Source organism: Phoca vitulina, unplaced genomic scaffold (assembly GCF_004348235.1).
Source record: "Phoca vitulina isolate PV1807 unplaced genomic scaffold, GSC_HSeal_1.0 scaffold53, whole genome shotgun sequence".
Taxonomy (NCBI): domain Eukaryota; kingdom Metazoa; phylum Chordata; class Mammalia; order Carnivora; family Phocidae; genus Phoca; species Phoca vitulina.
In genome coordinates, this window is record NW_022589756.1 from 3,380,677 (window position 1) to 3,451,504 (window position 70,828).

At 48.0% G+C, this 70,828-nt stretch overlaps 1 protein-coding gene across 3 annotated transcripts; it reads left to right on the top strand.

Moving 5' to 3' along the window:
* The first annotated feature begins 6,371 nt into the window (after positions 1-6,371).
* Positions 6,372-46,235, top strand: SLC25A37 (solute carrier family 25 member 37). 3 transcript variants are annotated; one of them, XM_032389060.1, is made up of 4 exons: positions 6,372-6,581; positions 38,430-38,658; positions 40,665-40,721; positions 42,565-46,235. In XM_032389060.1, exons 1-4 carry the CDS (start codon positions 6,372-6,374, stop codon positions 43,083-43,085), a joined length of 1,017 nt encoding a protein of 338 aa, XP_032244951.1. In that variant the 3' UTR covers positions 43,086-46,235. The 3 variants fall into 3 exon arrangements, with proteins under 3 accessions (XP_032244951.1, XP_032244952.1, XP_032244953.1); XM_032389061.1 differs by lacking the exons at positions 6,372-6,581; positions 38,430-38,658 and adding an exon at positions 38,703-39,129; XM_032389062.1 differs by lacking the exons at positions 6,372-6,581; positions 38,430-38,658 and adding an exon at positions 39,317-39,582.
* Positions 46,236-70,828: the final 24,593 nt, after the last annotated feature.

Below are 70,828 nucleotides of genomic sequence, written 5' to 3' on the forward strand. Positions count from 1 at the left end.
GCAGAAAAAACATTTGACAAAATTCAACATCCTTTTATGATTACAAACTCTCAAAAAAGGGGATAGAGAAGGAATGTACCTCAACATAATAAAGGCCACTTACATGTGGAATTTAAAAAACAAAGCAAACAAAACCGAAACAGACTCAAAGATACAGGAAACAAACTGCTGGTTACCAGAGTGGGAAGGGGGTGGGGAGTAGGCAAAACAGGTGAAGGGATGAAGAGGTACAAACTTCCAGTTATAAAATAAATAAGTCATGGGGGTGTAATTTACAGCCTAAAGAATATACTCAATAATATTGTAATAACTTTGTATGGTGACTGATGGTAGCTAGACTTATTGTGGGGATCATTTCATAAAGTATAAAAATATCAAATCACTATAACATACATCTGAAACTAATAGGATATTGTATGTTAATTAGACTTCAATTAAAACAAGGAGGAAAAAGAGAGGAGTCAGTAACGACTCTGTGCTTGCCATTTGGTTGCCTGGTAAAATACAGATAAAAATGGCATTAGGAGTTGCCAATTAGAAGGAAAGATTATGAATTCAGTTTTTTTTTAAAGATTTTATTTATTTACTTGAGAGAGAGAGAATGAGAGAAAGCCAGGGGGAGGGGCAGAGGGAAAGGCAGAAGCAGACTCCCCACTGAGCAGGGAGCCTGACATGGGGCTCAATCCCAGGACCCTGGGATCATGACCTGAGCCAAAGGCAGACGCTTAACTGACTGAGCCACGCAGGTGCCCTACGAATTCAGTTTTTGATCAGAAAGATAGAGCTGGGGGGGCCCTGCGCACCACTGACTCCAAACCCTCCTTTCATAGGTAAAGGAAATGGGGCCAAGCACATTAATCAGGACAGGAACCTAGGTCACCTGCCTCCCCGCCCCCCGCCCCTTTGCAGGTTTGCCTCTCTCCCTCACTGTACTGAATTGAATAGTGTCCATCCTAAATTCATGTCTGCTGAGAACCTGAGAATGTGACTTTATTTGGAAATAGGGTCTTTGCCAGATATAATCAAGTTAAGATGATGTCATACTGGCATAGTATGAGCCCCTAATTCAATATGATGGGTGTCCTTATAAGAAGAGGAAAATCTGGACAGTAGACATGGAGACACACAGGGAGAACGCTAGGTGAGAGTGGAGGCAGAGATTGGAGTGATACATCTACAAGCCAAAGAACGTCAAGCACAGCCAGGAGCCACCAGAAGCTAGGAAGAGACTAGGAGGGATCCTCGATTAGAGGCTCTGGAGGGAGCGTGGCTTTGCCAACATCTTGATTTGGGACTTGTCACCTCCAGAACCATGGGAGAGTATAGTTCTGTTATTTTAGGCCACCCAGTGTGTGGTATTCAGTGATGGCAGCCCTGGGACGCGGATGCGCCTTCTGAGCTTTCGGTTCAGGTGGAGTATTCAGATGGCACTGTCTGTGAGGCACAGGAACATGTGGGGCTCGAGTGCGGAGGAACGGTCAAATTAAAACAGAGCCAGGGTTGGTGATGGGAATGTGGGGACGGAAGAAAGGAGTAAAGGAAGGAAAAGAAAGGAGCTCCGAGGACAGGGTGAGGAGAGACAAGGTAGAGGAGGAAGAGGGCACTGCCGGAAGTGCAAGAAGAGACAGGAAGCGAGGAATTCCAGAAGAGGCAGAGGTCAAGAGGTCAGGACTGGACTGGGCTGATTTGGCACTGAGGTCCTTGGTGACCTTTCCCAGAGCTCCTTTAGAAAAGCACAGGGGTTAGAAACTGGCATGCAGAGGCTTCAGGAGTGAGTGCATTGTGAGTACAGAAAGATAAAGGGAGATTACTCTTTCAGGGACTTCAGGATGGAGGGAGAAACAGGGCGACAGCTTAAGGCGTGGAGCAGGGAAGAGGGATTTTTTTTAAGCCGTGGAGAATCGAGTATATTTGTGGAAAAAGGTGAGGAGAGGGAAAAATGACAGGTGTGAGCAGTTGTGGTGGGTGGCTACCGGATGGCCCCAGGTCCACCCATGCAAACACAGAGACGTGGCGCCTCTCACCCAGAATTTAGCTAATGCTTTGCCTCCACTGGGGCTTTAGTGCTCCTCTGCCACACCCCTGTCCAATTCTGGAGCCTTGAGCCGTTCACTAGGGGATGGGCTCTTGAGTGGAGTGGCCATGGCAGCAGCGCGGGGACAGTGTGGCCCCCGATGTGGGGAGGAGGCAGCTGACATCATTGAGTCTCATCAGTGAAAGTGCATGGGGCAGCTGGTAAGGCGGATGGCACAGGCATCCACAGAACAGGAGTCAGGGGACTGTCCCCCAGCAGGGGGTCCCAGCCACTTGACATGGACGATTACCAGTGGACTCAAGCAGTAGAGTCTGCAGACGTGTGAGCAGGTCAACACTCCACTCCCAGTCTGCTGATTAAACCCTCAGTTCTGACCCTTGCCCATCACCATCGTTTGAAAAGACAGTAAAGTGAATCAGCTCCGTGTTCTCCGGGCCTGATGGCTCGCACCCACTACTTCCTTATTTGACATGGGGATCTGGAGTAAGATTAGCTTTTGCCTTCATTTCTTCTTCTGTCTGTTTTATGGAGAGATTCATTCCAAAGTATGAATCACACAGCTTTTAGGAAACACAGTGCTGTCCTTGGGAAAGTGAGAGATTCTGGGAATACACGGCCAGATATATAAATGGGAGGGATCCTGCACATCTAGAGGTCCTCCCAGCCCTCCCAACAGATAAACCTGGCTTAAAATTAATGGCTATGTGGATGAGTGCACATTGAGAAAAACAAAGACAAAATGCCCCCCAGCCCCCACACCCCGGTACCACATCACATGGTTTTGTTCTAGGAGACATCATACCAGCTGCAGTTGCTCCAAGGCACAGAGCCTCCTCTCTGGCAGACAAGTGTGTCCCCGGTGGGCGCCACGGCATTGGCTGAAATCTGGGTAGGGTGTTAATACGTCTCTGTGTTGCATAGGTGGGCAGGCGGGTGCCAGGGTTGGAGCAATTATTGTGGAAAAAAAACAAGTAAGATTTTGGAGAAAGTCTGGACCGTTAACTCCTTTCCATTTTCTTTCCTCTCAATACTCCCAAATTATATATCCTTCACCACGAGATTTTTATTTTATCTTTTTCTGTGTTTCACTCACCATGTGTTAAGCATGAATGCCTACCAACAGATGAGGAAGCATGCCAACCAATGGGCAAGAGCCACATAGCTAGTAAATGGTGGAACCAGGGTTTGAACAGGTCCATGACTCCAAGTCGAGTGCTCTTCACCCTCTACCCTCTGTAACCTCCCCCCCCCACCCCCGCTTTTGAAATGGAGGCTGGCTCCCAGTTGGGCTAGGGCAGTATGATGACATCTTCAAAACTTCAACATTCAGGAACTTTACATAAGACCCCAGTGGAACCAGCCGAGTCATTCTGAGTCTCCAGGTCCACCCTACAGGACAGGATCACTGCTCTGCTCCTGACTCCCTATGCTCTCCCTCTGTGTTGACAGTGTGGCCAAAGCACTAGGTGATGGTACCTGGGATGTCAGCTCCCTCCAAACAGCCTTGCACAGAGGTCTAGGACCAGGGCTGGTGGCTGTATTCTGATACCCAGGAATGGCTCCTTCATTATTATGCCCTCTTGCTACTATACACAATATTTTTAGAGCTGAAACCTAGGCTGGGCCTCCAGGAATAACTCTCAGATCCACATTGCCAAACTGGCCTTCCAAGGGATCCTCTGCCATGTCTTGAAAGGTGAGGAAGGCCACCTACTGAAGCTATGGTGCAGGGATCAGGAGGCTGCTACCATTCCTGCTGCCATTCCTACTGCCACATTGCTTCTTGACATCCATGAATCTGGTGACCAGACCCTGCAGAGCTGTTGCAATAGGAAAGCCATTGCCCACCCCAACTGCTCCTTACCCAAGTGTCTATGGCTTTGCTAGGCAGCAGAAAACATCAAAGCAGCAGGAAGGTGACCTCCGTCTCCTTACTGTCTCCCAGATCTCTCCAGTTCATCCAACTGGCAGAATATAATTCATGTGTAGACTAGCTGCAAGGATCTGATAAATGTGGTTTACAAATTTCTGGCCACTGCAGTACAAGAAAGAGTTTAAGACGGATGCTGAGTGCCAACCCACCATATCTACCTTATAAGATAAGAAAAAATACTGAATGCTTATAATCAATATTCCAAAGATTTTCTAAATGGCTCTGGCTTAACATTTATTTAATGAAATTTTAAAAAGTCTGATGTCTCTGAAGATTATGGGCCTGTTCACATATGCCAGGAGTCCCCTTAATCATCCAGAGGGTGGCTTCTCTTCAGCAATATCACCATTGCAAAGTTCAGAAGGCTTCTCATCCATTAGGCGATTATATCCTAAAAAAGAATTAAGTTATAGAAATAGTACATGTATTATTTCGGTCTGAAAAATATAGTAAAAATACCTTTAATCCTACATCACTATCACAATGACCACTTCCCTCTTCCTGCATGCATAATATTTACATCTTTGTAAATGTCATGGAGTTTTGTGTTGTTTCTTCACCCAACATTGTATCATAATCATTTCTCATCTTATTGCATAACATAACCACAATTTTTAATGGCCCCATAATAGTTCACTAATATACATGTCATCATTTACTCAGCCATTACCTTCTAGTTGAACATTTCAGTTGTTTCCAATTATTTAGTACTATAAATAGTGCTTTGAAGAGGAGCTTATGCATATGTAGACTTTCGTGGCACATTTCCAGAAGTGGGACAACTGGTTAATAATATGTACTGGTTAAAAGGTATCCATTTTTAAATGAGTATCAGTGGCTTTCGATTAATGTTTCTTAAAAATCACCTATGGTAAAAGCAGGGAAAATTTTCTCTGCCAACACTAAACAGAGCTTGCCTCTACCTGTGACATCCTTACCACTTGCCTTGGGAGCTACTATTGGCAGCTACCGAAAATGGGGAATTGGTGCCCTCGGCCTGGAAGCCTTGATCAACAATGCTCACATCACTGTATCTCAAATCCCTGAGAGGTGCCTGGGTTGCTGTGACCTGATCCTTGGAACCAGGGTGAGGGTAGAGTGGGTGCAGCATCTTCAGGATCTCCCCCACCCTTTCATATCTCAAGGCCCAGCTCTCCTGACCAGAAGGCTTCCCTGGATAAGGTGTCTGGTATCTCAGAAGTGTCACGTCTTAAGCCCCAGAACATGCACATTTGTACAGATGCCATGCTTTCACAGAGACTTCCATAGACAGAGAGGTCATTCCCCTACTTTTCTGATTGCTCCTTCTTCCCGGAGATAGAGCAAGACAATATTGTTGAGGCTGAAATAAAGCAGCCTGGGTTACACTTTAAGAAGTCAGCTTGGGATGAGTTTAAGACCAGGAGACCAGAGTCTTAAAAGGAAGGTAGATGCAATGCTGCAAGATTTTACTCGGAACCACTTGGCACCTGACTGAGACATCAGCCTCTAAGGACCTCCCAGGCATATCAGTCCTGAGAAAAATGTGCTGAAGGTGCCTCAGAAAGGCTCCATTCTGATGACTACTCATGTCTTGATCAGTCGGGGGCAGGGTGGTTTTAAGCCTCTTTGTGAAAATAAGAAGAGGAACAAATTTAGCTCTATGTGCTTCCAGTGAGGGAAAAAAATTTCAACTAAATGAGTGTTCTCCCCAACCAAGCAGTCTAGCACAGGACCTTGACTCTGTCTCCTCCATGGTATATGCCCTGTGCTGCACAAAAGGTGATGCACCACTGATATCGCGCAGTGTCTCCAATTCTAGAACTCCACTCCACCCCCACGTGCGCCCTCACCCCCTATCCGGCTATCATAACTGCTCCATAAATGGCATTCGCAGCAACTGTCCCCTCTCCAGGCCTTAGGAATGCCAACGCTTGCTGAGCAACACTGTTTGCAAAACCCCGGTCTCTGGGAAAGGATTATCCGTTGTCCCTGATCTCCCTCCACCCCTGGCCGTGTCCCCGCTGCGGGCCCGGACGACCCTCTCCAGTGACCACCAGACCCCCCGCCCCTCCGCCCAGCCTGCCCCAAGCGCGGCAGCAGCACCCTGGAGCTAGTACAACTTCCCGGGACACCCCAACGTCTCTTCTCGCCCCCGTCCGGTTGCTTGGAAATTTGCACTGGACAGTGACGTCACACAGGAAGGCGGGACCCCAGTGTCCCGCACACCAATGGTGGGGCCGCGGCGGGCCTCTTCTTTTCCAGCGATTGGTGTCTCGGGCCCCTTTGCTCCACCCCAGCCCGCCATGGCGTCAGGCGCCGCAAAACCGGGGAGGTGGTTCCCACTTTAAGAAGTGAAGTTTTTCGCCCCCTTCCCCTCCCTGCCCACCTCCTGCAGCCTCCCGCGCCCCGCGGAGCTGGCGGATGGAGCTGCGCTGCGGCGGCGTAGGGAGCCAGGCTGTGGGGCGCAGGATGGATGGGGACAGCCGAGATGGCGGCGGCGGCTGCAAGGACGCCGGGTCGGAGGACTATGAGAACCTGCCGACCAGCGCCTCTTTATCCACCCACATGACAGCCGGAGCGATGGCCGGGATCCTGGAGCACTCGGTCATGTACCCGGTAGACTCAGTGAAGGTGAGGCGCGAGGAGACTTTAGGGACGGAGCGAGCGGACAGGAGAGTGCGCGCGCGTGCGTTTGCATCCCGCGCAAGAGCAGCCTGGGGGAGCGCCCCGAAACCACCGCTCCTCCCGGCTGCGGCGGGCGTGGGGCGCGGCACCCCCGCTCTCGCCTCGAGCGCGCCGAGCCGCTCCTTCCGCCGCGCGCCTGGGCCCCGGGGGCACCCCTAGCCCACGAGGGTGCTCCGACCGGCGCCACGCACCGCCGCTCCCACTGCCTTCCCCACCCAGGCTGCTGGGGGCGCTGCGGCGGGGGAGAAGAATTGGCGAGCGCCCCCGGTCTCGGCGGTGGCGGCGGGGTGCCCGAGGGAGGGCGATCGGTGCCGCTTTGCACAGTCTTACCACGTCTGCCCACGCGATCCGAGGGCTTTGGGGTTCCAGCTCTTCGCGGCTCCCGCTGGCGCGCCCAGTGTCCGAGCCGCGGCGAGAGGCGTCCCCCGGTCCGTGCAGGGTGGCCACGGCTGCCCACACGTGCGCAGTTTCCGAGGGAGCTGGCGGCCGGGAAGCGCTAACCACGCTAGCGCCGAGAAACGTGGCCCCTGCTCGGCCGTGCGCGCTCCGGCCCGGGTGTGTGGCTTCGGCTCCCAGGGTCTCTGGGGAGGCGTAGGAGTGGCAGGGGTTCTCCTGGTTCTTGGCAGCTCTCTTGGGAATACCGGTTCAGCGACGCCCTACGTGATCCCCTTTTCTCAGGGTTTCTGCACCTCTTCCCCCAGAAGTTCGGGCGGCTGAGCAGCCTAGAGGCAGTGAGCCCTGCAGTGACATTTGCCTTCTCTTTTTGTTGCAGGGAGGAGGGCAGGCAAGGAGAGCATGTGCTATACAACTCTTACTGTGGGTTGTGTAATAGGCACTCGGTTTGCCTGTCACTTCCCCAGGTAGTTTTACGTGCATTTCTGCAAAGAGGCAGCGTCAGCCAGGCGGATTTTTCCTGTTAGCCTGAGAGCTGCCTTCTGCCCGCCTGTTCAGGAAGGTAATGCTGGTATTGCCATCTTGCACTTCTGTAGGCATAACTCGTCGAATTCATCCAGCAACCCAGGGATTAACAGATGAAGAAACTGAGGCAAAGAGCTATGAACTGCTTCACCTGCCTGGGCTCATACTCCACCTGTTTCCTCTGACTCCAGCCCAAGAGTGCTTTCTGAGATTTGGGACCTCTCTGGGTGGCAGTTATCTTGAAAGGCAGGGCCCACCGAGCTCCCCCACTGGCAGCTGTATCTTGTTGCTGATCCTGGCCCCACTTGCAAGGAGTGAAGACCAGAATGTCTAAGTCAGGGTTTTCCCTGCCCTGGGCAGCTCTCTGGGAGCTGGCAGTCAGTGGACAGACAGGAGTCCAGTGAGAGAAAGCATGGGCATTTGCAGTAAGGTGAGGCCCAAGCCTTTGATGCTGCTGCTGGGCCTGAGGTATCACCTCTTCGGACCCTCCAGCATCCCCAGGGGGAATTAAGGGAACGGCCCTTGCTGCCAGGGTTATGGAGGGCATGGGGGAGATCTTGCCTCGTAGGTTTTCACAGCTTCTCCAGGAAAGACCCTGGGCAGATACCAGGTGGCATTTGTATAGGAAGGAATCCGTCACATGTAATACAATTTCCCATATTCGAAGCTGTTGTCTCCAGTGCCTTGGACAGAGTATGGGGAAAGTTAGGGGCAGGGAGATGTTATTCGAGCAGGCACCGGACCCACAGGGTGGCAGAGATGAACGTTCCATTGAGGAACTAACTATGCCACATGTGAGGTTTTGCTGAGTGTGGTTCAGAGCATCACTGCAGCTTATCTTTAGGATTAGATGTAATTAGTCATGCCTTTTCAACTCCCTATGTCCGTCTAAAGAGGCATTCGTCTTATATGTTTAAATTGTGTGTTCTGTGTTTAGTTTCTTCCCTGCCGCTCCTTCTGCCCCGTAGACGTCGTATGTTTTAATCCAGATGTCACTGTGTACTTAGTATTACTTTACATAGCAGTTTTCACCTGCGGATAGGTAACAGGGCTGTCCCAGACAAGTCACTCACCTTATGGGGCTTGACTGTAAAATGAAGGCCCTGGTCACTAGTAAGGGCTTCTTCTGTTTTTAAGCATGCAGGTTTGGTTTTAAAGCACCTCGTTTTTCACTACAACTTTCTCAGACGAGGGTAGCAAGGATTCTTCTTTTCATTTTTCAGCTGAGACAAAAGGCACAGAGAGAGTAAGTGGTGTGAGCCCCGTTGCATGATCCCAGGGAGGCTGCAGCCGAGTGCCAAGGTCTGCCAAGATCAGCACAGTTGTCTGTGCCCAGCGTGACATATCAGGGACGCATCCATGCTTCAGTCATGGAAATGCTTCACTTGGGGAAACCTCGACTGTGTTCTTCTTAAATATTTTGGGTGATGGAGACCGTGAGTAAAGGAGTCAGGAGCCCTGGGTTGGGTTTCCAGCCCTGCCCCTAACTTGCTTCATGCCTCAGGCACTGTTCTGTGCCTTAGTGTTGTGTCTGTAAAGTGGGGGCTACGGGCCAGTTCAGTATTTCTCCCCATTCTTAACCTGTCCCCCTTTCTACTTACACAGAACACCCATTGTCCTCTTTTATGGTACTTGAAATTCCAAAGAATTATTACAGTCGAAGCCATGTCAATGTAAATTGTATGCTGGAAAAATTATCTCTGATTTTATAAGTTACACATTTTGAACTTCGAATATGTGAGGTTAAGTGGGAGTATCAGGTGGGCCCGCTTTTCCCAGTTTTTCTGTCCTAGATGGTGTAGACCATGGAAGTCAGTGCTGGTCACTTTGACCGCTGAGCCAGATGAGCTGCTTGCTGCTGTGGTCACGGGCAGAAAGCCAACCTTACTAATGCTTAAAATTATTATGTTAAATATGCTTTCCCATGAAGCCACATCCTACCCCCCCCAGTGTCACTTTAATTACCTGTGTTTTTCAAACTGTGGGTTGTGACCCATTAATGGCATCAACATTTTAAGAAAGATTAGTCTCTCTAATGGTCAGAGTACAAAATACAAGTGTGTGTGGCCTATAGTAAGAAGTGTTGCTTGGTGAAATTGTTTGGGTTGTGTGTGTGTGTGTGTGTGTGTGTGTGTCCCGTGGATGGCTGTGTAAAATCCCCTTCTGACTCGGAGTTACGGCCAAAAAAGTATGAAGAACACTGAACCTAATGATCACTAATGTGTCTCAAGCTCCAGCAGTCTGTGATTATTAAAGGGTTATTTGGAAGACCTTTGGCAACTTTTCTGCTCCTTCCTGTGCCTTCTTCTCTCATTTAGTCCCTGGGGGTGGACTGTGAGTGCTTATGAATCCATACAGGGCCCGGCCACCCGGACTTCTTGTCAGTTCCCAGTAACTGTATGGTTTCCATGGTACCAAGGGAAGGAGCATGGGGGCCCCGCAGTGCTTTTGCCAACCGGTAGCAATTACCCCTTCCTTCCCAACTGGGGCTTTGCAGCAGGTTTTCCATGATTCTCTAGCTGGTGCTCCAGAGTGGCAAGTGGCGTGGTCACCTAGACCAGCACGTGGGGTGGCTGCGAGAAGCCCTGGTCGGGAGTGCTCAAGACCGTGGGGAGAATGCCAGGTGGGCGGAGGAGGAAATTCCAACCAGATTAGGCACACCATTCTAGACCACGCTGAATCCCGTGGTGGTGAAAGCGGGGGGCAAAAGGAAACAGGAAAGATTTGAAGAGAGGGAACTTCCGCTGACCCTTTCTCGGCCCTTCCCTTTGCTTCTCAGGGAAACGCTGCCTTTAACTGTGCCAGGTGAAGCCCTCCTTCCCAGCTGGGTGCCGTCCATGGAGAGGAGCGGGCAGCGAGGGGGTGAGGCTCAGCCTTCTCTCGAGGAGCTGGTGGGTGCTGAGCCAGTTGGAAAGCTCGGTTGGCCTCAGGGGCTTCTGTGGCTGGCCTTGCTGAGCTTTGAGCCGCAGTGAGCCAGGCAGGTGCCAGGACGGCTCAGCATTCCTCACCTTCTGAGTTTGCTCCTCAGGGTCCCAGCCATGCAGGCTGGCTGGTAGGCAGGGTGCTCAGCGGGAGGGTGAGGGTGGCAGCCAGAGTCCCCTCCCACCCACTGCAGTGTTTTCAAAACCAAGTACAGTTCAGTAGCTGCCATTCAGCTTCAAAAGGGCGTGAAATCCCAAATTGCTCGAGTTCTTGCAAGAAAATTATAGTGATTTTTCTGTCTCTCTTCTCCTGTCTTGTCTCCTTCAGGTTCCTCCCCTCCCTTTTTTTCTGTCCTTAAGTGGGTGATGCTTTTCTAAAAGGTGCATTTGGAAGGGGTATGGAGTCAAGAAAGGCGTACTCTGGAACTCGTGTCCTTTTCTTTGCTTCGTGCCCACCGGTGCCGTTGCCCGGATCTGCACCTGGCAGGCCTGCTGCTGGAGGAGGGGGCAGACCTGACCCAGCCCCCTCCGCCCAGAAGTGGGGGAGGGGCAGTCTGGGCCAGGGCTTGAGGGGGCGCCCCTAGGATTCTAGTGGGCAGGGAAGGTGCCCTCACCTCTTCAGTAGGGAGAGGCAGTTGGGCCTGAATGGGGGATTTACCTGACTGTGTCTTTAAAGTGCCCAGGGGTGTGCACGTGTCACAGGGGAGAGGGCATTGCTCTGCGGAGTGTGTGTGTCCCGTATCTCTTCCTGGTTTTCTTTTGGGCATGTTTTAACTACCTTTGGCCATCTCATTCACGAGAGCTTTTGTCCCATCTGCTCTTCGGAGCAATGACCGACTGTAGTCCGCTCTCCCTATTTGATGGGCGTGGGTTTTTGACCCCCTTCCAACTTCAGGAGGGCTGCCTTTCCCCAGCCTACTGGATGAACTAGCTTCTGTGTTGAATGAAGCCTTTGGCAGTCTCTCTTAAACCCCAGAACATTCTGGCTTTCTTCATATTTCTCCTAGTACCCAACATTTCCTTCTCAGAGAATTTTCCTTTTCTTTTTTTAATCCTCAGTGAGCCCTCCGGCCTCCTCAGTGCTGGCTGCAGACGCATCTCTACAGTCCTGCTGTTTGCACGAGCTCTTTGGAGGGCATTGTGAGCCCTGAACCTGCCCTTCCCCTCCCGGCCTCCACCTTGAATGTTCACGGCTGGCGTTTTCCATAGAGGGGATGTATCTAATCACTTTGTCTTTCGCTCTAGTAGACCTCCCCTCAAGCTCTTTTGAGCCACGAGTCTCACCCTCAGAGAACTATCTTGGGGAGATTCAGATCCCTAGTCTTTGACTTACTGGTTGGGGCAGAGCCACTTCGCTTTTCTGAGTTGTTATTGCTTTGTCTGTAAAATGCAGATACTAATTTCCTCGCTGGTTTCTCTCTCCTGACCTAGCTTTCCATTGCTTTCTTCTTTCTTTATTTTTCATCACACCCCGCGGAAGTGCCTTAGAATAAGCTCCCTTGTATCTGCACCGAATGTTCCTTCCCGTCTCCCCGTCCTGATAGAAATCCAGCTCTTCTCCCGAGGCCTGTCCTTCCCGGAAGCCTCTCAAGTGTAAGATTCCCGTCAGCTCGAGCCCCGGCACCTCTGGGGCTCCTGCCGTCTCACCGTGACCGACCGGCCTCTTAGCCTCCCCTCTTCTTGGAGGCTCTGGTCCTTCCTCTTCTCTCTCTCTCTCTTTCATCTGCTCACCTCCGCCTCCAGCCTGACTTACGCTGAGAGGCAGGAGGCAGAGGCAGGAGGCGGAGTGGTGAGGAGCAGGGGCCTTTGAGCCAGACCGCGTGGACTGGGTCCTGGCTCCGCTTAGTGTGACCTTGGGCAGGTCCCTCCTCCTGTCTTCTCTCTGTGCCCCATTTCCTGTCAGTGCAAAGGGGAGAGGGGCTGTGAGGCTTCAGTCCCTAGAGCACTGATGAGGGAGCCTGCTGGGCATTGAGTGCTTTCTGGGGCTCAGTGCTCACCTTCATCTCCGGCATCGTCAACAACATAGTTCTGCAGCTACTTTCCCCGTTCTCTCTGGACGTTGCCCTGTTCTCTCTGGACGTTGGTGTCTGGCTCACAGGCTGCTTCCACCACGAATGAATCCTATCATCACTCTGAGGACGTCCCCTCCTGGGCGCCACCGGACTAACATCCAAATCTCTATGTTCTTTATGCCCCTAGGGTTGATGGCCTGTGACTCCACGGGGCCTCATCCTAACCCCGACGGTTTCTGCCTCTGAGATCTTGAATCCACATGTGTCAGCCTGGCCCCACTGCCTAGGCCTCAGCCTGGCCCCGTCTTCCTCATCCACACGGGAGCCTGTGGCCCGCCACTGCAGCCGTTCCAGGGACCTCTCTTTCCCTGCCTCACTGGTCTGCCCAGACCCTGGTCCTGGATGACCCAGCGCCCCGTTGGGCAGTCGAGCCCCTCTGGAGGAAAATCGCGTGTTTGCTGCCACTGGTGGTGCCCTGTGTGCGCGTGCCCCTGGGGCCCTCAGCCTGTCCTTCCGGGTGTCCTGGTCAGCCTATTTCCATCCTCCTCGGCAGCTCCTCAAACTCCCATCCCTCCGCCTTCTCAGCCCCTGCGTGGCATCTTGCTCCCTCGTTCAGAGAGAAAGCAGGACCCCGGTCCAGCTCACACCTTCCTGTCACTGTCCTTCCAACCAGCGTGCTGTTCCCCGCCTTCCTACTCTCCTAGGGAAGAGGCTCCCTCCTTCGTCAAAGGTGAATCAGCGGGCCTGGGGCAAGGCGGTGTGTGGGAACCAGCCACGGACACCTGCGTTCAGTCCTGCGTCTCCATCGGGGCGCGTGAGTGAGCCCTGTCAGCTCAGTGTCCTTGTCTGCAGAGCGGGGATGTTAATACTCGGACCTCCCTTCCAGGGCCGGTGAAAGAATTGAATGAGGCATCTCCCGAAAAGCTGTTGCTGCCGAGTCTGCTGTATAAATGTGCTATAAATGGTCATGCTGGTGGCTATTTTGGTCATCTCTCTCATGAGTAACTCGGTTTCAGTATCTTTTGCCTTCCCCCGACCAGTGATTCCTTCTTTAAAGCATTTATATAGTCCAAACTTGTCCCATCTTAAATAACAAACACCGGACGTCTCACCTTGACCCCAGGGGCCCCAGGGGTCTTTCTCCTTAAAATAACAAGTGTTAGGAAAGGATCATTGACACTTGGTCTCTGCTTCCTCACCTTGTCCGCCGCCCACCCCTCACCGGCCAGGCCTTTGGCTCTGTGCTCACCACTCTGCTGGAAACCTCCTGGAGGCTGCTATGATCTCCTTGCTTAGAAACTCAGTCATTGTTTTCCTGGCCTCTCTGATGAGGGGGCAGCTGCCTGGTCTTCCTTAGCAGCCAGCCTGCCACCCTCTCTTCTTCCCTCAGTTTCCACCTGGATCCCGGCCGCTCACGGATGGCACACTGGTGTCTCCGGTCCTGTCTTTCTGGGAGCTGGGCATCTCTTGCCTCACAGACATGTCGTAGACGTGGCTGCCTCGGTGTCCAGGATGTGCAGTGTAGACATCCCTGCCTCCCCTCCAGCCTGGGCCCCCTCCCTCAGGAACTTGGTGACCCTGTTCAGCCTTTCTCCCCCCTCTGCCCACTCTCCCCGCCATCCCCGACCCCCCCCGTATGTTTTTAAGACCCTTCCACTGGTACATCTATAGTAGCCCTTGCCTTTGTTCATCTCCCTCCCACGGCTGCCACCTTGGTTTCGGCGACTCACTGTCTCCTTTGCATTGATGGCGTCCCTGACCACCCGAGTCGCGACTGAGTACACCCTCCTTCCCCTGGCCCCCACTTCCCTGTTGCCTGGCCCTGCTGTTTTTCTCCACAGCCAGTGTGTTACCTTCTAACACACAGTGCCATTTACTTACATTTATTACTTATAGTCTTTGCATATTTTATTCACATTTAGACTATTATTTATGGTCTGTCTCCCCTTATTTGAATGTAAGCTCCCAGTGGGCAGGAATCTTGCTCTTTTGTTCTCTGGTATGTTCCCATGGCCAGAACCCATACCTGGCACATAGTACGTGCTCAGTTAAGGATTTGTTGACTGAATTCCTGTAAATCATTCATAGCTGGTCCTGTTTGCGCTCACCACGGAGCCCTGCAGCTTCCGTGCAGGCTGCAGCTTTGTCTTCTTAAATAGGGAAGAGTCGCAATCCCCACCTTTCAGGTCTAGTTACTACATCTAGAAAGAAAATGCAGCCAGGTTTGCAGTGAACTCTGTTTAAGCAGTGAACGTAATTTAAAAAGTATAAAGCTCTCTGCAGGTGCCAGGTCATGGTTTTATCAAACTGGGAACCTGTTAAAAGATAAGGTTAGCTGATTGCAATGGAAAATCCAGCCTGTTCTGCACATGAGCAGAGCCGATGCCAGGGGCTGAGAACCAGCCCCATCTTCTGCCTCTCACATCAGGTGGTCTCTCTGCCTCATATGCCCCTAGCTATCCCCGTTGCCTGCAGAATAAAGCCTGAACCTTGAGCAGTGTGCAGAGACCCAGACCAACTCCCCTCTGACTTGTCCACCAGAGTGAGACAGATAAAGAAAGGTATTCTGTGAATAGTGGTTGAATGAACGTAGGCACAGTTGTTTTAAAGAGATGTGGTGGTGGGCGCCTGGGTGGCTCATTTGGTTGGGTGGTCTGACTCTTGGTTTTCGGCTTGGGTGATGACCTCAGGGTTGTGGGACCAAGCTGCCCGTCAGGCTCCACACTCAGCAGGGATTCTGCTTGAGTTTCTCTCCCTCTGTCCCCACCGCACCCCCCTCGTGTGCACCCCCTCTTTCTAAAATAAATAAATAAATCTCTCCAAAAAAAAAAAAAAGAAGAGATGTGGGGAAAAAAGTTCTTTGAAACATGCTATTAAACAAATGCTAGTTTTAATTTTTTGGTGTGTGTTGTTTTTGAATCCATGTGTACCTTGCCCATAGAAAGACTTTCTCAGCCCTTTTGTTTGTCCTTTTATTTTTTATTTTTTATTTTTTTTATTATTTTTTTTAAAGATTTTATTTATTTGACAGAGAGACACACAGCCAGAGAGGGAACACAAGCAGGGGGAGTGGGGGAGGGAGAAGCAGGCTTCCCGCTGAGCAGGGAGCCTGATGCGGGGCTCGATCCCAGGACCCCGGGATCATGACCTGAGCCGAAGGCAGATGCTTAATGACTGAGCCACCCAGGCGCCCCATTGTTTGTCCTTTTTTTGCAGTAGAATTCGCAAGCCACAATTCTATCCCGATGAGGCTGTTAATTCATCTGGCCACCCACTTCATTCCATGCTTACTGAGTGCCTTCCCTGCCAGTCTCTGTGCTAGACACCGGGCAGCAAAAATAAGTCCTGGCCCCTGTTCCCAGAGCATTGCTCCCTATAATTAGATCCTGAGCTAAGGTGGCAGGACTGGCTCCCTTGGAATGGCCCAACTTGGTATTTACTTTCAAAGGGGCACAAGGTCTTGGGTGTCCGGACTCTGGAGTGCTCAAGCTGCCATCTTGCAGGTCCGGAGGCCGCCCCGGGAGCATCATTCTGGGCTTCTTTGCTGTGCAGTCTTGAGTTGGCTCCTTCCCTGGTAGGAGACAGTGGCCCTCAGTTGTCCTCCCCACCCCCCGCCCCCCGATCCTCTTCCTCACCCCTGAGGTTGTTAGTCATTCTGGAAGCTGAACTTGGCTCCCAGAAGGTGCCTCTGAAAACGTCCTCCACCCTACCAGTAACCCCAGACAGTCGGGAAGGGCCGTTGTCTGGTCACTAAGAGGTGTTACGGTTTCACATTCATGCTTTCTCTCTGAAGAGAAAACAAAACATGTTGAAATAGAAATCCCAGCGGCAGCTTGGCTGAAGCAAGAGTTGCATAACAGCTTTAAGAAACGTCTGGCCATTGTTGGGTCAAGTGGGGGGCTGCAGCTTCGTGTTGCTGAGAGGACTTCCTCTGGGGCCTCTGGATCTCACATCCAGCGAGAGACCCAGAAAGCGGTGGCACCCTGAGGTCTGGCTGGCAGAAGCCCCTGCCCCGGTTGCTCCTTGTGGTGACAACTTTGGTTCCCTGGCACGGCCATAAGGCTCCATTTGAGATGCTCCTGGGGGCAGGGGCTGGGGAGGGCCGTGTGTGCTGGCGTGGAAGCCTCTAGAAAGGGCACTGCCCCGGGGCCCAGTAGGCCCTGGGCTTGCCATGGACCAGTTTTGAAACCTTGGCCAAGTTACTTCTCTAGGCGAAGCTGGTGTCTCCTTGTCTCACAGACTAATACTAATCTTCCAGACTAACAGCATCTGCTCACCCACTTGACGGGGCTGTTGAGAAGCTCAGGCAGGATCGTGTTTGTGGGCGGCTTTCGTAAACCCGGACTTGCCCAGATAATGCCAGATCGTATCAGAGGCAATATGCTTAATGATTAAGAGAGGAGAGCGGTTCAGGTTCACAGCACAGGGTCTGGGGCCAGACTGCCCGGGGACGGTGCCTAGACAAGCTGCTGACATACTCTCTGTGCCTCATTTTCCTCATCTGTAGAACAGGGATAATCACAGTACCCACCTCAGAGTGTTGCTATGACAATTAATTACAGTACACCTCGAGTGTTAAGAATAGCGTCAGGTACCTGGTAAGCATTTGGTTAATTTTAGCTCTTCTATCATTTCTAAAAGTGTTATTACTTGAACGCCTGTTTATGCTTGTATGTTGCTTTTGCACTTTATATTGCACTATTTTTGTACTGTTCTCACCTGCATTCTGTCATTGGATTCTCTTAGCTCTCCTTTGAAGGTGGGAAAAGGCATGTGCTGTTTCTCATTTCACAGATGAGAAAACCGAACTTCAGAAAAATAAGATGCTCTGGAAGTCGGGCATTTTCTGTTACTCCAGAGCTAAAGGGGGACAGTGAGGAAGGAAGCAGGTGGGAGCAAGCAATGAGGTGCCGGGGAGTAGACTCACATGTTAATGGCAGCAGAGCCCCTGAGCTGGGTTCTGAGACGAGATGATGCAGCCCCAGCTGCATTTTTGGGAGGGAGGAATTGGAGTTAAGGGAGCACCAGCAGCGACTCAGAGTCCAACATGGAACGCAGGGAAGAGGAGCAAAGACCACCCCGTCTTCCCTCCCTGTCCCGTCTGCTCACTGCCTCTAGGAAGAAAATAGAGCCAGGCTTGGAGCAGACAAACCTTCCTACTGTTTAAAAAGTGTAAAGCTCTCTGCAGGTGCCAGGTCATGGTATTTATTATCAAATGGGGATCCTGTGAAAGGGGTAAGGTTAGCTCATCGGAATGGAAAATCCAGGCTCTATTTCCAGCCACTGTGGGATTCGCTGCATGGCCTCGGGCGCTTCACCTCTCTCCTTACACAGTGTCTCCCATCTGTTGAGTGAAGACCAGGGTGGCCCCTCTGCTCCCGCCTCGTTCGCTGGGTTATACTCAGAGCCTGCTCAGAAACACATTCAAAATTGATCCCGTAGGGCTGGTGTTGAGAGGAGCTGCGTGTGGCTACTGAGATGAAGAACCGTGAATGACAGGGCCTTGTGCAGGGAGGACAGCAGGGTGCCCCGGGGCAGTTAGGGCCCCGTTCATCTCTGGGGGTCAGCATTTTGTAGGCTCACTTTTACTTTGTAAGTGAGCCTGCCCCTCCAGTGCCAGGCAGATGAGGCTGGGGATTTTCCCACTGTGGTCCCTCCCGTCTCTGTTTTCCTTGTTTTTTCACAACTGCTGTCATAGAAAAGTAAGAGGGGAAGGAGGTAGGACACAGATGCCTTTGTCTTGAGGTCCTCCGGTCCTCGTTTCCGCATGCTGCCCGCTGTGAGCGTTTTGCTGGCCCCTTGCTTGCCCCGGGCCTGGCAGTAGGTGCGGAAGGTGGTGGGTGGACACGGGCAGCCCACAGGAAGCTTGCCAGCCAGGCCTGCTCAGGACAGGAGCACGCCGGGCACTGCCTCTGACTTGCAGTGCCCCACTGCCCCCCTTCCCCGGAATAGGGGATGTCCCAAGGATGTCCTGGGGCTGTCATGAGCCTGGATTAAAGGAGTAGGGTGGTTAGCTGATGAGCAGCTCTGTAAAGAAGTCAGACCAGAGCAGGGAAGCCTTTCCAAAGGAAAGATGTTGGTGGTATATGTATACGTGTGTGTGACGGTGGAAGGGGCAGACCCAGGGCGTGTCTTAACTGAGGAACCAAGTCAGTCTCTTTTCTTAGTCACTGTCTCCATGCCTTATTTGCTAAATGTGGGCTTGTGTTAGCCTGATTCATAGAACCGTGGAAGAGTTGAAAGGCCTTTGCAACAGTGCAGCTTCATCCGCTGGACTTCACTGAATCAAAGTAAGGAGCGAGGACATACGGAGAGTGACTGCATGTGCTGGGTACCAGGGAGCCAAGGGCTTGACACCTCGGAGGTCTCTCCCCGCAGAAGTCCCCATCTGGCAGGGAGGACAGATAGATTGATGAATCTTTCCTGTAGTGGATGTTGAGCCTGTCCTCAGGGACCCTGCACCTCATCTGGAGGGGTCAGGAAAGGGCCCCTCCGGGAATTCTCTCAGTATATCTAGACCAAAGGGGTTGCAGATGTTAGAACAAAGCTGTGCCATTCTCTCTGTCCCCTAGGCTGTCACATCCTGTCCCCAAGGTGCCTCGCCATAATCAGGACACCTACGCCCCTCTGACACTTTGCTTTGGGGGTTCTGCTCGGAGCCTTCTGACTGCAGAATCCACGGAGACAGTTTTCGTGGTTCGAGGTCACCACACCGGGGCCTCCACGTGAGACCTGCCCCCTGTTCTGGAATTTTCTCGCCCCCCCCCCCCCCTTCTCTGCAGTTTCTTCTTTTTCTCCCTCATGTTCTGGGGTTTTAATTCCCTGTCCGGCTCCCAAGTGACGGCCAGGTGGCTTTCCCTCCCTGAGTGGGACCTTTTACCGCAGTGCTAAAGACCAGAGGAAGGCGGGAACAAGGAGGGAGGGACGAAAGCTGTCATACCAAAGGCATTTCTGCTCATAACTGGCTCATAATTAATGGGTGGCATTGGTGGCAAATGCCAGCTTCAGGAGCAGCCAGATAAGTGGCTAAAAATTAAATACCGTCACGTGACTTGTGGAGGGTCAGGGTTTGCCTGAGTGACCTTTACTAGCACAGGTCACGGTTTGTAGGGTTATGAGTGAGAGACCTGACAAACAATGTAGGTGACCAGTGTGCTTTCCCGAGGACAGAGACTGATCTGGAACCCCATAGCACCTGGACCTCTTCCTGACACTCCGATTCGAAGGTCATTCCTTTTCACTTTTTAAAGGCCACCGTGGAGCTGGACATTTTTCCCCGTCCTCTCTTCCCTTTTAGCCTATCTGGCTCCAGTAGAGCCTCCTACAAAATGCAGAGAGTACAGTTCCCGGGGCTTCTCCCATCTGCCTGTGGCAGTTTTGATAAAGAGCCTGAAACTGGACTCTTGAGGAATGTTCCCCCTGGTGTCTGCATTAGTCCAGGGTTTAGACAGAAGTTCTTGGAACTCGCAGCTTTTGGAGACCAAGTCCTGTTTCTCTAAAAGGCCAGTCCGGTGACATGGGCAAGAATTGGGTGACCCCAAGGCCAGCCCTTTCTCTCTGTGTCTGCGGATTCCCCTGGCACAGGAGGTCTTTGTTACCAAATCTGTTGGCTGAGTGTTTTGAAGGAGGACGTGTGTGGGCCTTTTCAGTGTCCTTAGACAATGCTGAGCTGTTAACCCAGAAGAAATGGTCAGGGGGGAAGCCAAGATTTGAGCTGGTTGAAGTTCTGCCATAGAAAGTGTCCTATCAGGACAAGGAGCTATCAGTGAAATGGCTAAAATCCTTCATAGTATGTGACACTTGGGAGCTCGCTTTTAATGTGATTGATTGTGTTTCATTTCTTTTCCCCCTTGAATCTTGGCTTCTCAGATAATAAACTGAATTAACATATACGTATTTACGCCGTCCAGGAAGGATGGCGTGGGAAGTGAGCTTTCTTCGCAAATTACTGCATATTTATTGTTCACAACTAGAGCTTTAAGAATGTCCGCTTCAGAAGAGGCTTTTCATCACAAAAGCAATGTAATAGCAATAAGGAATATATTGACAAGTTGGCAGGATGCGCAGCGCCTTCTGTGCTTCCAAAAGAATCTTTCGAGTTTCGGGAGGAGGTAGAGAAGCGGTTGGCACTGCCGTGTGTCATGATCAAGGGGTGCGTGCTGGGACAGGTCCAGGTGGAAGCACGTTCCGTTTCTCCCTGGACTCGGCACTGTTCCCCCCACGGGCTTCTGATGCCGGCTGCGGGTGCTCTCCCTGACCTTGGGTAAGAAGTCTCGTTTTCAACTTCCCCCGAGTGTCTCTTTCAAGGGTCCTTTGTATTTTCTGATAATCCAGGCACAAGACAGTTTCTGAAATTCTCTTTCCGACCCTAAGAACCGAAAGTCACTACAAAGCTGGACTTTTACCAGAAACTGCTTTAAATTGGAAACAGATTTCTGATCTCTGAGCAGCCAGTTTAAGGGACAGGGAGAACCTTTGTCAACCCAGAACTTGAGCACAAAGGGCAGGGAACAAACTAAGGAAAAGTGAGGCAAAAGCGGATTCTTTCTGTACATCAGCATTCGCCTTTTATTATATATTTTTTAGCAGTTGCCTTTTTAGAGTGAATTGTAATTAGCTTAAGATGACCAGAGGCCCACCAACCGAGTGACTCTGAGAAAAGCACTTCACTTGTGCGAGTCTCAGTTTCTTCATCTGTAAAATGGCAAGATTGAACCCAAACTAAATGATCTCTTAGGAAGTTTCCAGTTCTAAAATTTCCACCCTTTATTTCCATGGGGCATTATAACTTTGGGACATCCTCTTCTAACTTTGAATGTATAGACTTGGAGACACTTCTCTTTAGAGGAGGACGCTGGAAGACCCCTTCCCCGGAATTTCTACCAGGGGGATAAGGAGCAGGGAGAGGAACCAGGTGCCAATATACCATTTGGGGTCCCTGCATCCTAGAGTGCCTGCTAGTCCTTACTAGACTACTAGAAATTATAGTCTGTTTAATTTCCTTGAAACTTCCAACTACAATGCTTAAAGACTGAAAACCATTCATTCAGGCAATTCCAGAAATGCTGAATGGCCACAGCCCCACCCTGGAATCAAGGGGAGCCATGTAGCAGATGCTTCTGGAAGGCCCTGTTTATAACTCTGACTCCGTCCTGCCGGGGCCCTTTTACAAGTTCACTACCAGGAAGCTGAGTCATCGAGGGGTCAGCTGGCATGGCCAAGGTCCGGCAGCGTTGCCAGCAGCACAGATGGGTTAGCCCAGACGACCCGAGCATTTGGGGGAGCGCTTTTGGGAGTGACAGAGTGGGGTGGGCTCCTCACTTGGGAGGCTCTCGGCGGTGTCCCCTCACGGTGACGGGAGCACCACTTCTCCCCATGGTTTGTGCTCCCGTTTAGATTCCACAGTGAGAAACGTTCTCCTGTGTCCTTTACCTCCTTTCTTCCCCGCCCCCCCCTTCCTCCTTCTCTCTTCCCACATCCAAGGCCGGAGGTCAGAGCCAGACAGACCGAAGGGTGAAATGATCCCCACCGCTGCCGTGGTTTTCAGGGCTTACTGTGGGCTCAGTTCCCGGTGCTGCCAGGGACACCAGCCTTCTCGGGGCCTCTGGCCCCCTCCCACCTGCCACTGCCCGTGCCCCAGGTAGCCCCTGTGCGCTGAGCTCCACTTGCCCGACTCCCCAGGCTTCAGAGGCCCTTCCGGGACCCCTCCCCACGTGTACGGGAGGCTCCCTGCCTTTGCTCTCCTTGCATCGTCCCCTTTACTCTGCTTCAGGACCCTTAGACTTTGTCATTTTTTTTTTTTATTTGCATGGTTTTTGGTTTACTATCATTGTCCTTACTAAGACGACAGACCCCTTGAAGGCAAGGACTCAGCCCCAGCACCCCTGTGGGCACACTGATGATGTTTGTGCAGTGGGGAAAAAAACGCCGTAGTTTGACCACGCCAGGCTCCCGCTCTGCCTTCTGGAAACCCTTCTCGTCAGACGGCTTCAGTTTAAATCCTTTAAAGCCCCGGTTTCCAGGACAAGGGTTTTAGTCAGCATGAAAGCTCACCCATGATTGCAGGTCCCTGCCATTGCCTTCGGCATCCAGGAAAACGTAAACATGACTCCCCCAAAAGCTTATGAAACAATTTGTCCATGCAGACATTTGTACGTGTAAGTGGATTCCGGAGGCTGGGAGGGGAATCTTCGGGATGTTTCCTTTGGTCTCTTTGCTCTGAGAGAGACCCGGAGAACATCAAGCGTGGTGTTTCTGGTATTTGGGGTTTCTTTCTCTGTCACTGGCTGGTGTGCAAGGTGTGTGAAGAAAGCAGGAGAACGTCCTCTCCAGCTGTGACCTGACCCCACCCACACACAGCATTATGGAGATAATTGGATCTTAGCATTTGTGGGGAATCTGGCTTCAGTAACATCTGGGAAATTTACCCTGAACCCCTGCTTAGACCTCTAGCATACACTGAACTCTGGAGCCCAGCTCTGATGGGGCTACTTCCCTGTGTGGGAGGCCCCAGAAAGGCGCGTCATGCATGTGGGACTCAGCTAGTGTGTAACCCTTTGGGGGAGCAAGCAGCAAGGAGACAGCTGTTTGGCAAGGGGCGCGCGTGTGGGGTTTCAAGGGCCTACTTTGTGTGTGCCCGTGGGTGACATTTTGTGTCCCTCTGCGTGCTTGACCGTAGGTTATTGTGTCCGTTTTATAAAGCACGGTGCCAGGGCACTGAGATCGCAAATGCGTGAGGCCGTCCCCAGACTTTATTGGAAGACAGGCATGCAGACGCATCACCTGATGATAATTATAAGTAGAGAAATGAGCAGGAGAAGGCTGGCGACAGGGCTGCTTTGAGAAGTCTTTTCCTCCTGTGGATAACAGGCTAATAGTGGGGCATGCTTTAGAAGGCGGGGCCTCCGTGAAGCGTGTGGAAGCTGGTGTTGCAGAAGCTGACAGGACCACACTTGACTTGAGAAGCGCGCGCAGGGCTTCGGAGGCGCCCGGCTCCCTGGGCCTGTCTGGGACGGATTCCAGGAGGGCCGTCGCCTCCGCTCCGTGGCTCTGATGGCCTGTCACCCGTGTCGGCACCCAGTCTGTCACATACAAACACGTGGCTGGCTTTTGACAGCTCCCTCCGTGCCTGAGCAGTTGGGGTACTGATCCCTGGGATGATATCTTTTGGGGTGGCCCAGGCCAGAGTGCCCTGGACAGGGAAACGCTGTCTCATTGAGGCTGGGGGCCAGCCTACCGGAAAGGACGGAGAGTCAAACTGTGCATCTTAGCCATTTCTGCCTCCCGGGGAAGCTCTGCCTTCTTTCTGAGAGCCCCTGGGCTGATCTTCCAGGTGCTTCCTTCCAAGGCAGGCTCTGGAGCCAGGAATACTGTTGTGTCTGGGGGATCGCGCTGTGCATTCGAGACCCCTGGCTGCCTTCACCAAAAACAAACAAATAATTAAAAAAAAAGACTGCTATCTCAGGTGTTAGAGGGTCTAGGGAATTATTTGATTGTGACAGGATTTCAGATGTGGAATGAGCTATGGATTAGATTTAGGATTTTAAAAAGATTGCGGTAAAATACATATAAAATTTACCATCATGACATTTTTTTCTTTTTTCTCATTTTCATGAAGTTTTTAATTTTAATTCCAGTATAGTTAACATACAGTGTTATATCAGTTTCAGGTGTACAGGACCATCTTAACTTTTCTTTAAGAGATTTTATTTATTTATTTTGAGAGAGAGAAGGAGAGCACAGAGGGAGAGGGAGAAGCAGGCTCCCCGCTGAGCAGGGAGCCCGATGCGGGACTCGATCCCCGGACCCTGAGCTCATGACCTGAGCCAAAGGCAGACACTGAACCGACTGAGCCACCCAGGCGCCCCCCTCTTAACATTTTTAAGTGTGTAGTTCAGTAGTGCTGAGTACATTCACATTGTACAGCCACTCTCCAGAACTTCTTCATCTTCTCAGAGTAAAACTGTCCTCATTAAACAATCACTCCCCCTTCCCCCCCCACCCCCTGCAGCCCCTGGCAACCCCCATTCCGCTTTCTGTCCCTGAATTTGGCTACTCTAGGTGCCTCATGGAAGTGAAATCATACAGTATTTGTCTCTTTGTGATGGGTTTATCACATCATGTTCATCCCCATCCATGTTGTAGCCTGTGTCAGACCCTCCTTCCTTTGTAAGGCTGCATAATAATATGGTATGATAGACCACATTCTGTTTGTCCGTTCACCCACGGATGGACACTTGGGTTACTTCCACCTCTTGGCTAGTGTGAATAATGCTGCTGTGAGCATGGGTGTGCAAATATCTCTTTGGGATCCTGCTTTCAATTTTTTTTGTTATAAATCAGAAGTGGGATTGCTGGATCATATGATAATTCTGTTTTTAAATATTTTTTGGTAACCACTGTTTCCATAGGGGCTGTACCGTTTTACATTCCCAAGGACAGTACACAAGGCTTCCAGTATCTCCTGGATTCCCCTCCCCTCCCCTCTCCTCTTCTCTTCTTCCTCCCTCCCTCCCCCACCCTTCCTTCCTTCCTTCCTTTTTAAATACAGGTGTTCTAAAGCTGCAAGTAGGCCTGATGTACAGTACATTCCCAAGGACAGTACACAAGGCTTCCAATATCTCCTGGATTCCCCTCCCCTCCCCCCCTCCCCTCCTCTCCTCTCCTCTCCTCTCCTCTCCTCTCCCCTCCCCTCCCTTCCCCTCCCCTCCCCTCCCCTCTCCTCTCCTCTCTTCTCTTCTCTTCTCTTCTCTTCTCTTCTCTTCTCTTCTCTTCTCTTCTCTCTCCCTTCCTTCCTTCCTTTTAAATACAGGTGTTTTAAAGTTGCAAGTAGGCCTGATGTATAGTAATGTAGATATATAGATTTATCTCCCCCAAATAAGACACAACCCACACACATTTGTTTTTCAAAGGATTCTTTACTAGTTTTATAGGTTTAGACTGTATGAGGCCAAAAAGGACCTCCTTAGAGACATCAGTATTAACTCCATTGATCCATTTGACAGATACTTGCAATTGTAATAGATCGTGAACAAAACAGAAGAAATCTCCCATCTTTTCTGGTGTTTACCTGCTGGTGGAAACCCATGTTGATGCCCAGCTAGGCTAGATTGCTTCGAGGTCCTTAGAGGTTTGAGGGCAGAGCTGGCTTGGAGTCTGGGTCTTCTCACTCTTGAAACAGGACTCTGTCCGTTTGATCATACTCACATTTAAGTGCACATTTTGGGGAGATTGCCCTGTTTGGGAAAGTGAGACACGCTTGGTGGAAACATCCGTGCCCTGCAGCGCCATGTGGCTCGATCCCCCAGAATCCAAGGGACCTGCGAGCCTGCCCATGCCCACGGCGAGGGCCCAGGTCCTGCAGGGTGACCGTGGAGCCCAAGCCAGGGGCAGAACCCACAGAAGACTCCCCGTGCCCCGTGCTGTAGCCCTTCTTGGCCCCATCTGGCTATTTCTCTACAGTTCAGAGAGGAGCCAGCCCTTGAGCATGGGGAGGGCCCTCTCCACGGTGGTGACCTCAAGGGAATGGGCTGCAGTCAGCAGTGTCAGGGAACCTTGGGACTTCAGCAATGGTTAAAGGTTTCCAGAACCACCCTTGGCACTGAGCAGCCAGGCCCGGCGAGCCAGCTTCCTGAGGCACTGTCATCTTGGACCCTCTGCGCCCGTGTAAACTGACACTGGTGATTTTCCCTCTACCTTTCAGGCTACCCAAGTTCCCTTTGTTACATAATCAGGATTAATGTAGGCAACCAGGTCCATTTGTTTAGAAATTGAGAGCCAAAAAAGGTGAATGCGGGAGTGGGGCCGGTGGAAGGGACAGAGGCCCCTGTGGGTGCTGTGGGCAAGTGCCCTGGCTTTTCTGGGCCTCAGTTTCTCTTCTGTTAATTGGCAGCAGAACTACAAGCTGCTTGGCCTGTGGTGAGGGTGACTCAGGTAATCTAGTCTCAGCGTGTGGTAATGGTGGGGGGTGGGGTGTTGCCCCCAACCAGGGCTGATCTCCTCCGAGGGAATGAGGGTTTTCTGAAGGAATTACAGTAAAAGTTACATCTTCCTAGGAATTTGCAGTTTATCCAACAAACAAACAAACAAAAACCCCACACATGCCAGACCCCAGGCAAAGGGCTTGTCGTTCATTATTTCCTTTAATCCTCACAGAGACGTTAGGAGGTAGGTGCTGTTATGATCCCCCGTTCACAGATAAGGGAACAGGCTCAGAGAGATTGAGTAACTTGCCAAAGGTGCAAAGGTGTGAGGAGGAAGCCGAAGAGTGGGGGGGGGTTTAGACTCAGGCGGAGCCCTCGAGCCTACGGTGCTAGCCGTTGTGGGTCTGGAATCCAGTGGAAACGAGAGGGCCACCTCACTTTGTCCAGCCTCTTTCTGATCAGAGGGGAGGGTTGGGTTTCACTCCTCTCGCTACCTTGTGAGGTTATAGGAACTGGGGCATGGAGTCCTCAACACCAGGGCCCCCTGGCTGGCCGCTTCCTTCTGGGACCCTGGGGTCTATTGTGTGTGTGGTTTATGGCCTGTCCTACTCTGTAGTCTGATGTTCAGTTCAGACCTGTAAGGAGATCCTTTGTGCCAAACAGCCATTTGTCAGCAAGCAGGGGGAAAAGCCCCACACCTTCCCGGCAAGATTAAGCTAGTTTTGCTGGTGATTCTTAATAATATTTCAAAGCCTTTTTATTAACATAGGTGGTTCCCTAAACCACTTAGGGAACATGCTGGAGCCCTTACAAAAATAATGACAAAGATGATAAACATGTGTTGAGCACCTCCTATACTGTGCCAGGTGATCCATGTGCTGAGAAGTTTTCTTAAGGATCCATTGCAGGAAGCACGTGAGGGAGGGGTTTTCGCAGATGAGGGAACCGCCATTCAGAGAAGTTGAGTAACTTCCCTCAAGTGCATACAGCTGAAAAATAGAATAGGACTTCGATTGTGAGGTGGTTGAGGACACGGGACGTCTTTGTGTCCTTGGGTCCTAATCGCAGAGTCAGGCCTAGATTAGAAGCCCACCGTGTAATTTTTGATTGAATGAATGCAGTTCAAACCCCAGGGACCATCTGAGCGTCAGGCCGGTAGGTGGTTGAACAAGGTGTCTTTGAGATTCCACAGTTGGGATTTTCAGCAAAAGCTTGAAGGCTGGTCAGCAGGGCAGGGTCTGGGAGCTAGAGTGCTGGCCAGTCCTGGCGCAGTGGTGATCAGCTCTTGGAGCTATGGGCTCAGGTCACATAACTGTTTCCTCATTAGAGAAGACAAAGTGGAGGTTGGGGGGTGCTCGATGGGTGGCAGAAGTCTGAAGTCAAACAGAAGCCCATCGGGAGCCCCACCGTGCCAAACCATGACGGCACAGCCTTGAGGGCTGAAGGTAGAGGGCAGGGCCCGGAATGGTCATGTGGAGAGTCAGTGCCTGGATTCTGTTCTTCTGCACTCAGGTAATCCTGGTGCCTTGGGGTCGCGTCATGCGCTTCTAGGGTATTTCCATGTGGAATCTTGCATTAAATTTGTTCTTTGATGTGGCGTTGCGATGCCTCACCGGGTTTACCAATGTGCAAGGAAAATAAAACACTTTTGAGAATGAGGTATTTCTTCAGTTCTGCCCCTGACATCTTGTCCTTACTTGTAGGTGGGGCGTTTTATAAGCCAATGACCTAGACAAGGCTGCTGAGTCAGGGAGGCCCTGGAGAGGCCAGGATCGCGCAGCGAATTAAACTCTTTCCCGAAAGCAGCCTGAACTTTGGAATATTCAGTCTTAGCCTTTGAATACTGTGGGAGTGCCAGGCTTTCATCCATCAACATGCCCCTCCTGCCCACGAGCTGGGCGGGAGAATGGCTCAAGCCCTTTTTGAGGAGAGAGAATGGGTTCGTACTGAACGAGCCACTATTACCCAGTTCCACTTGGGACCCGTGGCCAGGCTGATGGCCAGCAATGCGAAACAGCGAAGCTCTGTGACCTCCATGTGATTGGGCTCATGACTCTCTGTAAGTACCCTGCTTGCAGCCTGGACCCTCAGAAGCTTCGTGGTCTTAACCAGTGAGGATTTGGGGGACTTTGACGTAGATGGGGCCACTCCCTCTTCAAAAAGGTGGGGCACATACAGGGTGATGTCCATATCACTTAGCATGGTAGGAGAAGCAGAGCACATCAGAGACAGGAAGGAAGTTGGAGATCACCTGTGATCCCTAACTGTCCACCCCCTAGCGAGAGGTTGGGTGGCCTGCCCATTCAGAGTATGGCTCTGGAGCCAGTCTGTGTGTACTCTGTGACCTTGGGAGCTAGTTGCTTAGCCCTTCTGTGCCTCAGTTTCCTTGTTTGTAAGATGGGGATAACTAGTTGCTAGTATGACTCTTTTGTTATTATAATTATTTTGTGAGTGGCGGCATTGGGGCTCAGAGAAGCAAGCTGTCTTGCTTAAGGCCACACAGTCCTTAATACCAGATGTGGGACTAGAATGCAGGACCCTTGCTAGAGCCAGACGAGGTGGATAGGTGTGACTGGTGGTTCAGGCTTCCCCTCCAGCCTCACTTCCCATCTCCTGGTGGGGTCACCAATCCCATCCATGCACTCCGAGCCCTGTTACCTGGAACCTTGGGAACTTTCCCACCTGTAGGGCAGCAATAACTTAATCCTTTGGTCCGACCACAGACTGGATGTTCTAAGTATGTCCTGGGTACATTGGGTCGGAGCCAGGCACGGATCCTTTCATCCCTGCCTCCATCTGCCGGAGAATCTTCTAGAGAAGGGGAGGAGTGACCAGGCTTAGCTCTTAGGATAAAGGGCTGTGGGAAAGTGCTTTGAGCCATAGCAGGGCGGTGAGGGGCTACCCGTGGGTGTGGGGTGGTGGCACAGTGGCCTTGCTTGGGGCCACAGCTGCGGAGAGAGCAGAGCGTGGCCAGCCTGTAACGAGACCCGGCAGGGAGGGCTTCTGTTGCCTGGGCCTGAACCCTCCTCCCAGACGCTGGAGGCCCCATCCGTCTTGGTTACCGTGTGGCTCCTCATAGCTACCGTCATGTGCAGTATGTAACCATGGAAAACACTGGAATATAAAGTAAATTCCAAATGCCTGAGCAAGCTGTTCAGAGCCTCCCATAGTCCAGCCTCAACCTGCCTTTCTCTCAGCAAGCATTTATTGATTATCTAATGCTCAGCCACCCTCCTGAGCCCAGGACTACCTCTCCATCTGCACCTTACCTCTGCATTTCCCCTGAAGCATACCCTTCAGCCATACCTTCCTCTGGTTCCCAGACCCACCTGCACATTCACATTCCCCCTTGGCAGAATCGTTCACTTCCTCTCCCTGCCCGGTTGGCCTTTTTTTTTTTTTTTTTTCCCAATCAAAGTAACACGCGCACAAAGTCAAAAATCAAATCGGATGGAAGGAATCGTAAAGACAGCTCCATTTCTTACCAATTGTAATACTGTTCCTCCTTCGAGGGACAGCTCAAGTGGCCCCTCTTTCGCCACCCTTTCTGGGTTGGATGTGATCTGGGGTCTGTCTGACTCCTCACGCTATGGCCTGTTCCCAGGAGAAGTTGTGTTTGGGGCCGTGGCTTCTCCCTTGGGAGGCCGAGACACGGTTTTGGTTGTCTTGGTGGGATTTGTATTTTCTACTGAATGCTTAGGCATTCTATCCTTTAGAAACAGTAGTGCCCTGAAGCACACCCCTAATGGGCCCGGAGGTTTCGGGACCCCGTCCGGAGAGGATGAGTGAGAGATGGCGCGAACGCTTCGCAGGCCCACATTTTAGAGGCAGCGGGTAGCTGGGAACGTTGGAGCGTGGCTGGTCTGTTCACATGAAAATCGGGCCTCCTGTGGGACGTGAGTGGAGAGACAGAGCGGCCTTGCTGGTTTGCTCTCGCGTGTGGGAGCCCACTCCCTCCCATCCTCCCCTGAGCATCCAGGTGACGGGGAACGGAGGGGAGTCTGGCCCTTCTGCTAGGTGAGGCAGGGAAATCAGTGCCGACACGGTTTAGCTGGAAGTGTGTTCCCACCAGCTCTCATCTCTCTGTTTTGTCGTGGTGCAGCTCTTCCCACTGACGGTGCAGTGAACCGGCCCCTCTGCCTGCTCTAAAATAGGGGGGCTTTCAGAATGTATGTGCGCGGCGCTCCCCACGCACCACGCCACCACATGCTTTGTTCCCCTACCTCGTGCCCCCTTGATGGTGGAGGGAGAGGCAAGGACTTCTTTTAAGGGGTCCTTTTTCTCTTGTTGGTTCCTAAACTTGAAGAGGATCAAATTTTCCTTTTGATTAAAAAAAGAGAGACAGAGTAACATTCTCTTTATGTCTATACTTTTGCCAACTTGGGAGATTTAAGAAGACATGATTGGGAATTTTGAACTTGAGAATAAACTTCAATATGCCTCTGCTTGCCGTGAACAGTGTGGTTCTCCTTAAAGCATTTCCTGCGGTGCTCTGTTCCTGGTTAATGTGTGTGGGGGGTAGGTGGGGGATGACGCCAGGCCTTTTCCTCATGCCTCGATTTTGATGATTTCTGCAAGTGTTTTCAAAGGGCAGGGTGTGATCATCCATCTTGCGTATCATACATAGTAAGGACGAGGTTCCAGGTTGGGACGCAGATTCTGAGTTGGAACCCTGGTAGTGTTGAACTCAAGAGAGCTGTAGGCTTTACTGTGTGTGCGTGGTTCTCCTTGATGTGGTTTGGGTTTCTCCTCTGCTGTGCGTGCCTCCTAAGGATCCTGGAGGGCGAGGATAGTACTTTCTAAGCCCTTGATGAGGTCTGTAGCTTCATTCCAGAAGACAGTTCTTTCCTCACAAAGCGCAGTGCCAAAAAAGCCTCTCTCCCGGCTGCCTGCAGGGATCTGCGCGCCCATGTCTCAGCCAGCGAAGCCTGCGTGGGAACAGGCTCCTCGGCTTGACGCTGTCTGCGCGGGGTGGTGGTGGATGGGAGCTGGAGTGTCACCGGCAGACCCCAGTGCCGGGGACACACAGTGCCATGGATGGGCTGTGGGTGCAAGTGGGAGAGCTCCGGGCACAGGGCTGAAGGAGGCTGTGCGCCCGTGGGTGGCTGGCTGTGGGCTTGGAAGATCGGGAGGGGCCTGGGGTTGGGACCTGCGGCCTGGCTTAGGCTGTGGTTCCATTTACTGACTGTCAGTGCCAGTTGGCAGACGGGATAGAATTAAACTTATCGATTTGACCGCTAATTCTGCAAGGGACACTGGGCGGCAGACACTGATATGATTTGGCATTTTCCTAGCACTCTGTGGGTGCCTGAACTGAATTTCCTTTCTCTGGGAGCAAGTCTGGAACAGCAGAGACTCCTTGGTAGCTTTTTGGGGCCCAGCCCTGGTCCCTCAGTGGGTGCGTGTTGTGCCCACCTGTTACGCTGTGATGTTTGTTCACATCATGACCCGGGAGCCCCGCATACACCCATTCCTGCCCTGTCTCCCCATTGCACCTACCTCAAAGTAGGAGCATGGCAAATGCTTTTGAGTGGATGAATGGGTAGATTTCGCCTTATCTTCTCCTGGTCCTGATAGCGCATGTATTTTTGACACAGGAAGTTTTTCATATTATTATTTGTTCTTTCTTTACTTATTTATTTTAAAAGTAAACTCTGTGTCCAGTGTGGGGCTTGAACTCACGACCCTGAGATCAGGAGTCACATACTCTACCAACTCAGCCAGCCAGACACCCCACTTGTTCTTCGTTTTCTGAAAATACTGAGAAAGGAGGACTTGGAATCTGGGTCAGGTGGGAGGACGGTGACCCCATGATGCTGCAGGTCCTTGGGCTGGGCAGGATACGCAGGGAGGTCAGAGGTCTCCCCGCCAGGCTTGGCTTGCTCCCTTAGCTTTTTTTGCTGGGCACCAGTTTCCTGACTGAAAAGGCGGTTGCCGAGCTACGTGTGCCCTCTGCCCAGGGCCCTTGCAGCTCCTGTCCTACGATCCTGCGAGCTCACCTGAGGCAGAGGACGCATTTTCCACTCTCCATCCACCCTCTTCCCCTCAAGAAGAGAACAAGACGACAAGGTAGGCTCATCCTGATTTGTCTTCTTAGGGGAAAGTTTGCCCCTCACTCCATTCTGGCCTTGCTGGGAGCTTATGGAGCCCGTTTAATGCAAATACAGAGTTTGTATCATTGGCGTGGAGCCCTCCTATAGAATCACCCTTCTAGAGCTGGAGGAGACTTGCTCAGTCACACAGGGAGTGGCAGAACCAGGCCTGAGACCCAGGTCTCCTGATTCCTGGGCCAGAGTGCTTGGGTAACCCGCCCAGAGGCTCATGCTGCTTCCCGGCCGTGCTGCTTCTCGGGCCTGTCTTCCGGCTCCTGCCAGCCACACTGTGCCTGGGCTGCCCCCGGGGGTTCCTCCTGACACCCCGAGCTGTTCCCTGCGCTTCCTGCGTCCAGTCCTGCGTCCAGGGCCCATGCCGGCTACAGCTGTTTTCTCAAAGTGTGTTCAGCAAGGTGGAACTGGTTGTTCCGTGAGACAGGGTTTCTGTCGCCCAAGACAAACAGTAACAAGTGCCTTGTTAAACAAAATTCACCAGCGCTTTCCTGAAGGACTTCCCAGAGCCTTTAATATGCTAATGTGCATTCTCAATTTCCAAGAGTGGAGAATTAAAAGGCGGAGAATGGGAATTTATTATAAAGAAAGGGCCGGCGTGCAGTGCAGCTAGGCCTGAGCAGGAACTGAAACCCAGGACAGGAAAGGCGGTTTGTGAAATTCTCTGTCTCCGTCTTTTTGGTTGGTTTTGGTTGTGCTTTTTAATCTCTGCCCTTTCTCTGTTGTCTTTTTCCTTCTGTTTACCCTCACACCTGGGCTTTTAAAAAAACATTGTGGTAAAATGTACGTAACATCGAACTTGCCATCCTAGCCATGTTTAAGCGCCCAGTTCGGTGGCATTAAGTACATTCACGGAACTGTACGTCTTGCAAAAGTGAAAGTCAGGGTCCGGGAAACAACCCCGTTCCCCTCCCCCAGCCGCTGGCAACCACCATTCTACTTTCTGTTTCTATGGTTTTGGCAACTCCAGGTACCTCATGTTACGTGGAATCAAACAGCATTTGTGTGTGTGTGGCTGGCTGGCTGGCTTATTTCACTCAGCATCATGTCCTCCGGGTTCCCCCAAGCTGTAGCCTGTGCCCGAATGTCATTCCTTTTTAAGGCCAAATAAGATTCCGTTGTCTGTATGGATCCCTTTTTGTTTATTCATTCATCCATCGAGGGACAGGACGCTTGGGTGGTTTCCACTCAACCCCAAATTCTTCTTTGGTCCACAGGTCACTAAAAAATGCCTGGTCCTGAGTTGTACCTTCTGCAAGTAGAGTCACTGAAAAAGAAAGAGAGGCTAAACTGAGGGGTCTCCACCGCTCTGGTCACTCCTCCGGCCACTACGCGGCCACCTCGGCTTCTCTCAGCCCCTCCCGCGACCATGCTGGAGCAGAGTGGCCACCCCTCTCTCCCCTCGGGGCACGCGGAGGGTCTGTGTCCTTCTCCCCTTATCTCCCACGTTCCTTGTTGTTTATTTCCCCAACGATTCTCCCTTCTGCCTCCTGGTGCCTGATTGAGGGTGGGTGCTCCCCGTGGGCAGGTTGAAGAAATGAAGGTCGCACTAAAGGGGCTCTGGCCCCGAGCTTGGCCATGGTGGGCTCAGAGGAGCCTCGACTGAGTCCTCCTCTGTGCTCAGGGGCCGCTTGCCTCTGTCCCAACCCTGTGTCATTAAATGTGGCCTCCTTTGAGCAGACCTCTGCCGCCCCCCCTCCCCGGGACAGAGAGATACCCAATCGTCCTTTTCTTGTCCACAGGGGGTGGGGCATTTTGGTTCAGTAAAATTTACTCCAGCTGCCTCACCCCTAATTTAAAAAGAGAGAGGTGAGAAATCAATCCCAAATTTCCCATGTAAGTCTGAGAGCTGGCCGATGTGAGCGGCTTTGTCAGGGAGAAGGCTTCCTGACGCTATAGAAAGGAGGTGGGTAGGAGAAGAGGTGGTCATCGTTGCCTCTCAGCTTCAGCCAGGCCTTTCCCACGGTCAACTCACTCCGGCTGCCGACAGCTCTCTGGGAGCTCGCTGGGGGGAGGATTATTCCATGGCCCGACATTGAGGAACCTGCTCAAGGTCCCAGCATTGGAATTCAGACCTACAAGGTTGGACTGGCTGGCTCTAAAGCTTCCTGCCTTGGCCCCCCTCTCTGCACACCGCCTCCCCAACCACCCCCTCCTCACTTAACCCAGGTGCCCCCCCTTTCTGCCAAGGCTGGATGCAGAATGTTACTAGAAAGTGCTAAGGCCGAGAGGGCCCTTTTTTTTAGGGGTTCTCCAAACTGAGTGATGATCAGAATCATCTGGGGAATTAAAAAAAAAAAAGAGTTTAGAATCAACATGTGTTGGAGTGGTGCTCAGAGGTACATTGTTAAACATTTCCCCATGATTCTGGTAACCAGCCACGGTTCCAGTCCTCTCCTTCATTTTCCAGTTGAGGACACTGAGGACCAGAGAGATGAGATGCCATAGCCAAGGCCACTGGCCCTGTTGGAGCTGGGGTCAGGTCCAGAATCCAGCCTCTCAGCTCCTCGTTCCAGGTCCTATGTGTCTTCTCACACTGCTTGTAAGGGGCTCCTTTGTTTCTACCCACTGAGACCCAAGGGAGGCCTTCACCACAGGCTGGTCTGGCCCAACGCCAGAAACTGGGGCCAAGTGGAGGGTGGAGAAGGCAGGAAGCTTCTCCAGTCCATCCCCAGGGTCTCTCCCCTGGGCACAGGACTGGCAGGAGCCACCCATTACCAACAGGTCCCAGGGACAGGCTGCCTCAGCTCTGCATGTGGCTCAGCAGATCACCCCTGGGCTTGAGAAATGCAGCAAAATTGGGACTTTTTTTTTTTTTTTTTTTTCATCAATAGGGAAGGGGTGGTGGGAGGAACAGGTAATTCCAGGAAAGCTACTCATATCTTAGGGGGAGAATGCAATAAGAGACCTAGTACCACATCACCCCCGTTGGTACCATAAGTTGCATGCATTTGTTTGTTCACTCGTTCAGCAAATATTTATTGGGCCCCCCCGCCCCCGTGTGAGTTAGACACCGTAATAGGCGTCGTAGATATACTGTAAATAAGACAGACGTAGCCCCCCGCCCCCATGGAGCTTAGACCTCTGCAGGGCTAGATAACTAGAACCACGTCCTTTATTGTCATTAACAGTAACGATGGTCATAGACATTTAATTTTCTCAACCATTCTGTCACAGGAGGAAACGAAAGCGGGGAGGGGGTAATCATCTAGCCCAGAGTCACAGCCTGAGTGATGGGACCTGGGTTCCATCCCTGTGCTCTGTGCCGCCTCCTGCCTGGTGCCCCTGCTTCTCATCAGGGGCAATTATAGGAAAAAGCTGGGGCGGGGGGTGGGGGGGACTACGGAGCTTTCTTTGCTGTAAAATGTGAGCGATTTCAAGTGTTGTTGAGGATTCAGTGCCCTGGGTAGCCTCAGCAGTCCTGAGGAAGCGGATGTGCCTCTTCCAGAGTGGACACTTTGCACTCCCATACTTGGTTCACTCTGGCCAGGAGCACCTGCCGAGCAGCGTCAGGTGCCCTCTAGGTTGACAAATTCCCTCCTTCTCCTTCCCTTGCTCTTGTTTGCTTATAATGTATCCTCCATTATGAAGCCACCTCGAATACTTTTGGAAACATGTTGGAATAGAAAATAGTTCAACAAAAGGCACAGGGACACTGACCCCATCCATTCCCACCTGGCATTCCCTGGAATGTGGGTCCAGATGTGGGGCAGCTGCCTCGGGCTGGGCCAGGGGGCATTTTCACCAGAAAACAAGGGGTAAAGTGGTGAGTTGTTTTGTTGTGGTTTTTTTGAGAGAGTGGGGGAGGGGCAGAGGGAGAGGGACAAGCAGGCTCCATGCCCAGCACGGAGCCCAGGCGGGGCTCGATCTCATAACCCTGAGATCATGACCTGAGCAGAAATCGAGTCAAGACGCTTAACCGACTGAGCCACCCAGGTGCCCCAAGTAGGGAGTTTTTAATAAAGCTAAATTTAATTTAAAGAACAGCTTTATAATCAGAGATAGTCTTTGCTTTTTTTTTTTTTTGGCATTAAAAATGTCCTTTCATAGAAAATGGTCGTAATGGAGGGCAATGGTGATTGTTGCTCATGTTGTTACTGTTTTATGCCCTTTCTTGGCAAAATGACAAGTTGCCAGTGATGTGCCCATTTTCTTTGTGGTTTTTACTAGCTGGTGACGTCTGAAAATGACCATTAATTTTAAAAATTTATTTTTTTAAAACTCAAGTGTCGTTAACATGCAGTGTTGTATTAGTTTCGGGAGTAGAACATAGTGATTCAAGACTTTCATACATCACCCAGTGCTCATCACAGTAAGTGGACTCTTAATCCCCATCACCTAATTCACCCATCCCCCACCCCCTCCCCTCTGGCAAACACCAGTTTGTTCTCTGTAAAGAGTCTTGTTTTGGGGTGCCTGGGTGGCTCAGTTGTTGAGCGTCTGCCTTCGGCTCAGGTCGTGGTCCCAGGGTCCTGGAATCGAGCCCCGCATCGGGCTCCCTGCTCCGCGGGAGGCCTGCTTCTCCCTCTCCCACTCCCCCCTGCTTGTGTTCCCTCTCTTTCGCTGTGTCTCTCTCTGTCAAATAAATAAATAAAATCTTTAAAAAAAAAAAAAAGAGTCTTGTTTTGTTTGTTTGTCTCTTTTTTTCTTTGTTTGTTCATTTGTTTCTTAAATCCCACATATGAGTGTTAATTTAGATCATTGGTTTCACACTGTTCCTCTGAGCCCTGGAGTTGCTGGTTGCTGGGGAGGGGGGGCGGCGTGTGTGTGTGGGGTGTCTGCCTCAGAGTGAGAAGAGAGCCCAGGGCCCTCCCCCCATTCTCAATTAGAGGAATTCTTCTTCCATTTTATATATTAGCTTTGGGTATGATTTTGTTTGGTGGTAAAAGGGTATCCCTGCTCACGGTTGGAGACCCTCCCCTCTAGCCTGCGTGTGTTGAGGGGAGTGGAGGGGCGCATGCTTGTTGCTTTTGCAGGACTGAGCCAGGGTGGGTCTTTCACCTGGCAGATATTACCTCCTGTACCAGTCAGGGTTCTCCAGAGAGACCAAGCCAGGAGAGAGAGAGAGAGAGAGTGTGTGTGTAGACCCACCATACCACACAGAGTAATCTGTTTCACTCAGGGTCTAATTTAATGATTTAAATGTTAATCTCATCTCAGAAATACCTCCATAGCAACAAACTAGTGTTTGGACATCGTTGGAGCCATTGTGGGTACCAGGGTCTTGATCCGTTGACCCCGAGATTAACTGTGTACCCACTTAAGTGCTCTGGTCATCTGACAGGGATAACAGATGGGGAAAGCTGAGCTTCTGCCTCAAGGAGGCAAGGCTCCACACAGGAAGAAATTAAGAACAGGACCATTTATGTGTAAGTGCTAACTTCTGAAGACAAAATGTAAAATGCATGTAGAGGAGCTGTGGGATGAGGTCTGGAGGACGCCTGGGAGATTCCTGGTGGGGGCTGAAAAGGAGCATTCAGAACATGGAGGTCTCAGATAAGTGAGGACACAGACTTTAGGACGAGAGGGGCAACCACAGGATAAGAATACTTCCAGTTGACTAGGCCTCTGAGTTTATTAAGGGTTTGTGACCATCGTGTTTTTTTAATTGGGGGGGTCCTGAGGTCCAGAGAGGTTAAGGGATTCCTCAGGGCTCACACAGCATGTGGGTACATCTTCCTATATCGTATCCTGCCCCCAACCATCCTTCCCCACTGCTGGCCACGATGGAATCCATGCGAATGTGCGTATGTGAGGCGGGGAGTACTCCAGGAAGGAGGGAATCTGTTTTCCTCACCGAGAAATCCCGTGAAACTGAAAATGGACAGTTTGCTCTCACTGTCTCCCTGGGTCTTTTTTTCCTCTTTTCTATCCTTGTTAACTTCCACCGTTTCTGTTTTCTTGCCCCCGCCCCCAGACACGAATGCAGAGTTTGAATCCAGATCCCAAAGCGCAGTACACAAGTGTCTACGGAGCCCTTAAGAAAATCATTCGGACTGAAGGCTTCTGGAGGCCCCTGCGAGGCCTCAACGTGATGATGATGGGCGCAGGGCCGGCCCACGCCATGTATTTTGCCTGCTATGAAAACATGAAAAGGACTTTAAATGCCGTTTTCCACCACCAAGGAAACAGCCACCTAGCCAACGGTATTTTGAAAGCGTTTGTCTGGAGTTAGAGAGCTTTCTCCTTCAACAGACCCTTCCCCAGGGTTCTCCTCCCTGTGACCCAGCAGCCTGACGCCTCATCTCCGCCGCGCTTGCTTACGAATAAAGAACTCTAGTCGTGTGTGCACACACACCCAAACACACGCACACACACACACACACACACACACACGCTTTTCTGTTCCCCCTGCTTTCTAAAACCTGGGGGAAGTCGGTGACAGAGGTGTTTCAGTTTGCATTGTTGCGTGGGTTTTTCATTTTTTTTTTTTTTTAAGACATTGAAAAACAATTAATGATCAGATCTAGGAAAAAAAAAACAAACCCTGAATAGAAACAAAACTTTTCAATGCTGGATTCAAAAAAAAAAAAGTTATCTGGACAGCTTCTTTGAGACTATTTAAAAACTGGTTCAACAGGTCTCTGCAACGTCAAGATCTAACTAAGCTTTAAAAGGTCAAGAAGTTTTATGGCTGACAAAGGATTTGCTGCAGCGCAGGCCACCTTTCCCACCTTAAGCCTCTGGGGATCTGGGGGTTTCGCCCCCGTTCTCTTCCGTTGGTCTCGGTCGCCTCTCTCAGCGAGCAAGGGCTGGAATAGTTTTCCTTTGTTGTTTTGAGGGAGAGTGGCGGGAGGGGGCGTGGGTGGGTGGGGAGGGGGGCGGCTCCTACCCGCCCAGCGCAGTGGGCTCGGTGGGCTCAGTGGGCTCAGTGGGCTCAGTGGTGGCTCCTTCCCCATCTCCTTTGGGTTTTGCTTTTGTTGGTTTTTGTTTGGACATGGAATAAGGGGTCCTTATTTTAACAAAACTAATTTTTCAACACGGAAGAGGGAGAGTGACCATCGACAGCTTTTCCCCCTTCTTTTTGTGCTGAGAGAACCCAAAAGCAACCCTTCCACCAGCAAACCCTGGTAATAATAACTACCTGGCTGGTGTGCAGACATTTCTTTCTTTTTTTTTTTTAAATGGGCCCCTGGTTGCATTTATCAAGACAGTCCCCAAGGGTCACACTCTGATGCTGTCCCCTGAGTCCTTGGCCTCGGGGTTTGCCTCTTACTGAAACTGCCTTGTGTAATGGTTTAGTCCCTTGGTCACTGAACCCCTTGGAGGCGGTTGGACAGTTCTGCCCAGTGCCGTTACTGCTTCGCGACGATGTATGCTGTGGTTGCATTTTGACCTTTCTGGTGGTAATCGTAAGTGTGTGTGGAGGGGGAAAGGGGGTTTATACGCATTTCTGAAGCATTATCCTGGTATTGCTCATTCCTCCCACCTTCCGGGGCTAATCTTAATAGCTGGGCAGTGTCACCTGCCTAGGGAGGAAACCCAAAGCCAAAAGCAAAATTCCAGGCCTGAATTAGACTTCAGAAGTTCCTGGTTCTTGAAGCCAGGCCAGATGAGAGCCTCAAGATGGGGTCTGCCATCTCCGAGACGAGTCATCGCTTTGCAAACCAACCCTGGAAATCTGCCATATGCAGAGCTTCCTGACGTCTGCTTCTCCTGCCTGTTTTCTTGAAAATGCCTGGATTTTATTAAGGATATTTCTTTTAAAACTTCTTTTCTTTTTCTCCCCTCTTAGCTGTCTATATAATATCATCCCCTTTGCTTGCCCCAGCTCAAGGACAGAGTAAGTTAGTCTGTGGACAAAGGTGAGGGACAGGAGACAATTAAAATCTGGACAGTTTTCCACTGGGAAAAGCCATGAAGTGTGGTTTCTGGGTACCATCAGCCGTCAGCAGGTCTAACCTTTCCCAGCATTGACTACACATCTGCAGGATGAAAATGTGGCCAATGGCGCCTATGTTATCATCCTCATTTTTCTCAACAATTCAATCATCACTTTACGTTTTGAAGAGTCAGTGCTCACCTGGGAGCAGCTGGGCATAGATTTTGCTTCTTAGAAAGCTCTGTGCAGGGTTCCATCTGATTTTACGTTCCAGGAACTTCCTCAGAACTCCCGGTCGCAGAGGGTAATTTTCTGGAGTTTGTTTTGCAGGGATAGCTGGGAGTATGGCCACCCTGCTCCACGATGCGGTAATGAATCCAGCAGAAGGTAATGCTTCATGGTCCCAGGGAATGGCAGGAGGGGATGTGCGAAGGGGCAGGAAAAACAGTGGGGGGTGGCTGGGCGGCGGGGAGACTGAAGGTTGGGCAAGGGGACTTCCGGCCCCCAGTCAGAATAAGCAGAATTCTTTACCACATTAGCAAAGGCCTCGAAAAGGGGCTGAGCATTTGAGCTTACGGTGTTCCTGTTCTCTTGAACAGAGAGTGGGACTGTGATCCTCGGACCAGCAGCATCAGCATCTCCTGGGAGCATGTTAGGAATGCTAATTCGAGTCCCACCCCAGACCTGCTAAATGGGAGTCTCTGGGGGGTAGAGACAGAGTCTGTTTTAACAAGCTTCCTTGAGTAGTCTTTGGCACTCCCGTAAAACCTGTGTGTACGTGTACCTGTGTGCACAGGGCACACACTCACACGCACAGGCCTTTGTTAACCTTTATCAATCCCAGACAGGTTTAGGGGGAAGCCGTCAAAGGCCATTCATTAGGGCTTAGGTTCAATTTGCTTTTTTAAAAGAGATCTGAAATCATTACGGACCATCTCAAACGTGCGCAGATGTGGAGAGGAGAGTGTTAGGAATGCCCATGTGCGCCTCACTCTACTTGTGATTTAACTTTTGGCCATCTTGCCTTAGCCAGCCCCTCCCACGTTACCTTTTTTTTTTTAAATTATTATTTTGAATTTGGGGAGCACTGGAAAACAGTTGTCAGCCGTGCAGACGTGCGTCCTTAGCCGACTCAGGTCCGCCCAGCGAGGAGCTTTGGGGCCTGGTACTGGGCATCCTCGCAGCTGGGTTATTCTCGGTGTGACATGTAGGGCTCTCTCCACCTTTCTCCCCAACTAAAAATTGGTCCCTTGCCAGAAGCGAAAATGAAAGGTAAAACGTCAACATTTCAAGTCTTTTGTTATGAGTTTGTCTGTTTTTGTCTTTTAAGGTGAACATTTCTTATTTGCTCTCAGCTGCCTCCCAGCCCCTCGCAGACAGGGGGCTTGTTCTGACCTTCAGGAACTTGATGGGTCAGACTGGGAGAGGTGGGCTTTGTTTTTGCGTGTTTAAGGCAGTGCATCCAGGGACCTGGTCAGTGACCAGTTAATTAGCCCATGTCAACCAGGCAAGAATTTTGTTTCTACTTTTCAAAGAGAAACAAGTGAGGTTCAGCTCCCTCTCTTCTCTTTGACGTTGATTTAAGGACTTCATTTCTCTAAAAGTAAAGCAAAGCACACTGCATGTGTTCATTTGGCAGTGCATGGGGGACTATTATGACTCAAGCCTGAGGCCCCCAGTTGCCTCATAGCCTTTGAACCAGCAGTTACTTCTGTATTTTAAGCCAGCGTCTTCATTGGGGTTTGTCACTGAATTTGTGCTCACATAATTCCAGTGTTTCTTCCAAGAGCGCTGTGACATACAGAAGCTAAAAATGCTGTGTACAGACCACATACAGAGAATAAAAGACGGGACACACATGTAGCTGGGACGGTGGAGGGCAGAGAGATGGGGGGGCGGGATTTAGTTTTGCCGCAGGTGCGATGCTGGAGGCCTCCGGGATATGGGGGATCAGATCACTGAATCTAGTCTGAAGTGGCTGCCTGGTTCGGGGACCCCCTTACGCGGGCTGCAGGCAGGAGAAACTGAGCACCGGGTCCTGGGGCCACATCTGTAAACGGGAGAGCCCAGAGCTGGCGGGGCTGCGTGTGTGCTAGCTCTCTGGGACCTGTTACCAGTGTGTCTAAATTTGCTTGTTTCTCTTTATGGCTTGGCTGCCCATTTCACTCCGACCCGGGGTGGGGCCAAACCCAACCATCCACCCCCCGCCTGCTGGTGGCCCTGACCACAGTTGTGAAGCAGCGCATGCAGATGTACGACTCGCCGCACCGGTCAGCCCTCCGCTGCGTCTGGACGGTTTGGAGGACCGAGGGCTTGGGGGCCTTCTACCGGAGCTACACCACACAGCTGACCATGAACATTCCCTTCCAGTCCATCCACTTCATCACCTACGAGTTCCTGCAGGAGCAGGTCAACCCTCACCGGGGCTACAACCCACAGTCCCACATCATCTCGGGCGGGCTGGCCGGGGCCCTCGCCGCAGCCGCCACCACCCCACTGGACGTCTGTAAGACCCTCCTCAACACTCAGGAGAACATGGCCCTCAACCTGGCCAACATTAGCGGCCGGCTGTCGGGCATGGCCAATGCCTTCAGGATGGTGTACCAGCTCAATGGCCTACCCGGCTATTTCAAAGGCATGCAGGCCCGTGTCATCTACCAGATGCCCTCCACGGCCATTTCCTGGTCTGTCTATGAGTTCTTCAAGTACTTTCTCACCAAACACAAGCTGGAGAATCGAGCTCCGTACTAAAGGAACAGGCTGTGGGCAGTGATTCCAGAATCTTTTATTTTAAAAAGGCTTTTCCTGCCTGCTTCCATTCCCTTGTCCTCACACCGAGGTTATGTTGGCGGGGTGTTGGCAGGGTGGGCCCTCTGCTCCCTGACGCCTCAGAGAGTGGGGACAATGGGACAGCCGCTGACCGGAAGGCCGTCCACACGGACGTCTGAGGTGGTAGGTGGGGGAAGACTTTGGACGGGGAGCGAGGGATGGCTTTTGCTGTCCTTCCCCTGACAGGAATGTAGCTTTTCTGCCTTCCTGTAGCCGTCTCCTGCCCTACGATCGCAGCTCACAAGGGAGGGGAGAAAATGTGCAGTGACTGAAAGCATTAAAGAAAAAAAGAAAATTCTGTATATACAAGTTCTAGTACACAGTACAAAATAGATGGATAATGTTTATCCTTTATTTTTCTATGTAGAAGTTTTTGGGTGTGTGTGTGTGTGCGCATGTGCGTGCACACGCCAGTGCGTGTGTGCAAATAAGTGGTACAGCTGGGAATGTCAAGTTTTTTTTGTTTTTTTTTTTAAAAGATAGAGGGCTGAATTCTTCCATTGGGTTAAGTGAAAAGGCACCAAAGTGATAAATTACTGAATGTGGCCTAAGATTGTGTGGAGCCCCCAGATGGAAGTTTCACTTGAATGTAAAATAATAAAGTTTATATTTTGAATTTATGTTGCAAACAAAATCAAAATAGTGATACATTACTCCTAGCTACTTTTTTTCTCCTTTTATTCAGTCAGTCACCTGCGTGTGCCTTTTCCTTTTGTCTTTACTGAAAATTCCAGGACTAAAGATCGGTCCTGGGGCATTTTCTCTAGCTGTAGGCACATACACATGCACACCTAACGGTGGCAGGATCGGTCACATTGGAGGACAGCGGCCGCCAGCAGGATTGGGATGACTAGTCTTATTCCTGCTGACACCATTCCCTTCCTCCTTGTGAGGGATGCAGATGTCTGCCTCCCTGGGCCAGCACGCAGCAGCTCTTGAAATGCCAAGGTTTTGTTACTTGTTGAGCAGGCAATTGGGATAAATTCTCCCTAGAACTTATTTCTGCTTCAGCCTTTAACTCTGGCACTTCAGATATTCTTGTGTGTTGACTAAATCTGTTTCCCTGGGCGGTTTCAGGGATTTTTAAAAAGCATAGCAAGTATGTCTGTGGCATGTGTCCATCCCTCTGTCCACCATTAGTTCACCTGGCACGGAGCCTCTCACCTTGCAGTGACAGAGGCCAGGCCCTCAGGCCAAGCCCAGCCGCTGAAGTGAGACCCGGGCCCTTGTGCACAAGTCAGGATGTCTCTCCAGAGCTATTGTCAGCGTCACTTATCTGCATCAGCTGAGAACTCGAGGCCTCACTGTCTTGTTTTCTGAAATGGTGCATCTGAGCCTGATTATCACTAAGAAAATGCAAGCTTGTTTCCCCTGGCCACACCCTTTGATTGGCTGCCAGGCATCTCCAAGGGAAGCCCAAATGGCTTCACGGTTTCCTTCTGGAGCCCTTTAAAAATGAGCAGGAAGCACATGTATGTTCAATCTGGTGGGCCTGGCCCTGACCTTTGGCCTTTGCCCTTTACCCCTGACCTGCCCCACGGTCAATGTAGTGCACCTCTCTGAGGCTCAGACCCAGGCTCCTTTGGAGGCTGTTCCTCCTGCCAAGAACTCCAGGTGGCACTGGGACAGGTTTCATCTTGGGACCCTGCACGCTGCCTTTGGGAGTCGTTTTGAGGTCAGACAGAAGGGTGCCATATCAGGAAGCTCCCATGTGTGCCCCATGAGCGGGACCTTGCTCCTGGTTCCTGCTGGCCTGTCCCACTTTAGAATGAACCTCTCCCCACCCTCTGCCAGTGGGAAACCAGTTGCAGCAAGCCTCTGTCCTACTTGGGGGTGCAAAAAGCCCATGGAGAGAGACCCTGGTGCTCTGGGAAGTATTTACATCCTCTACTAAAACATGCTGTGTATTACTGGTACATTCTGCAAAAGGAAGAAAACTAGAGAGAATTCTAAAATAATTATCCAACCACTCTTTCTCCTCCTCTTAAGATGTGCCACACTGCTGCAAAAAAAAACACAGGATTTTGTTTCCGATGGTATTCAGAAAAGAAACTGTTCACTTCTCTAGGAAAGCTCCTTTGGGTAAGGGATGCAAGAAGGAGAGGCGGGAAGGGGGTTTGAGAGCTCTGTGGACTGAGCTGGAAGGTCTGCCCATACTTTGCTCTCACCGTACAGATGGATTGGCCGGGAAATGGGGCGACGCCACCTGTCCTGCCTTCCCCCCGGACCTTCATGAGGCTGGATGAGCCATGTATCTGAGTGGGTTTTGAAAGTTGTGAAGCACTAAACAAATGTAAGTGGTCTTAATCTTGCGGGAATTGATATTCCCCCTTGCTCTGGGCTCCAAAGTTTGTGTCGTTGCTTTGTGCAGACTACAGTCCAGTTGTCAACTGTGACTTTGACATTGAGAAGTAACTAAATAGGAAAATGTTCTCGCCCCACCCCGGTGATGACCAGCTTAACATAATCATGGCACATGCTTGGTCTTTCATGTGTTTGGGGTGACCTCTGCCGTCAGGCACGCCCCTTGAGTACGGTGCTCGGTAACAGTGCGTGTGCACAGCGGCGTGAACTCTTACGCCCAGACCATGATGTGAGATTCAGTCCCTTGTAGATCAGAGTTTTATTTTAGAATAGAAAATTGATTTTCCTCAGATGTGATACAGCTTCAATCCACGACTATTTTTTCCTAACTTTGTATTGAATCTAGCTGTTTACTGGCCTACATCCTTCTGTGTGTTTTCTATTTCTGTTTCTTTTCTTTAATGATGATGTCTTATTTCAAGCGCGGTCCTCCAAAGTCCCCCTAAAGCTGCATCTCCAACACACTGTTATGCCAATAAGGTTTTATTTAACTTTATTTAAGGATGATTGTGTCTGTTAAATGCCAATGTACTGCTGCTTCCTACCTGTAAGACGCACAATGTACGCCTGGGGCAAATAGCACAGTCGCTGCCTCCAGTTGCTGCCAGCTCTTTGGAACAGGGACAAATGTGTGTTTACGTGTGGGGATATCTCAGATTTGCTGCTACGGTTGTGACACTGGAGCTAGAGAAAATAAAGCCTTGGTCTTTGAAGCGTTGTGGGCTCTGTGGTGGGAATATTGAAAAAAAGAGGAGAGTGGATGGGGAGAAGGAGTCTAATCCGTGGGGCTGGTGCCTAGTCTAGCCTCGCTCATGAAGAACCAGATCCATGACTGCGGTAGAAAGTGCCACGTCAGCTCTCAGAGGTGGAAGCAGATCCCCATGTCGGGCAGCCCGGGGATGGTCACATTATCATGCCCGGGCAAGGGCCGAGAGCCGCCTCTGGCTTTGCTCTCCACGACAGGGAGGGTGGCAGTTTTCCTTCCTAGTGTGGGAGTGTGAGTGTGACAGGCTGCGAGTGTATGGTGTGCACGGCCCTGAGACCTGGGATGTGCCTGTTTCTCTCTCTCTCTCTCTCTTTCACACACACACACACAAACACACCCCTCTTTGCAGAGGTTCAGTCAGGGCCCCTCTTTATGGAAGGCCCAAGAGTGACCAGAATCCTCACATAGTTCCTAGATAACTAAACCTTTTCTGGAGATAGGAGAGGGGTGGAGGGAGGTCTCAGACCCCTTTGAAAAGCCAGGGACAAGTCTCGACTCTTCACGTAGCGTGGAGGTCAGAGAACCTACCTGCCGCATCACCACCGAAGGCCTCAGTGAGGGCGGAGAGTCAAACTCGAGGCCAGGTCTGAGAACGAGCCATCGGCAAGGGTGGGGAAGAGGGATCAGAGAGTGCGGAAGGCTTGAGGTAAGCTCGCCGCGACGTCATTTTACCAAAGGCCAACCCTGCGCTGCGCAAAGCTGACCTGTGGCTTCTGGTGGCTTCCACTCCTCTGGGGTGGGTGGCAGGTATGCGAGGGCCTGTTTTCAGTGCATACATACCCTCCCTGCCCCGCAGGCTGGAGTGCATCCCGTGAGCAGAGCACTGTGCCTGGTGTGGGGTGGGGGGCTGCAGGGGGTGGGTAGACAGCCCGGTATAAGCTGCGGTTCCCGCCCTGCCCGGCCTTCAACAGCCCACCAGGGGAATAGAAGAGAAGACGTGGAAGTAAAACAGTGACCTAATCCGTTAGACCAAACTCCACGACCATGACGACTTGGCCCTCTTCCTCCCGGCCCCGGCCCCAGCCGCGGTATGCCGGAGCCGGCCCCGCGTCCCGCTCCCTGGAGCAGGCTGTGTGCATGGCTTCCCGGCTCCGTGTTCGGGACCGTCCTGTGGTGAGCTGGAAATCAGCAATGGCAGGAATCTTTATACCACGGAAACAGGCAACTGCTGCAAGTCAGGGCTCTGTCTTAACCAGCTTTTCAGCCCACCAGTGCCGACACACAGCCCGGGACTTGGTACGTGGCAGGTGTCCGGAACATGTGTACTGAGAGAAGGGGGTGAGAGAAACTGGTCGTCTTCAACCTGTGCCCCTTCAAGTGAGTGCTGGCCCTCCCAGTTCCTCCTCGGGCAGAGGCCGTCTTCATCACTGATGACCCTCTCCGGCACATCCACACTCAGATTCCAGCCCTAGGAAAGCCATGAAGCGCAGGGGCTCCCTTTCCTGCGGGGCCAAGCTCTCCTTTCTGTCTGAGTTCCCGGGAGGGACTTCAGTCCTGTCTCAAGAGCGGCCTTAAGGAACAGACATCTCAGAGAAGAATGTAACAAGCCCAGAGTTGGACAAGAGGGAGAGCCCAGCACTGGGAGGGAGTGCGGGTGGGCTAGTACAGCTCACAGGGGAGTAAAGCGTTGTCTTTGGTCTGAGGCGGAATGCAGGGGTGGGCCTAGGAGTAAGGAGTGCAACTAGGGAGAACAGCTCAGTTTGCAGCCCGCTGAGCTTTGTAGGAGGTGCCCCAGTGGTAAGCTGCAGATCAGAGCTTTGCCATCAGGAGGAGCGGGACCTTTAGTCAGTAGGTAGCGGGGAGCCATTAAGGGTCTTGGAGCAGAGGACACCCTGAGCTCACTTTAGGAAGCGTCGTCTGGCAGAAGTGGACAGGATGGAGTGGAGAAGGAATACCGCGGGGGCAGGAGATGGTCGCTTTGGTGCCACATGAAACTGCCTGGAAGAGGGATAATGAGGGGGATGGGAAGGGTGGCCGGAACAGAGTGCATGCAGCTGATGAGAGTGTAACAGTGGCATCGACAGGGCTCGGGGGTGCATGACTGTAGCGCAAGATGAGAGCAGGGGCAGAGTCAAGGGGGAGACCCGGCTGGGAGAAATAGCAGCTGGCGGCAGAGGAGGTACCTTGTCTCTACATCCATCCATCCATCTAGTCCTGATTCTCCTTGGGCATGAACAACACCAGAGCTTTGAGCTCTTGGCTTAGAGCTGCCTCCTTAGCTCCCCTCTTTTGGCTTCCATTTCCCTGTCCTCCTCCAGGCTGCCCACCTTGACTACCATCCCTGGCTCCCCCCACCAGCTTCAGTTCCTTTCTGGGTCGCCTAGGGATGGCGGCTTGGGAAGCTTCTGCCTTTGGACCTCCTGTCTCTCCACCCCTTTTTGGTGCTGGTCGGCCTTCACAGCGTCAGTTGGCCTCTCTGGAAAGATGATTCCCAGATGTGGGATATAGCATCCCGACTTCTCTCCTGAGCTCCAGATCCACATGTCCAGGTGCCTGCTGGAGATCCCCCAGATCTTAATAACACTTGTCCCCTAGCCCCAAGAGACTCCTGCCCCCTGCTGCCAGAGGCCTACCATGCCACTCACTTGCTCAAAACTTTCAAGGGCTCCTCATTGCCAATTGAACTTAAGAATAGGCTCTCCTACATAGGCCAGTGCCCGATTTAGCTTCCTGTGTGAAGGAATAAAGGGAAACAGGAGAGGATAGCAGGATGGATGGATGAGATCCTAGGTCTCCATCTCCTAAACAGCAGTGCTGCCTTCTTTCCAGATCTTTGTTTAAAATTTTATTTTATTTAAATTCAATTAATTGACATATAGTATATTATTAGTTTCAGAGGTAGAATTTAGTGATTCATCAGTTGTATATAACACCCAATGCTCATCACCTCACGTGCCCTCGTTAATGCCCATCACCCAGTTACCGCATCCCCCTGCCCCACTCCATCAACCCTCGGTTTGTTCCCTACAGTTAAGAGTCTCTTATGGTTTGTCTCCCTCTCTGATTTCATTTTTTTAAATTTTTCCCTCCATTACCCTATGATCCTCTGTTGTTTCTTAAATTTCATATATGAGTGAAATCATATGATAATTGTCTTTCTCTGATTGACTTATTTCGCTCAGCATAATACCCTCTAGTTCCACCCACATTGTTGCAAATGGTAAGATTTCATTTTTTGTTGGCTGAGCAATATTCCATTGTGTATATATACCACATCTTCTTTATCCATTCATCTGTCGATGGACATCTGGGCTCTTTCCACAGTTTGGCTATCTGGATCTTCGTTCCCACTGGAATGTCCTCCTCTCTCTCCTGCCTCCTCCCCACCTCCCCTCTCTGCCCATCAGAGTCCTATCTTTAAGGTACCCTGAAGATAGCATATACTACTCCACTGCAAAGTTCTTCCTGACTCTCATGTTAAATGTGATCTCTCTCTCTCTCATCAGTACCTGGCCTAGAGCCACTGGAGCTCACCTCACTTTGCATTTTTGCTGCCATCTGTCCAGGATTTGTGTCCCATGGGAACAGAAACTGCTGTTCATTCACTCTTTTCTCCACAGCGCCCCCCGCCAACATTCCCTCATTCTGCATACGAGCAACAATCATTGTTAATTGTATTTAGCAAACTTCTGAAGTCCCCTTGAGTTTGGAATGCCTGTGGGACATCAGAGGTGGAGAGATCTACCCAGAAGGAATTACAGTATTGATGATTATTCATGAAAGCCAAAAGCTGGAAACAAACTGGGTATCTATCCAGAAATTGAGTGATTTGTAGAACATCTCGGCTGTCCTGGTAGTTTAGTGGGAAGGGAGGAAATTTCATGAGGGGTCTCCAGCCAGACACCATATTTAAAATTTGGACTCCCCATACATCTATACAATTTGAAAATACTTCCAAACTTACTCCTCTAGCCTTGCCTCCTAAAAGTAATATTATTTGGGGGAACCTGTGAGCTTTCTTTGGTGAATGTGTGGATACGAGAGGATACTTTCGAATTCCCGTTTTCTATTGATATGGCCTCATTAGGAAGCTCTTTGCTTATGTTCTTATGTACCCGTGGCGGCCATGATCTTTCATTTTCTACTGTAGGTGAGGCACCGGGGGAGAACCAATGGGGCTCTGCTGGGAGGACAAAGTGCCACCTTAAGAGGGACAGCCCAGCGCATGTTCACTGTTCTCTGAAACTCCTCTGTGGGAAGAAAAAATACAAATCCAGATGATACTGGCAATGTTTTTGTCTTTGACCCATGGCTGTTGAAGCCTGTCATTGCTTTAAAGTCCTCGTGAACTTCTGCTGTTGTGAAGGACTCACGGCCGATAGCTCTTACGAGAAAGCAGAACCCAATGGAAGCTTCGTGAAGCCCAGAGCGACAGAAGGAGGCAGGTGCATGTCTGCGTTCCCCATTATTGTCCCGCTGGCCTTTGTGGTGGCTGCCTTTAAGGAAGATGTAGCTTGAAACGAAGAAATGAAGAGTAGTACTGGGAACCTTTGCTCTCATCGGGTTGTGGACTTGTGGAAGTAGATTCTGGTTTTCTGCTGAATGATGAGAACATCCTCTTGGTGGATGCCTTTAGCTTGACAGGTGACAAATACATATCCCAAGAGTCATATTTTGAGCTTAGTGCAACCATGTGAATGAAATATTTTAGCAATTTTCTCCCTTTCCCTAATTGTATCCGTGTAAAGTTTGGAATAAAATAATGAGCAAACTTTAATGAAAAACCCATAATGCCCTTTTTCTGGAGCACTGGGCTTCATGAGGGTAATGGATAAGTACTTTCAATAACGAGAGTCCTAGGCAAAAAAAAAAATACCCGAAAATTCAAGGCAATATCCAAATTTCAACTGCCTTGGGTCCAAGACTGAAAAAACATTAGTCTAGAAGCTGGTAAGACCCAAGTGCTAACAGCTTCCTTTGGTTCTTGCCTTATTTCCTAGCATTTCCAGGGATCTTATTCCTGGTTTAGTTTATGTCCATAATAGTGAAACTTTATGGTCAGTTCACAGTCTTCAGGCAGGATCCTGGGTCTGACGGCCAAGTGTAGTGTACGACCCCCTTGCTTGCCTCCCCTCAAGCTCATGACATGACTGAAATCTGGGTAAATTATACAGAGGGTCATGGTTAATGGTACTGGCAATCATACTGAGAGGAGCAGCCAGGAAAAAGAAGGTTCTAGGTGGAAAGATGGTACCAGACCCTGAGCCCATTATTCATTGTGGTAGAAAAACCTTCTTCATGCAGAACGGAACCTGAGGTTCTAAGCCTCATGGTGTTCCGATGAGCTAGGGTTGCCAAGAGCACTCGTATGCAGATGTTCTTGGATTCTTACTGTCGTGCTTCATCTGAACCAGTTTCTTATTTTGAAGAGATTGTTTTTGTTGGTTTGACTTAAATCAAAATCTTTGTTTATTGATGCTATCTTGAATGTCCACCTTGGCCTCTGTAAGTCTTTTGTTTTTAAGCTCAGCAAGTTTCTAAAAACCAGATTTGAAAAGCATACAATTATCTTATAGTGAATACTAATACATGGATAATTTTATTTGTTGCTATAATGAAGTAATTTATTTGCTCTGGTCCATTTTAACCATTGAGCACATAGCAGGTGGGTCAGCATGTCCAAAGGCCTGGACTCTAGTCCTGGAGCTCATTAACTGGTTGGGAAATTTTGAGTGGCCTTGGGCATATCATTTAATCTCTCATCTGCAGTGTCCCCATCTGCAAAATGAAAGGGGTGGGCCAGATGTCCTGTAATAGTTCCTTCAGCTGCATTAGCCTCTGTTCATATAGTATAGGCTCTACCCCCTCTCTACGTCTATAATTATCGTATGATTACATGATTTTTATATGAGATTGGAAAGAGAATCTTTACAGACCTTTTAGCCCACCTGCCATAAAGAATCATTCATTATCACTTTTCTTTACTACTATTCTCTTCTCATTTCCTATATAATAAAATACAAAAATCCAGGAAATTGGTATAGGAAAATGATGGATTTAAGTGCATTTCACTTCCTTCTCTTTAATATGCTTTTAACTGCTGCATCTCCGTGCAACTGTAATTCAATAATTGGTTGGCCTATATGACTATCTAAATTCTGAGTGCAGACTGTTCATCTGTGTTGAACTCTAGGCTCCCACAATGCCTGAAACAAAATAGCTCATAATGTATCAAGTGCCTGCAGCTTAGGGAATGTGATAGTAGTAATGCCCTTATTTTCAGCTAGTACATGACTATAGGAAGACACACTGTGGTTTTTCTGTGGCTTTTTTTTAATTATAGAGACTAGATGTTTGAACTTAAAATTATACATGCATATACATATATACACACCCCCCCCACATACATACATACACTTGATTTTTTAGAACAGTTTTAGGTCCACAGTAAAACTGTGAAGATTGGGGTGCCTGGGTGGCTCAGTCGTTAAGCGTCTGCCTTCTGCTCAGGTCATGGTCCCAGGGTCCTGGGATCGAGCCTCGCATCGGGCTCCCTGGTCCGCGGGAAGCCTGCTTCTCCCTCTCCCACTCCCCCTGCTTGTGTTCCCTCTCTCACTATGTCCCTCTCTGTCAAATAAATAAATAAAAATCTTTAAAAAATAAAAAATAAAATTAAAGAAATAAAAATAAATATAATTGTGAAGAAGGTAGAAAGTTCCCATATACCTCCTTCTCCCACACATGCATAACCCCCCTCATTATTTTTTTTTAAAGATTTTATTTATTTATTTGAGAGAGTGAGTGAAAGAGAGAGCGAGTGCACAAGTGGGGGGAGGAGCAGAGGGAGAGGGAGAAGCAGACTCCCTGCTGAGCAGGGAGCCCGACACAGGGCTTGATCCTAAGACCCTGACAGTTAACTGGCTGAGCCACCCAGGTGCCCCAAGCATCCCTCATTATTAACATCCCACCAGAGTGGTACATTTGTTACAATTGATGAACCTACATTGACACATCAATATCTCCCAAAGACCATAGTTTACATTAGGGTTCATTCTTGGTGTACATTCTATGGGTTTGGACAGATGTATAATGACATGTGCCCATAATTATTAGTATCAGACAAGGTAGTTTCATTAGCCTAAAAATCCAATGTGCTCTGCCTATTTATCTTTCCCTCCCCCAACCCCGGGCAACTACGGATCTATTTACTTTTTCCATGGTTTGCCTTTTCTAGAATGTCCTGTACTTGGAATCATATATTATGTGATCTTTTCAGAGAGGATTCTTTCACTTAGTTAATATATGTTTAAGGTTCCTCTATGTCTTTTCATGGCTTGTTGGCTCATTCTTTTTAGTGCTGGATAATATTCCATTGTCTGGATGTACCACAGTTTATTTATCCATTCACCTACTGAAGGACATCTTGTTTGCATCCAAATTTTGGCAACTAGGATAAAGCTGCTATAATCCATATGCCGGTTTTTGCACTGAAAGTTTTTAAGGCCTTTGGTTTGAAAGAACACAATTGCTGGATTGTTTGGTAAGAGTGTGTTTCTTTTTGTAAGAAACTGCTAAACTGTCTTCCAAGGTGGCTGTACCATTTTGCATTCCCACCAATGAAGGAGAGTTGCTGCTGCTTTACATCCTTGTCAGTGTTCTGGATTTTGGCCATTTTAATAGGTGAGTATTTGTATCTCATCGTGGTTTTAATTTGCATTTCTATAATGACATGATATGGAGCATCTCTTCATATGCTTATTTGCCATCTGTATATCTTTTTTGGTGAGGTATCTGTTAAGGTCTTTGACCTGTTTTTTAATTGGGTTGTTTGTTTTTTTATTGTTGAGTTTAAGAGTTCTTTGTATATTTTAAATAACAGTCCTTTATCAGATGTCTTTTGAAATATTTTCTGCCAGTCAATGACTAGTCTTTTCATTCTCATGACAGCATCCTTTGCAGAGCAGAAAATTTTAATTTTTTTTTTTTTAAAGATTTTATTTATTTATTTGACAGAGAGAGAGATAGCGAGAGCAGGAACACAGCAGGGGGGGTGGGAGAGGGAGAAGCAGGCTTCCCGCAGAGCAGGGAGCTCGATGCGGGGCTCGATCCCAGGACCCTGGGATCATGACCTGAGCCGAAGGCAGACGCTTAACGACTGAGCCACCCAGGCGCCCCAGAAAATTTTAATTTTAATAAAGCCCAGCTTATCAGTTATTTCTTTCATGGATCATGCCTTTGGTATCATATCTAAAAAGTCATCATCAAACCCAAGGTCATGTATGTTTTCTTCTGCATATTATGTTTAGGCCTGTGATCTATTTTGAGTTAATTTTTGTGAAGGCTGTAGAGTCTGTGTCTAGATTAATTTTTTTTTGGCATATGGATGTCCAGTTGTTCCAGTACCATTGTGGAAAAGACTATCTTTTCTTCATTGTGTTGTCTTTGCTCTTTTGTCAAAGATCAGTTGACTATATTTATGTGGGTCTATTTCTGGGCTCTCTATTCCATTCCATTGATCTATTTGTCTTTCTTTCATCAATTCCACACTGTCTTGATTACTGTAGCTTTATAGTAAATCTTGAGGTCAAGTAGTGTCAGTCATTTCACTTTGTTCTTTCTTCTCCTTCAATATTGAATTGACTATTCTGGGTTTTTGCCTCTCCATATAAACTTTAGAATCAGTTTGTTGATATCACAAAATAACTTCTTGGGATTTTGATTGAAATTGCATTGAATCTATAGAGCAAGTTGGGAAGAGCTGGCATCTTGACAGTATTGAATCGTCCTATCCATGAACATAGAATACCCTTCCATTTATTCAGTTCTTCTCTGATTTCTTTCATTAGAGTTTTGCAGTTTTCCTATATAGATCTTGTACATATTTTGTTAGATTTAGACCTAAGTATTTCATTTTTGGGGTTGCTAATGTAAATGATGTTGTATTTTGAATTTCAAATTCCATTTGTTCATTTGCTGGTATATAGAAAGGTGATTGACTTTTGTATATTAACCATGTATGTTGCAACCTTGCTATCACTTATTAGTTCCAGGAATTTTAAAAAATCAATTATTTCAGATTTATTGCAAAGACAATAATGTCATCTGTGAACAGAGACAGTTTTATTCCTTCCTTCCCCATCAGTGTAGTTTTTATTTCTTTTTCTTGTCTTATTGCATTAGCTAGGACTACCAGCACAATGTTGAAAAAGAGTGGTGGTAGGGGACATCTTTGCCTTGATCCTTATCTTATTGGGAAAGCTTCAAATTTCTCACCATAAATTATGTTAGCTGTAGGATTTTTTTGTAGATATTCTTTATCAAGTGGAGGAAGTTCCCCTCTATTCCTTGTTTACTGAGAGTTTTTATTATTAATGGGTATTAGATTTTGTCAAATGCTTTTTCTGCATCTATTGATATGATCATGTGATTTTTCTTTTTTAGTGTGGTGATGTGATGCATTACATTAATTGATTTTCAAATGTTGAACCAGCTTTGCATACCTGGGATAAATCCCATTTGGTCATAGTTTATAATTGTTTTTATACATCGTTGGATTGTATTTGCTAATCTTTTGTTGAGGATTTTGCATCTATATTCATGAGATACATTAGTCTGTAGTTCTCCTTTTCTTGTGATGTCTTTGTCTGGTTTTAGTATTAGGGTAATGCTGGCCTCATAGAATGAATTAGGAAGAATTCCCTCTGCTTCTATCTTCTAGGAGAGATTGTAGAGAACTGGTATAATTTCTCCCTAAATGTTTGGTAGAATTCACTGGTAAACCCATCTGGATCTGGTGTTTTCTGTTTTGGAAGGTTATTAATTACTTATTTAATTTCTTTGGTAGATATAGACCTATTCAAATTGTCTATTTCTTCTTACGTGAGTTTTGGCAGATTGTGTTTTTCAAGGAAATGGTTCATTTTATCTAGGTTATCAAATTTATGGATGTTAGTTTTTCATAGTAATGCTTTATTATTCTTTTAATGTCCATGGGATCTGTAGTGATGTCCCCTCTTTCATTTATGATATTAGTAATTTATGTCCTCTCTCTTTTTCTTAGTTGGCCTGGTTAGAGACTTAACAATTTCCAAAAAACTAGCTTTTAGTTTGATTTTTATCTATTGATTTGTTTTCAATTTTATTGACTTCTGCTCTAATTTTTATTATTTCTTTTCTTTTGCTTACTTTGGATTTAATTTGCTCTTGTTTTTCTAGTTTCCTAAGGTGGGAACTTAGGTGATTGATTTTAGATTTTTCTTCATTTCTAATAGATGCATTCAGTGCTATAAATTTCCCTCTAAACACTGCTTTTGCTGCATCCCATTAGTTTTTTTTTTACCTTAAATATGTACAATTTTTATTTGCCAAATATACCTCAATAAAGCTGGAAAAATAGAGGAAAATGTGATGCAATGGGAAATTAGAAGTTTCACTTTGACCACTTATTAAGCATTCAGTAATGATTTCATGTTATCAGAGACTCAGTTTGGTATAAAATTGCCAACTGGTTGTGATGAGAACTTTTTTTTTTTTAAGATTTTATTTATTTATTTGACAGAGAGAGACACAGCGAGAGAGGGAACACAAGCAGGGGGAGTGGGACGGGGAGAAGCAGGCTTCCCACGGAGCAGGGAGCCCGATGCGGGGCTCGATCCCAGGACACTGGGACCATGACCTGAGCCAAAGGCAGACGCTTAATGACTGAGCTACCCAGGTTCCCCATCAGTTGTCTTATAATAAGATTTCTTATAATGCCATCTCACAAATTTTGATAAATTTTGTTTTAATTTTCATTTAGCTCAAAATATTTTAAAATTACTCTTGGATTTCTTCTTTGGCCCATATGTTATTTAGAAGTGTGTGTCTAACCTCCAGGTATTTTCCAGCTATCTCTGTCATTGATTTCTAGTGTAATTCCACTGTGGTCTGAAAGCAGGCATTGTATGATTTCTATTCTTACAATTCTGTGAAAGTGTACTTTATGGCCCAGAATGTGTTCTACCTTAGGTAAATGTTCTATGTGAGCTTGAGGCGAATGTGCCTTCTGTTGTTGTTGGATGAAGTAGTCTATAGATGTCCATTATATCCAGTTGATTGATGGTGTTGTTGAGTTTAAGTATGTCCTTACTGATTTTCTACTTGCTGGATGTATTTCTGATAAAGGGCATTGAAGTCTTCAACTATAATAGGGGACTCATCTATCTCTTCTTGAAGTTTATCAGTTTTTGCCTTATGTACTTTGATGCTCTGTTGTTAGGTACATATACATTAAGGATTCTTTTCTCTTCTTGAAAATTGATCCCTTAATCATTATGTAATGCCTCTTTATGACTGATAACTTTCTTTGTTCTGAAGTCCCGTCTGTCTGAAATTAATATAGCTACTTCTTTATTCTTTTGGTTAATTTTGCATGGAATATTTTCTCCATCCATTTACTTTTTAAAAAAGATTTTATCTGTTTACTTGACAGAGAGAGAGAGAGCACAAGCAGGGGGAGTGGCAGGCAGAGGGAGAGGGAGAAGCAGGCTCCATGTGGGGCTTGATCCCAGGACCCTGGGATCATGACCTGAGCTGAACGCAAACGCTTAACCAGCTGAGCCACCCAGGTGCCCCTCCATCCATTTACTTTTAATCTATATGTGTTTGTATTTAAAGTGGGTTTCTTATAGACAAAATATAACTGAGGCTTGTTTTTTGATCTACTCTGATAGTCTCTGTCTTGTAATTGAGGCATTTCTAAGCTTAAAAAAAATCATCCAAATAGTAATATCTGTAACAAGGCATGATTATGTTTATATTGATTTTTTTTCTACTGAATAACTCTTAGTTTGAGGGAAATTCTGAACTTTGCGATGCTGTCAAAATTGGTCACTTAATATGTGGCTAAAAAAATCACAAATTATCAATTTTATAAAAGAAAAATAATTTAAAATAACATCACAAAATAAAAGTATTTAATTATAAAATAATGCAAAATATAAGTGTTACAAATTATAAAATATTTTAAAATTACTTCCTTTGTAGACCACTTTTAGCAAAGCATCCATTCCCGTTACTGAAGTTTTATTTGCTCACAAAAGGAAACTGTCTTTCACCTAATATCCTTGAAAATACTCTTCAGATACCAAAATTTCCCTGAGAGTTTTTCAAGGGTTGATCAACATTGGATTTTGGGTGAGGTTGGACAGCCAGCCCAGTAGATTAGAACAGGGAGCTTTAGGAGGATTGTAATTGTCAGGTGTGTATGAATTAAGAATTGTGGATGCAGGGCCTCATAGATTACAGCAAAGAATGTTAATGTGAGAATACACCAACCCTACTGAGATGGAGCAGATTACATGGGGAATGCAATTCTGTATTTGATTCCCAGAGCAATCAATTCTTCTGCCCAACTAAATTCTTGAATTTCTATTTCTGGCCACAAGATGGCATCTGATTTTCATTAATACAAGAATCACACACCTCTTCTCACCCCTCAAACTGGAAACCCACATCTGTCTCAGCTTCTGGAAGCTTATTGTACCAGGATATTTTTCAAATGGTAACATCTCTAAAGGAAATTGCATTAACTTATGTTTGTCTAGGAGCCTTGAACCAAACCTTTTTTTTTGTCTGGTAGTCATATCTGTATCAAGGTATGCTCATGCATTTTAAATTTTTGTAATTGATCATTGTGTTGAATATGTATCATAGTTTGGGAACTTTCCCCATATCTTTCTTTGCCTTACAGCCAAGAGAAGAGGCACAAAGTATTTTGACATATATACTACACACATACTGTTTTGCTTGTGAGTGGGAGGGTACAAAAAAGCCTTACTCAAATCTAGCTTTCACGCTGGGTCTATACAAGGTACATATATGAAATAACCATAAAGGAAAAACTCACAAGGCAAATTGTCTAAGTCCCAGACCATTATTATGAGTAAGGTCTCTAGATTCATGAGGGGGAGAGATCAAGTCTGATAGGTTCATCATCGCGCCCCCTATACCTTGCACAGTACTGGCACCTAGTGGGTGCTCAAAACCAACAAACAAAAAAACAAAACAACAACAACAAAACTTAGGAAATGCATGGATGAAGAAGACTGAGAAGTGTTTCATGGAAGAGTGGAGTGAAGCTGACCCTAAACTATGGGTGCGGGTCAGATGGAGAAAGTCGAGGTGGGGATGCGTGTTGCAACCTGGTTGACTCACCCTGACTCGGGCCCTGCTGAGGAGCTGTGCTTTCTCCAGGGGGAGGTTGAGAACTCTTTTAACGGACTGTCAAAATGCAAAGTACACCAGGGGACAGTGGGGGACACCAAGAAAGACACTTTGTGCCTACGTAGGTAATAATAGCAGGCAATATGTGACACCTAGTCTTAGGTGGTATAAAACCTGAGTTGGATCTCTCAGAGCAGGAAGCGATCCCCCCGCTGAGTACACGAGGGCTTGTTATAGGGCAAGGTAGCCCCTTAGCCAGGCCTGCTATAATCACACCCAAGATTTGAATAGCCTTTTACAGTTTACCAACTTTTTTTTGATCTACTCTGATAGTCTCTGTCTTGTAACTGATGCATCTTTTCAAACACCAGCATGTTCAATGCCAACGATATCCCTGTGATGTCAGCACAGTTAAGTATCTCTACCTTACAGAGGTGAAATGACTTGCCCAAGGTCACTTGGCCCTCTGGTCTGACTCTGCTTATTGAAGGATGGGCAGAGTGAGAGTTAACAAGGATCTGATAGACCAAAGTAAGATTTCCCCACTTCTCTTTCTGTATTATTACAGTCCCAATATGGCAATACACACAGTGGTTGCCTCACGGAACAAAAGGAGACAATTGTTTTTCTTCTACTATTTCCTGATCTGATGTCTTTGCCATATAAAATGGTCTGAGGGTTTTATTTTTCAATGAGAGCATAGGGGTAACGCATTGGTAAAATGCCATCAAGCTAAAACATCAAAGAGCAAATGATCTCAAAGTTTTTTAGCCAAGATCATATTAATTTACAATTGAAACCATTTGCATCATTTTCATTCCCCTTTTACGATCTTTGCACTCAAGGAACTTGCAATCTAGTTGCATAGAGAAAGCACATGCATGCTCAGCATAGCAGATATTGTGACTTGTGGAACATTGTACCAAAAAAGAGGCAGACCTTAGCTACCTCAGGGCTTTCTCTGAAGCTGAAGAAGGTCACCCAGCTGTGCCAGGTAGGACCTGAAGGACGAAGGGTGGGATAGTTGAAGGCTCCAAGGAGACAGGACTCCTCAACCATCGGCCCCAGCCTCCTCTCTTTAGTTAGGACGGTGCCCAGCACACACTCCATGGTTCCTCAGAGGATCCTGGTGGGTGTGAGGCCCTGTTGATGAAGGCGGCAGCTGGTTTATAATGCATCCTTGGCTGGTTTACTTTCTTCCCCTCTCACATTGTGGACTCTCTTACTTCTGTTTTCTGGTATCATCTTCCAAATAAACTACCTGTGCTGAGGACCTTGACTTGGGCTCTGCTAAACCAAAAACATGCACATTGGCTTATACATGTTTCTAGAAGAGCTTGCTCTACAAGACAGTAAATTGGCAGCCGATGCCTGCATCACGTCTTCTATGAGCTTAGAGGAGGGGGGCACTAAAGGTGCTGGGGTGGGTGCAGTAGGCTCTGTGAGTGGGGAGAGACTTGCCTGGCTGTCCAGCTGGGAGCACACCAGCTTTGAGTGGGGAGTGCCAAGGGAAGGCCATTCTAGGAGACATGGGACTATGGTGAGTGGGAGCTGCAGGTTTGGAAAAAAGCCAAAAGAACAGAGAGGACTGCTTGGAAGGAGATGGGTTTTAGATTGAGGGCTGGACTGAGGCGTGGCTGTGCTGGGCCTTGAGCCCAGGTGGCTTTCTTTGCTTGGGATTCTGCTTTGATTTGGAGTTAGGAGTGGAGGGAATTATTTCTCCATTGCAGACATCTTCCTGGTGAATGGTTAGGCCCAGATAGACTAGTTGAAGAATCTGATTTTTCCCATCCTGCTGGTCGGGGAGCCTCTTCCCTGTCATGCTCTCCTGTCTCAGCTTCCTCCAGTTTTCATTGTGCGTTAGCCCGTCCCACCACGATAGACAGTGTCTTCACTCTGACAGTTTGGGGCTTTAAGAAAAGGGTTTGGCAAAGTGCTCTCTTCATGTACTGGCATCTGCGTTTTCACCTGTAATGCTTTTGTAAGGGAAGCGCCAAGGGTGGGGTGCTTGTCTGAGTGTTGACGATACCTCCCAGAGCGTTCTAGGTACTCAGCAGTCGGATGGCACCCGTCAGGGCTTGAGTTTCAGTGTCAGTTCTTGAGGGGCCAGGAGGCTCACAAGGGTCTCACAAGAGTGCTGCTGCCTGACGATTTTTCCTTGCTCTTCTGGGACCCAGTTGCTGACCTGGCTCTCACATCGTAGCTGATCCATTGGTTCACTCACCTGCCGTGACCTTGGGAAGCCCAACACAGTAGCAGTAAAACCTTTACTGTCTATGAGCTTTCTCAGTTTGGCAAAAGACTCCAGGAACCTGCTTCTCCCGTCAGCATCAGTCAGCAATACTTTTGGCTAATCACCCTGCATATGTGCATAGTATTTTCTAGATTGCAAAGCACTCACATATACATCAGCTTCCTTCCTTCCTTCCTTCCTTCCTTCCTTTCTTCCTTCCTTCCTTCCTTCCTTTCTTCTTTCTTTCCATTTTATTTATTTGAGAGAGAAAGAGAGTGAGATCACAAGCAGGGGGGAGGGAAAGATAGAGGGAGAAGCAGACTCCCCGCTGAGCAAGGAGCCCTGGGTGTTTACGACCTGAACCAAAGACAGATGCTTAACTGACTGAGCCACCCAGGCACCCTATTTTTCTTTTTCTTTTCTTTTTTTTTTTTAAGAGAGAGAGCTTATGTGGGAGGGAGTGAGCACAAGCTGGTGGGGAGATGGAGGAGGGCAGGGACTGGTGGAGAGGGGCAGAGGGAGAGGGAGAGAATCTTAAGCAGGCTCCACACCCAGTATGGAACCAGATGTTGAGCTTAATCCCACGATCCTGAGATCATGACCTGAGTCAAAATCAAGAGTCAGACACTTAACGGACTGAGCCACCCAGGCGCCCCTCAGCTTGCTTTCTCATCTTTAGCTAAGCAGGGTAACTATTGTTTCCATGTTATAAATAGGGAGACTTAGAAGTTGGGTGACTTGCCCAAGGTGACATAACTGGGTCGCTTCACAGCAGGAACTGGAAACCAGGACTCATTTACCACTCGACCCCACTGCTAAGGGAGATAGCAAAAAGCATAAGACCCCATTTTCCCCTAGAGGATCCCAGAGTATAATTTAAGAGAGACCAGATAAGCAGGAATAAAAAGGTGACACTGGGTTCCAAGTGTCAAATGAGTTTGACAGACAGTGTGTGATGTAGGCATCCAGAGAGGTAAGGCTGAGAGAGAGAAGAGAAGGTGATTGGAAGCCAGCCCCTCAAAACAACAAAACCAACACTTATGTCAGGAGTACCTTTTACAGCTTAACAAGGTCATTTTGGACAAAAAGATACAGACAGAAAAGAATGAATGAATAGCTTCTAAACAATATAGGCAGATCTGTGAATTACAGAGTATCAAGTAATCCCTGAAATTGGCAATATTTATCTAACTTTAAATGTTGGGAAGGACAGCCCTGACTTTCTGCTATCCTTGCAGGAGAGAGGACTCAGTTGAAAACTCAGTTGAAAACTATCCTTGCAGGAGAGAGGACTCAGTTGAAAACTCAGTTGAAAACTATCCTTGCAGGAGAGAGGACTCAGTTGAAAACTGGGTCCAAAAGCCTGCTTTTTGGCAGGGAGATCTTGGACAAGTCACTAAGAACTTTTGTGCCTTTTTTCCTCTCTCTTTACGTGAGGATGGTAATTCCAAACATGAAAGAGTGTTGTGAAGATTGAATAGGTAATATAAATGAAACTGACTACCACTAGGTGTTAGAAATGAGTTCTTCCTCTATTCAAACATTTTGGCCCCTGGTTGGTGAAAACATTTTGAGGGGCACCTAGATGGCTCAGTCAGTTAAGTGTCTGTCTTCAGCTCGGGTCATGATCCCAGGGTCCTGAGATCAAGTCCCACATCAGGCTCCTTGCTCAGCAGGGAGCCTGCTTCTCTCTCTGCCTGCCGCTCCCCCTGCTTGTGGTCTCTCTCTCAAATAAATAAATAAAATCTTTAAAAAAAAAAAAGAAAGAAAACATTTTGAGCTGGACGTACCACAGATTTGGTCCAAAGGTGCCATTTCTGTGTTCCGCTGTGCAAGGGCCACCGTATGCATCACATGCTATAGATACAGTGCCTTAGGAGGACCAGCTTTACAGGGGACAGCGGGAATGTTTGGAATCCAAAAAGAAATGTGTTAATTTCAAAACATGAAAAGAAAAACACAAAATCAAAATTAAATGAACACTTTAATTAAATGTCTATAAAACGTGATATCAATGACTCAACTTCTTCTAGCTCTTATGCGGCCATGTAAAAATCCTATTTAGTGTGGGATGTGGGTAAATTTAAAATGTTTGATGTGGCATGAGGATGGAGGAAGTCAGGCCTCTAACATTGTTGAAACAGTTCTGCTCCTATGGCTGGTCCGGCCATGGAGTCCTTCAGGACGAACCTGGCTTGGCAGCCGAGTAAAGCAGGGTCTGGGGGTATTTACCAGTCCTCCTGACTTGTTATTCTCCTTCAACAGGTTGATCAGAAAGCACAGGGTGAGCCTGGCACAGGATGAGGAATGGGTTGGATGGGTTGGCCCAGGGGTCTGTGGACTTCCTTCTTAGTGGATACTCTTTGGCTTCTTAATAATAAGATGATTAACAATTTAAATTTGACTTACACTGAACTTTATTTTTAAACTTTAGCAATATTCACTTACCCTTTCAGTTGGAGTGAGAGCCCCAGAAAAAGAAAATAAACTCTAGGTGTATTTTGGTTCAGTGAGAGGACATTTATAGTAAGATCTATTTCTTCTTATTTGCTAACTGTGTGCTTTACATAAGTATATCCTCCCTAGTTATGCCACTACATTTTTCTGTAAAGGTGGGGACTGCTGGATGGGGTGAGGAGAGAAGCAGAAGCAGAAGCAGCTGTGTGCTGCAGACTGTAGAGGAAATACTGCTATCAGGAGCTTGGAGCTAGAGAAATTGGTGTGTGTGTGTGTGTGTGTGTGTGTGTGTGTGTAGAGGGGTGATTAGCTCCTTTTTACAAAAGGAGACTTCAATTTGTAGAAGGAGCCACACTGGGCTTGTTCTGGAGGGAACTCCCCTAGGCCTTTATTATGCTGCACAATTGATAATGATGAGATTGGCATCCTTTGTTTTTTCAGGAAGTTGTTGAGCCAAGTGAGGAACACTTTCCTCGTGGGGGCACAGGCAGAGTTTGTCTGATTTTTTGAAAGACCGCTGACCCTGAAACACGGCTTGGGAAAGCGAGAGCTGAGGAAATGTGACCAGGATGTGCAAACCGGTGGGGCAGAGCACCTGAGCTAACTGTGGGGCTCTAAGGCAGCCAGAACAACGCGCACAAAGTTTACCTGCTTTGTTGAACAGGTGTCATCTCTGACATACATCACTAAGCACCAAGCTGGGACAAAGGCCACTTCCTCCTTCTCATGGCGCTGCTGTTTGCTCTCCACACCAGGGCGTTCGAAAGCTGGCAGAGAGGGAGGAGAGAGGTGGCCCTGATCCGGCTTAACAGGGCTCAGGCCCCAGAGACCTTGAGCTGGAAGCACAGTCTAACAAAGGGCGAGTCCTGGCACCCTGCGCTCCCCCAGCCCTGCCTTCTAGTGTCCTCTTCCCTCAGTTAGGCAACATGGGTTTCTCCAGTGGCAGGTCTTAGACATGAACTGCCTGGGAGTGTTCCAACTCTTTCTTCCAGTCCTGACACTGCGAAAGGCTGTGAGAATAACTCACCCAACCCACTTTTGGTCAGAGCTATGGAAAAAGAAAGAAGAGCCTGAAAAATCTTGTGTTACACATTCACCTCCCTTTAAGTAGATGATGAAATTCAAATCTCTGGTTCACATAGATCATAGTGAGTAGTGGATGCACTAAGTTTACTTTGTAAAAGAATTCACACTAAGACTCTTTTTAAAAGCAAGCTCCCTTAGTGAATTTTTAAATATTTAAATTTACAAGAGTTCAGTTTGCATTTAGCTTTTAGAAATATGTATGTTGACTTAAGGGAGGGACATTAGAAATTGAAGACATTAACAGACTGCTAAATTTTTTAAAATGTGTTTATAAATTTACATAAAGAATGATGAAATGGGGACACCTGGGTGGCTCAGTCAGTTAAACATCTACCTTTGGCTCAGGGTCATGATCCCAGGGTTCTGGGATCTAGTCCCCCATCGGGCTCCCTGCTCGGCTGGGAGCCTGCTTCTCCCTCTGCCTGCCGCTCCCCCTGCTTGTGCTGTCTCTCTCTCTCTCTGACAAATAAATAAATAAAATCTTAAAAAAAAAAAAGAATGATGAAATGTCTTGGTCTTCAGTTCTGAGTTTTGAGAAATGCAGAGTCATGCAATCACCATCATGTTCAAGGTACAGAATCGTTCCATCGCTCCCCACCAAATTCCCTTGTGCTGCCCTTTTGTCATCAACTTCTCCCTCCACCACTAACCTTTGACACACTGTTCTTCATCTCTATAGTTTTGCCTTTTCCAGAATGTCATATCAACTGTAAACTATTGTCTATTGTATGGATGTACCACAGTTCATGTATCCATTCACTAGTTGAAGGACATTTGGATTGCTTCTAGTTTTTGGTGATTATGAATAAAACCACTCTAAACATTATTTTTATATAATCATAAGTTTTCATTTCCTAGGATAAATATTTAGGAGCAGGATTTCTGGGTCATGTGGTATATGTATGTTTGACTTTATAAGAAACTGTTCAATAGTTCTCCCAAGGAGATGCAGCTTGCATCATTTCTATCCCTACCAATTCCATTAGCACTAAACTATATAAAATGATTTTTGCTATCAACGATTATACATATTTTTAAGAACTTAAGACAAGAAAAATAGTCTATTATTTTTATCTAGACTTCATCTGCTGCTCTTCATCTTTTTTCATTCCCATAGTTCTAGGTTTCCTTTCAATATCATTACCCTTTAGCTGGAGAACTTCCTTTAACATTTCTTGTAGAGCAGACCCTCTGGTGACAAACTCTTAGTTTTCCTTCATTTGAAAATGTCTCTATTTTGCCTTGAGGAGTATATTCAATGGATATCAAGCTTGGTTGACAATTCTTTTTGAGCATTTCTCTGTTACACTGTCTTCTGACCTCCATGGTTCCTGTTGAGAAATCTGCAGTCATTGACTAGTGTCTCATATACATAATGTGTCATTTTCTCTGGCTGTTTTATATATATATTTGTATTTTGTTTTTGTCAATTTGATTACTATTTTTTGGTTTTCTGTGAGTTCACCTTGCTTGGGATTCATTGATATTTTTGAATTTGCATATCTATCTCTTTCACAAAATGTGGAAAATTTTCACCCTCATTTCCTCAAATATTGTTTCTGCATTAATCTCCTCTCATTCTGGGATTCCAATGACTTAAGTGTAGGACTTTTAATATCCCATAAGTCCCTAAGGCTCAATTTGTGTGTTTTAAAATGTTATCTTTTTGTTCTTCAGATCAGAAAATTACTACTGATTTATCTTCAGATTCACTCACTTTTTCTTTTGTCATTTTTATTCTGCTATTGGGCCCATCCGGTGAATTCTTTTTTTTTAGATATCTTTTTTCGTTCTACTAAAACTTTCTGGCTTTTAAAAAAGTGGGCTTTTTCCTCTGATGAGAATGTCTATCTTTACATTCTTTTCAAAAGTGTACACCTGTATCTCATGAAGTATGGTTATCAGAGTGCTTTCAAGTGTTTGTCTGATCATTCTAACATCTGGGTCATCCCAGGAGTAACATCTGTTAATTATCTTTTCTTTAGAATTAGCCACATTTTCCAGGTTGTTGGCATGTTGGGTAATTTCAGATTGCATTCTGAGCACTTTAAATATTATGCTGTGAGACTCTGAGTCCTATTAAAATCCTCTGAAGAGTATTTATTTTATTTTAACAGGTAATCAAACTGATTATGTTCAGACTGCAAGTTCAATCTCAACTACTGTAGGTGGTATGTCCAATGTTAGTTTGCTGTTCAGAGCCTTTGCTGTGCTATGGACTCTGTCCCATGCATGTGCAACTCAGAGTTTAGACAGGTTGTTGGTCAGTGTTTATGTCATAGTTCAGTCCTCAAAGCCTTTACTATGCTTCTTTGGGTCTGTTCCACACTTGTGCAGTTCAATGGTCAGCTGGGGATTGGTGTTGGTTCATATACAGAATTATGGTGGCCACTTCTCCAGCTTTCTTCTCTGCAGAATTACCACCACTCATCCCCATCTCTAACTCCATGGGCTCCTTGCTCTGTTTTTTTTTTCTGACCAGATATATAGGTTTGTCTAAGAGTTTTAGTACTCCTAACCCCTCCTCACTAATACTCATGTGCTGGCTCACAATTCTACATCATGGGGCAACCCTAGGGGAAAAGTGACAAGAGAAAAGAGAGGACAAAATAGTGGGAATTGTCCCTATGTTTTTTGGTCCTGATCTTAGGATCAAAGGAACTTCTTTCTCCAGTTTCTTGTCTATATCACTGCTGTCACTGCAATGGGGGCAGGAAAGAGAGGGGAAAAAAGAAAAAGAAAACAATGAGGGTTTCTTCCACACTTTCTGGCCCACAAGGACCCTTTTACCTGGTCTTACGGCCAGAAAAAGGAGGTTTCCCTCAGAGCTTTGCCTAACTGTACCTGCAGTTCAGCAACTCGGACCTCACTCAGGTCAAAGCCAGGAGATAAAGGAGAAAACAACAAAAAAAAGCAAACAAAACAAACAAACAAACAAACAAAAAAACCCAAGAAACTCACTGTCATTTAAGTCTGGACATCCCTCCCCAATCTGCCTACTAGTCTGTACTTTTCAGGGCCCTCAAATATTTGCTTTTTATTTGGTCTAGAATTTTTGTCATAATCAGTAGAAGAGATAGACCGTAGTGGTGAGCACACTCCATTTTAGCCGGCCGTGGAAGTTCTTGGATTGTTGAATTTTAACACACGATGAGGGACTTGTTGCTTGTCTGCTCTCTTGGACTGGGACCCCCTTAGAAGGATAATCAATTCCCACTGTGGCAACTCCTCTCCACCTCCACACTGCCTGTGCACCATGGGACTCTGACCTTGCTTCTTTTGGAAACTTTGCACCAACTAACATGTCCTTGTCTCACAGCCCTGTCTTGCTTGGTCAGATCCCAGTTGCAGGCTTCCCTGACCACTTATCTGCTCCAGTGCTCCATGCCCATAGTGCTTGGACCCTCATCTCCATGACTCAAACTTCTACTGCACCTTTCACTCCTAAAGATTTCCACAGTGCCCTTTTAGAACACACACTCCTACATCCCCAGTCTCTTCTCACAATGTTCCTTTTACCTTCTCATCTTAACTAAAACCCGGTTCTTAACCTGAGGACCTGAGAACCTGAGAACCTTATGCCCCTGCCATCCTCCCCAGAGGAAGTTGCTCATTCATTCATTTCCTTCCTCTACCTCTCCATCCACAATCTCTAAGAAGACGATCTTGCCTCACACTCCACAGACACACGAACCATCAGAGGAGAAGGTCTTCAACTCCCTGCCTTCCCATTTCCCACTTCTCTGAACCCATTTGTCCCTCCCTATTGACCCAATGGAAAGAGGACTTCTTCTCTCCTTCTAAGGTGAGGCTCCTCTGTCTGTGCACTTGATTCCATCTTTTTTCTACCTCCTCATTTCTAGCCAATGGAATAAAACAAGGAGTGAAAGCAAGAACAATAAATATTCTTTTAAAAGGAGACAAAATTACCATATTAACAAACACAATGCAAACATAATAGCTTCCCTATGAATCCAAGAAAATCAGTTAAAAAACCAATGGAAAAAAATGAGTCAATTAAAATAGGAAATTGTCCCCAAAGCACTAATACTTAAAAGCCAGATCACCGTAACAGAAGAGAAAGCCCACAAATAAACCCAAGTCTGAATAAAAATTCCATATATAATAATAGCAGAATTGCATACCAGGACATAAGGGAAGTATTAGCCAATGAAAGATCTCAGGATACTTGGAAATTTTCATAGAAAGGGAAAAATTAAATTCTTAAATTGTGAGGTATCATTCTCCTTATCATATACCAAAATAAATTCAGATGAATTAAATAATTCAATGTAAAAGGTGAAACCGAAAATTAACTAAACAAACACCATGGATTTTTTTTTTTTTGCAAAAATTGAAATTACAAGCAAAAGATGGATAGAGTTGATTACATAAAAATTTTCAATGTCTATACTGTTAGGAGTCTGGGAACTCTGTGTTATCTTTGCAAATTGTCTATAAATCTAAAATGATTCCAAAATAAAGAGTCACACACAGACACACACAATATCTGTCAGAATTACAAACCCATATATCCTTTTCCACCTCTGGGAATTTGTTTTCCAGATATACTTGCATCTGTGCAAAATGACCATTATGACAAGGTTCTTCTGGACCCATTCTTGCCAAGTTATTTGTAATAACAAGATATTTTATACAACCTAAATGACAATTATAAGAAACTGTTTTAAAATAATAAGGAAACTTCTGATATGGAGGTGTGTCAGACTCCTACTTTTTAAGTAAAAAATTTTTTAATTAAGAAAACACAGAAACACAAATAAAATAAATAAAATAAAATAAATATTATATATATAATATATATATAATATGTTACCTTTGAATATGGGAGGGAGGTGAGAATATATATTTATATTGCCTGTCTGTGTTGAAAGCGATGCTAGAAGGATACATTGAATACTAAGGACAACGGTGGTGTGACTGGGCAACAACTGGGTGCCAAGTGGGAAGGGGAGGTGGGGAGACTTTAATGTGTATCAACTAAGAAGTTACATCTATAGTGTCCCAACCATGTGAATGCAGTATCTATTAGAAACAACCTCCACCCAGAAAAATACATCAAAACAATACACAAACAGCATTAAACACCCACAGAGTGTGGCTGAAATCCCAGGATTTCAGATCTCCGGTGCCTCTGTCAGGGGCATACATGAAAGAAATGTTTTTAAGTCCTGGGATGCTCCCTTAGAACTCAGAGCCTCTGATCACATCGACACCCATTTACTCTGTCTTCCTGAAGGTTCTGTTTTCACTTCTGCATCAGGCTGTTTATTCCAGATGCCATCAGGACCAGAAAACCCAAGATGGGAACAACAATGAAATTCCTCTCCGAACGTAGCTGCTGAGCACTCCCAGGATGAGCAAGCTGTCTCCTCTCTCCACTGTCTAAGAAACCACTCAAGATGTAAGCAGCCACGAGTGGGATTTGCAGCTGTCCAGATGTGAACGTATCCCCCTTGTAAACTCAGTAAATCCAGTCATATACACACACACCAGTGTTTCCCAAGAACGACCAGCTGGTGTTGGGGATGTCCAGCAGAGTCATGCTATTTGCAACAAATTAGTATTTCTTTGACTTAATCTCCTTTTCAAAAC

What these genes read in the sequence shown, in the direction of transcription:
- SLC25A37 (XM_032389060.1), top strand. Translation starts at nt 6,372, where the DNA reads ATGGAGCTGCGCTGCGGCGGCGTAGGGAGCCAGGCTGTGGGGCGCAGG. An exon ending in ACCCGGTAGACTCAGTGAAG is followed by an intron (nt 6,582 to 38,429) that starts GTGAGGCGCGAG and finishes CCCCGCCCCCAG; the next exon opens with ACACGAATGCAGAGTTTGAA. An exon ending in GGTAATGAATCCAGCAGAAG is followed by an intron (nt 40,722 to 42,564) that starts GTAATGCTTCAT and finishes CCCTGACCACAG; the next exon opens with TTGTGAAGCAGCGCATGCAG.